General features: G+C 42.6%; 2 protein-coding genes across 2 annotated transcripts; both read left to right on the top strand.

Moving 5' to 3' along the window:
* Positions 1 to 1,069: 1,069 nt before the first annotated feature.
* Positions 1,070 to 7,711, top strand: rlig1 (RNA 5'-phosphate and 3'-OH ligase 1). The gene is made up of 7 exons (XM_084450740.1): positions 1,070 to 1,273; positions 1,637 to 1,754; positions 1,937 to 2,032; positions 2,239 to 2,355; positions 2,461 to 2,658; positions 2,940 to 3,109; positions 3,398 to 7,711. The coding sequence occupies exons 1-7, from the start codon at positions 1,184 to 1,186 to the stop codon at positions 3,584 to 3,586; spliced, it is 978 nt and encodes a 325-aa protein (XP_084306866.1). The 5' UTR covers positions 1,070 to 1,183; the 3' UTR covers positions 3,587 to 7,711.
* Positions 7,712 to 11,510: 3,799 nt separating this feature from the next.
* On the top strand, positions 11,511 to 49,564 carry LOC311319759 (solute carrier family 23 member 2; the record flags this gene model as incomplete). Its single annotated transcript, XM_084451363.1, has 12 exons — positions 11,511 to 11,582; positions 15,922 to 16,077; positions 16,776 to 16,933; positions 17,378 to 17,555; positions 19,598 to 19,779; positions 28,087 to 28,204; positions 30,074 to 30,230; positions 32,392 to 32,645; positions 41,259 to 41,423; positions 44,246 to 44,354; positions 48,913 to 49,008; positions 49,145 to 49,564. The coding sequence occupies 12 exons, from the start codon at positions 11,511 to 11,513 to the stop codon at positions 49,339 to 49,341; spliced, it is 1,842 nt and encodes a 613-aa protein (XP_084307489.1). The 3' UTR covers positions 49,342 to 49,564.
* Between the last annotated feature and the right edge of the window lie 11,384 nt (positions 49,565 to 60,948).

Raw genomic sequence — 60,948 nt, 5'->3', positions numbered from 1 at the left:
GCTTGTGTGGCTGGCTGATGCCTTCTCCTCTGTCAGTCTCCGAAGTACTCTTCTTAGGGATTGGTTGTCTTCTTCCAATTCTCGAACTGCCTGATGAAGTTAATTTATCTGGTGTTTCTGTTGTCGTACCGTGGAGTATATCTCCTCCACTGATTGCCTGTCATCAGACCTCTGAAGGCTGCTCAGTGTCTTCTCTCTGAAGTCAATGAACTCACGTTCATTTTGATGTCTTTCTTTTGTTTTGCTGACATTACTTTTTTAGGGTACTGTATTTCACAGCCAACAATGTGTCATGGCTGACTCTGTGTTGCTACAGTTGCTACATTTAATACAGTTGATATATTTGTTCTTATCATCAGAGGCTGCTGCTCAACTGCTGCTCCCCAGTGTTCCGTCAACATGATGGATGCTCAAACTGACAGCTGGTGACAGTTGGTCCACTGTTGGTAATTTCTGAACAGTTATATTGATGGAAATCCCTCTATTTTTTTTAGTCCTGGTCCTGGCGATGTCCTTAAAATGTTGTTAGTCCAGTTGTGGTTGGAATATTGTTTATTTAAAAAAAAAAGAGTTTATTTCTGTAGTTTTGCATCAAGTCCTTAGCTGTTTAGCCAACTGTCATTTGTAGCAGTAGAATCCTGTTAGCTTGCTAGCTTTCATTTTTGGTGTAAAAAATATGTAGAAATCATATGAAAGTCAGTTTTTCTTGTCTTAGGTGGCTGGCTGCTCTTTCAACCATCTAATGTATATTTATGTTGCAAATCAGATATTTTAAAAGTGGAAACACTATAAAACTACAAGGTTTAGGAGCTCATAGTTTTTGCTGCCACTCAGTTGGTATCCTAGCAACCACATGTTATTTCAAACCAACAATACATACATAAACAGTCTTACAAATATAGAAAAGCAATTCAACAACTAACAGTGCAGCAGTGCAGTGCCTGGGCGTTTTGGATCCTTAGCAGAATAAATGGAGTGTCCCCTCTTGGCATTCCATGCTCTTTGATATCCCAACAACCCGAGAACAGCACGTAGTATGCGCATGCTCAGATCATTCTGGGGCGGCGGTGTGCACATGGATGAACGGAGCCCAGTATATATTTATAAACATAGCTACACTAACTTTCTAGCTAGCTGGCCTTATATTCCCAATTGACATTGGTGTGGTTCTCATGCTGCTATAATGAGACCTCTTAGTTCCGTACAACAAAAGATACCGTGTGTTTTTCTAACAGAGGTGAAAGAAGAACAGTCCAGAAAGCGCGAGTGGCAGGTTGGTGCCCTCGGCTGCAGACTCACAGATAGCTGGCTAGCAAGTTTACGTTAGCTATAGCGTCTGCGTTTTGGAAAACTGCTCCAACAATAAGTAGCTACCACAGTGGCCTAATGACGAAAGACTTCCGTTAATAAACTAGGGTTGAACCTTTATTTCTTTTACCTGTCACTATGTCATGTATACTATTAAGCTAGCATAGCTAGCTATAGCTACAACCAAAGCCCAGGTAAAGCCGGACAGCCATCTGGTGCTACTGTAGCTAACGTTATGCTGCAGTGCAGTGGATGTGGGTTGCACAGTGGATGTGGGTTGCACACATGTTTGTGTTTGTCATTTTGACATTTTATATCTTTTCGCCAGCAATTTCAGGTTGTGGCAACAGAAAATGTGAACCCAGTTGCCCTTGAATCGAATATCCATTGTGCACTTGCCACAGAGAAGCTGGATGGAACCTGCTGCTATGTTTCTACTTACAAGGGTGAGCACGCTTTGCATGGCACTGCAGTGACGCAAATATTGATATTTCATAATTGTGTTATTTCATGATAGGTCATGAGCACAAGGGGTTTTTGAAACAAATTTTGTGTTATTTCATACATCTAGAATAGCCTCATTTCACAGGAAAACATATTTAACGTCAGATTTCAAATGGTTTTCCAGGGCAACCCTACCTTTGGGCTCGACTAGATCGCAAACCCACCAAGCAAGCAGACAAAAGGTTCAAAAAATATCAGCATTCCCTCAAAAGCTCCAAAGGTATTGTGCTTGATGCATAGTAAACTGTATGTACTGTAAATTGTTACCTGATAATGTTTTAAATAATCCAAATGCAGGTCGATGAAAACAAGCATCCATGTCCTTGTTTTTCCTGGATTTCCGCTAACTCATGCATGTCGAGTACGCTGGTTTCCTTTGTCAGTATGCACGGTTGACACTACATTTCTAATGCTTTTATGCACCAGGCTTCATTTGGAATGTGGAGGAAGATTTCAAGACATTGCCGGAGGCTTGGATCCCAGCGCACCGAGTCCAGCACCTTAATGGCCAACCAGTGCCCGATGAACATGGACACATTCCAGGTGAAATGCTTGGTTACAAATCATACCAAACCGTAATCCATCAATTTATTGTCTGATAATAGATGACGTCTCATACATACCAGTAATGGTATTTTCCATGTTCAGGCTGGATTCCTGTGGAGAAAGACAACAAACAGTACTGCTGGCACTCCTCCGTAGTTGATCATGACGCTGGTATGGCGCTTGTTCTCAGGCCAAGTGCAGAGAACGAAGACTTGCTGGAAATTGCTGTGGTGACACTTGCCAATCTTCTGAACCAAACCCTGGAGCTCATTGGAACCAATGTCAATGGAAATCCATATGGTAAATGTGATGGCAAGGGAAGCACAATGAGTCACATAATATTTGGAAACACAGCAGTTGTACATGGCCCCTTAAGCAAAAGAGGGTCATTCCAAGAAGTACCTTCCTTATACGGCATTACACTTATGCATTGCCTGTTATATTTAAGGGGCAATGCATAAGTGGGGGTTACCTTCATATGGCCTGTACTTTATTGAAGCATGTTTGGCCTAAAACACCTAAGTAATATTTGTTTCTTTCTGTCAAAACTATTTCTGTGTTGGGTATGTCATTTGTGATAGGGATGGGAAATAAAAAGCAGCCTGTCCATGTCTTGGTTGCACATGGGAGTGTGCGAGTCCGTAACCCTCCCCCAGTGGACTACCAGCAACTTTGTTCCTGGTTCCAGGACAGCCTTGAAGGTCGTGTGGAGGGCATTGTCTGGCACTGTGATAATGGCACTTTGGTGAAGGTGAGTGTAACTCAAATTAATTTGTGTATAAACACTGCCCGCCCATGCCATTGAATTGCTAGCTTGTCATGTGTGTATTAAAGTCAGACGGCCCAAGAGGGAGCCCACCATGGGATGAGTGAGGAGGGTGGAAGCAATACTGACAAGCGACTCAGTGACACCTCTTACATAGCTCCCCTTCAACTCTTTATACAACAGTCTGGGCCATACACTGCACCCCACTTTCACGTAATTCTCTGAAGCAGCCTATGTGACATGTTCTTGATTAGAGTATTTCCTTGTCTGTAGCTTCATCGTCATCACCTGGGGTTGAGGTGGCCGGATGGGGATACCTTTCTGAATGCCAGGCCAGTGGTTGTTCACGTCGACGGGATAGTAGATGAGTATGACTTCACTAGCAAGGACTTGTTCACAGCTTTCTCCAAGCTAAACGGACAAGGGTTTAGCAGACTTCAGGATATTCAGTTTCATTCCTAAACCGAACTAGACACATTCCTGTCTATAAGCTACCACACCCCTTCCAGATTCTTAAATCTTAACTTCAATACTAACACTGTTTACAGTAAGGTAAGTGAGTTTGCCAATCCTCCAACTTTGCCAATAGTATTTTTTGCAATTAGTTTAATTTGAGTATTTTGTAAATATTCATATTTAAAAGCACTTAATCTTACAGATCAGTAACTACGGTTAATAACCAAATTCTTTTAACTATACTTGTTGGCAGCAATGAATGCAATAAATGCATAAGTAATTATTTGGCAAAATTCCCTGTCTTTCAAGATTGGTGCCCACCTGAATTTGTGGAAATGTTTACAGCAGTAATGTGGATTTAATGACATACAGTATCAGCATCACTGCATATTAGACCAAAATGTGAAATACATGGAATGTTCTGGAAGTAATTATTGTAAATTAGATGCTACAGATATTAAAACGGTGCAATGGAGCAGCAAATGGCTGGTGAATATTTCAACAGCTTCTTCCCGGCAATTTGTTCCAAGAGTTTAAGAATCATATGCATTCACTAACAGAAACCCTGGCAGTAGTTTTGTTTATGTACAACTCCTGTATAGATAATAAATTCACCAACAGAAACCCTGGCCCTAGTTTTATGTTTATGTACATCTGGATAGATAATTGAAGTATGAGGGGCCAGTGTCAATATGAATAATTCTGTGCATGATTCCAGTTTTATTTTAGTTGTCATTTGCAAAGCAGGTATAATTTGCTTATGTATTTAGTTAGCTGTGTGAATGAACTGTCCTTAGCTCGCTCCATTAGTTAGTTCATTACCCTAACAAACTCAGATTGTCCCAGCCAGGTGTTATTTCCTTATTGTCCAATGAATGTTATCTGTCAATAAAGCCTCCACAAATACTTAAACACGTCCTAATCATCATCTTAGTTGTGTGCGTGTCCGGGGCGGCACATAACTTGGGAGGTAGAGCGGCCGGCTGGGGACTGCAAGGTTCCCAGTTCGATCCCAGCTCCCAGCATTATACCGAAGTGTCCTTGAGCAAGACCCTGAACCCCAAAATCATTTACGGGTGGCACAGTACTTAGTACAATTGCCTCACAACAAGAGTTTGCATGTTCACAGTTTGCATGTTCTTCCTGTGTTTGCAAGAGATTCCTCCCAAAGAACACAATACAAAGAACATGCACAAGAACAGATGCTCTTCAGTCCCTGGCCAAGACTTGGACTGAGCACTTTGGCTTGCCATGGACGATGACTGCCCACTGCTCCTGGGTAGGATGGCCTGGATGGGATATATGCAGGGAATACACATGCAACCGGTGACCCCTGATTGCATGTGTGTGACGTGTTGCCACTCACGTGTAATTGTGTCACTTGCCGTGTGGTGAATAAAAGACCCCTCGAGGTCCCACATTCAGGGGTGGACTGGCCATCGGGAGCACCGGGAATTTTCCCGGTGGCCTGGCGCGCCAATTGGCCTGGCCCGTGGTGAATGGCCTGCCCCGCCCCCCCCTTTTAGTTCTGCACTTTATAAATGTGGCCCTATAGGCACTCTGAGGGGACGCGGGTGTATTGCACTGACAACAGTGTGACAGTCATTGTTATTACTACAGTCTAATCAGTTATTTTGCTTCTATGTTATTTCTGGGACTAACATGAGACTTGGTATTAGTTGGACACCAGTCAGGCTTCACTTTTAATAACTTGGGATTCTTAAAAAACAACAACTTTTTAACAGGTTATGCAATGTGTAGAAATCAGAGATTCTACATACAATATTTGATTTATATTAATTGCTCAATAGATGGATACAATGTGCACAATATGCCATTTCAGCTCAAAACGTCAATCGTTTGGTGATTTTATGCTTGTCCAACATCATATTACAGACTGTCTACTCACTTCTGAGAAACCTGTGAGATTCATATGATCCCCTATATCTAATTTTCATTTTCCGACACCAAGCTCAGGAGAATAACAATCTATGCTTTCCCAGTTTCTTGAGTTTCTTTTGTCAATGACCACCACACACAAGTCCCTATGTACAATATAAGGTAGTGAATTGATTTCACGCCCCCTTACAAGTAACCAGGTTCATCTTTGGTATGTGAAACATACTAAAGTTTATGATTAAAACCCCTGCTAAGTGTGTCTGATCCATGAGCATGCGTAACAAGAGGAGCATGAGTAAAAATGTGTTTTTAGGTCACGGAGAGACAGGAGAAGAACACCAAGTAAAGATCCAAGCTGTGAATCTGTAATATTGGTTAAGAATGAACCAACGTGTTAGAATGTTAAAGGAGTAGTAAAGGGAAAATGCATGTTGAGCCCTGTTTTAAGGTTACTTATGATCATATACAATGGTTCAGATCAAAACGTTGACAAAACTAGCACTTTTGAGAAAGTCTGATAATTGCTCTACCACCGTTTTGGTCATACAATGGATGTGGGTGGGCATCTTGAAAAATCTTTCAAAAACATGTTAAACTCTCGATTTCAAAGACAAGAAACTCACCGAGGCGTTAGTTGGCGTCCTGACATATAATTCGCCATAAAGTAAGATTCTAGTTCATCTGGAAAGGCTTTTTTAAATATTTAGCATAGAACTATTAAGTTGCAGCACATACGTGTGTAAACGTCCGCAAACTAGGTAGCCTAGCAACATAAAGAATTACAATAGCTACCGTAAGTAGTTCCGCTTCCTGAATCCCCTCTGCGGATTGATCTACACATCTACAATGGTTGCGTCAATACAAGTCAATGGATTTAATAAAATGATCAATAAAACCCTACAGGATTCATACTTTGCGGCGAATTTGATGTCAGAACACCAACGGACACCAATTACCCCCTCGGTGAGCTTCTTGCAGACCTGCAAACTTGTCACCTTCTGGCTACAGTCACCTTTTTATGTTAACCATGGTAGTTTCAGTGAATCTAGAGGGTTTTAGTTTTGTATGTCGTCACCTTTTTCACTACTCCAGAGTTTGCAGGTCTGTTCTTGTCTTTGAAATCGAGAGTTTAACATGTTTTTGAAAGATTTTTCAAGGTGCCCATCCACATCCATTGTATTACTAAAACAGTGGTAGAGCAATTATCAGACTTTCTCAAAAGTGCTAGTTTTGTCAATGTTTTGATCTGAACCATTGTATATGATCATAAGTAACCTTAAAACAGGGCTAAACATGCATTTTCCCTTTACTACTCCTTTAAGTTTTGATAACCCCAAAATATGCAGTTTGGTCATACAAGCAGGTAGTAGTAAATCAAGGTGTGAGGATACACTGCCATGCTCTGACCCTAGCTCGCTGTGGGTGTCTCAGTTGGACTTGGGATATGCAAAAAAATCACACGTCCAATGCACTTACTGTATGTGTACATGGTTGTATATGGACATATATAAAATACCTGCTTAATGAATAAAACATTTGGGGATATGGGAGGCTTTTTTATGTGCCTGACAGAAAATGCAGATTACAGATTATTTTCCATAAGATTGATCTTTGGTGTGGATAAACCATCCTTATTTGTACAGTAGGTTGTAGCCTATAATAAACAATGTCTTTAATGCTTGTTGACCTATTAACCAGGGCGTCTTTAATGCTCACCTGATATCCAGTGGAACTAATAGACAAGTCACAAGTGTAAATGTGACCAGTTTCATAATTTACATTTCAATGTGTAGCTGGATTATACAGGGCCAATGCTTGCATACTGAAAATTTTTAAATGCTTAAGATTTGTGTGCTTTGTGGTTCCCTATGGGTTACCGTCACCCAGAATTAAGCTTTGCCCATAAATCGTGAATCTGAAAAACAAATTTGAAACATCCCTTCTAAAGAACGAAAGAAAGAGTGATTATTCAGCAAGAGAAGCTAGAGGATGGCTTCCAACACTCTTGTTCAAATTTCACAAGGAACATGTCCCAAAATGGTTTTGGTCCCCTGACACCAAACGGAGCCGAGTTGGGGGTGCTTGTTATCAACTTGTGATGGCCCAAGTTATAGGGTTGCAAGAAATAACAGTGAAAAAAGGTAGCAGAAAACATCCCGAGGGCTGGTCCTGGCTCCTGGCCTATACTTAAAGCTGCACTATGTATGATTTTTGGGTAACACTTTATAATGCAGCCTGCATTTTGGAGAGCAACTCTCCATCATTACCATGTAATTTATACTCAGAATTTATATTAGAACTAGAAAAGGTCACTTGGAGAGCACATACCTCCGCCTATGATGCATGTCGTCAACATATACAGTTTTTGAATGTGTAAGTCGAGTGGGCTTTTCTAGTTTAGAGAAGGATGTCTCTCAATCTCGATGTTAACGAAAGTGAAAAATATCTCACTGATGTTTCAAATGAAGAAACTTGGGTTCATCAAGTCAGAAATCAGAGGTTCATACAATATTTCATTTATATTAATTGCTCAATAGATGGATACTAGTGTTTCAGATTTTTCTGGATTTAGCCAATTTTAATTCCCGGGAATTTTCTGAACTTCCCGGGTCATTCCGGGATTTCCCGTAGAAATTGGAAGTGCTTTTTAAAATTGGATTTATGCTCTGTAGACAAATTAATGCAACAGAATAGTGATATTGTATAATGTATCACATTAAACGTTTTATTTATAAAAATCAACATGTGAAAACGAAAAATAGCTCAAAATCGCAATTTAAAAGTAGCTAGACTATGTGAAAAAAAAAATCCCTTGCGCTTACATCGTAGCCTACACTAGGCCTAAGCATAAACATTTAAATGAACAAAATTCCTATCCCATCTTGATTAGGCTATTTCACTTTCCTCTTTAAAAAAGTGGGACTTGAGGAAGCAAAGGGCATTGATGGAGCGGTTGCTAAGCCGGTTTCTAAGCTTAGAGACGAACTGTCCACACACTGAGAAGGCTCGCTCGGCTTCTACAGACATTGGCTGAATAGTGCCAAGAGCCACGTAGAGCAGCTGCAGATTTTTGGGGCGCACTTGTGTTGCCTTGAAGAGCGCATATTCCTTTGACAGGATATTCTGCAGCCAGGTCAGTCCCACACTTCTCCTTTGGCTCGGGACTTTTCATGCACGCATCGATTGCTTGCTGCAGTTCAGCCTGCAGGCTCAGGGTTGTTTGACTCTGTTCAGTTGATTCCGTTCCCTGATCTGGTAGTGGTTGGACTTGGGAAGGCTCCTCAGTGGCAACAAAAAGTCGCTCGAACAGACTGAGTGCCGTCTTCAGTAGCATAGATCAGGAGGGCATAGCGAAGAGCTCATCTCCGGGATTGACAATCACCGGGTTGTGGAGATACCTAGAATAGGCTATATAACGCGCTATCATGATATAAGCAGGCTATTGGTAGGCTATTATTGTTGTAATTGTATTATTAGATCATGGTTAATATGCTACAGCAATTATAATAGGCTAGCCTACATTATTATTATTATTATTAGCCTACGTGAGACAGTGACACTGCACACTATGCAGTACATGTTTGCCTCTGATCCACCGCTGTAGTTGGCTAATGCCTATGATCCACTGCTGTAGAAACTAACCGGTGCTTCTTTTTCTTCGAATCTGCGCGCATAACTTAAAAAAATAAAATAAACATAGCTCATATGCCCACTTATCTAAGAATAAAATAATACATTTCACACAATATATTGAGTGTTTATTAATTGTTTTAGGCTACTAATGCACAATGGTTAAATTTCCAGCCCAAAAAAACAACCTCTGGGAAGGCGGGTCCCGATGCCATTTCCTGGGAGGGAAATGACAGGTGCCCTACCCGGGATTCCCGGGATCCCGCCTGAAACACTAATGGATACAATGTGCACAATATGCCATGTCAGCTCAAAACGTCAATCGTTTGGTGATTTATGCGTGTCCAACATCATATTACACAGACTGTCTACTCACTTCTGAGAAACATGTGAGATTCATATGATCTCCTATATCTAATTTTCATTTTCCAACACCAAGCTCAGGAGAACATCAATCTCTGCTTTCCCAGTTTCTTGAGTTTCTTTTGTCAATGACCACCACACACAAGTCCCTATCTACAGTATAAGGTAGTGAATTGATTTCACGCCCCATACAAGTAACCAGGTTCATCTTTGATATGTGAAAAGTACTGAAGCTAATGATTAAAACCCCTCTGTGATATTCCTGTGCCTAGTGTGTCTGATCCATGAGCATGCGTAACAAAAGGAGCATGAGTAAAAATTTGTTTTTAGGTCACGGAGGGACTGGAGAACACCAAGTAAAGATCCAACCTGTGAATCTGTAAGATTATTTTCCATAAGATTGATCTTTGGTGTGGATAAGCCATCCTTTCTTGTACAGTATGTTGTAGCCTATAACAGTTACGTTTGTGTTGTTTATGCATTACGATAATAAACAGAATGTCTTTAATGCTTGTTGACCTATTAACCAGGGCGTCTTTGATGCTCACCTGATATCCAGTGGAACTAATAGACAAGTCACAAGTTTAAATGTGACCAGTTTCATAATTTACATTTCAATGTGTATCTGGATTATACAGGGCCAATGCTTGCATACTGAAAAATTTGAAATGCTTAAGATTTGTGTGCTTTGTGGTTCACTATGGGTTACCGTCACCCAGAATTCAGCTTTGCCCATAAATCGTGAATCTGAAGAACTAATTTGAAACATCCCTTCTAAAGAACGAAAGAAAGAGTGATTATTCAGCAAGAGAAGCTAGAGGATGGCTTCCAACACTCTTGTTCAAATTTCACAAGGAACATGTCCCAAAATGGTTTTGGTCCCCTGACACCAAGGCCCAAGGTATAGGGTAGCAAGAAAAAACAGTGAAAAAAGGTAGCAGAAAACATCCCGAGGGCTGCTCCTGGCCTATACTTAAAGCTGCAGTATGTATGATTTTTGGGTAACACTTTATAATGCAGCCTGCATTTTGGAGAGCAACTCTCCATCATTACCATGTAATTTATACTCAGAATTTATATTAGAACTAGAAAAGGTCACTCGGAGAGCACATACCTCCGCCTATGATGCATGTCGTCAACATATACAGTTTTTGAATGTGTAAGTCGAGTGGGCTTTTCTAGTTTAGAGAAGGATGTCTCTCAATCTCGATGTTAACGAAAGTGAAAAATATCTCACTGATGTTTTAAATGAAGAAACTTGGGTTCATCAAGTCAAGTATGACTATTTACAATATTAACTACTGTAGCAACTGGGTTAATATGTGCATCCAGCATAGTGTGGTGTCCTCTTAAAATCCTACGGACTAATTTGACATTGTGTAGCTTCATGGAGACAGGTAGTTGTTACTGCTACCCTCGGTTGGTCGGTGGGAAGTACTACACTGACAATGTTTGGATCCCTTCCAAAATGTAATGGGTTCTTCCTTGGCCCATGCTACACCCCTCCACCAATGAACAGTTGTACTATACTGTAGTTGTTGGCGCCTAAGTCAAACTGAGATGAAATGTAATTACATAAATTGATGGTTAAAGAATTCATAATTGATTGAACCACTACATGTGTACAGTATATGTTTAAGATTAGGATTCAGGCTACTACTACTGTATACTGTACATACAAGGTCACTATTATGAAAATAGAAACATTCTGGACAGACTGCCATTATAATAGTAAAAGTGTGATAACTAATCAGCTAAAGATATTGACCCAATCATCGTACAACAGAAACATGATGGAGTTAAAAGATAACTAAACAACTGAACAAATTCCGGAGGCTGGAGAGAGATTATAAAATAACTCAACGTTTGCTATGATTGAGCAAGCTCTGGTCTGCTGTGACAATGTGACATGGCCCTTCACGCTCCACCCCCCCCCCCCCCACACCACCACCTCCAAGTTCTCCAGAAAGTGTGTGTGTGGAGTGTAAAGAACTCCTTAGGAGTCACAACAACTATATCCATTTCTACGCATACCACCATGCATCTCTCTACAGACCTGAAAGTAGAGACAGGACTCAGAGAGGAAGGCACCATCAACTCTTCCTTTGGGGTATGTGCTGCTGCGTAATTCTCACACCAGAAGAAGACTTACAATTCATGCTGCTATTTTGTGTAATATTGATACCTTCAGAAGTATTTTTACTACTGCACACATGAGGAAAACAAAGATAATCTCCTCTGAAATGAGAGCAACACAGTATGTAAGCCACTGTGGAATGTGATTTGCCCAAATCATGGCTCCCAAGAGTCCGGTTAGCTCAATTGCACAAGCTGTACTGTATGATTGCCCAGCACAGAAGCAGATAAATGTGGTTATAGAAATCAGTAATTCAAATAAAAAATAATAGACTTAATAGTTTATGTCTATAGAAATTAGGTGAGACAGTGTATTTGGATTCAAGCAACTGACTTTTCAGTAGTATAAACTGTATGAGGTCAGCACCACACAGCCTGTGTGCCATCAAAAGTCCAGATGTTTTGGAAGCTGTCTTTAAATCCATATGTGTAGTTTAACAGAATGAGATTTCTGATGTGTTCAAGGTTTGATTGAATGGAACTCTTGAGTGTTCACAGCTGGATAGTTTTTGTTACTCTTTATCGTATGTTCTGAAAATTATTAAAAAAACAAACAAGACAAAAAATAACATGAACAGAGAAACCCAAAACCCAAAACAGCAGCTGTCTGGCAGCAGGCAACCATGAGAGCTGCACAGACAAGTTCTTATGTAGAAATAATAAATGATCCTGGATTTTCCAAAATATACTTTATAAGAGAGGTTTCATTACATGTGAATGTTGATGTCAAAACTCAAATAAGATATTGGAAGAAGGAACCGTGCTGTTGTTTTCAAGCTGAGCACATTTCACACTTTGCTTGAAGTAATAAAAAAAGAAAGAAATAATCGAAATCAGTGTCTTGAATGGGAAGGGGACACTATAGTAAATTAGTTAAATCTCTAAAAAAAAACTATACTGTATTATATGATATTTTTAGTTATACAAGGTACTGTATGCACCCTAAGCTTATGTACTTTTCTTTATCATGATAGAAAGTCTACATCCAAATGCTAATAATCATTATACAACTTGATCAGTTTTACAACTGGGGGTGAATAAATAACCATAGGCAAGCCAAGTTTATTTGTAAAGTACATTTCAGCAACAAGGCAATTCAAAGTGCTTTACATGAGACATTAAAAGCATCAAGACAAAGTGCAAGAAACACATAAAAGGTCATATAAAACCAAATGTAAAAAAATGACATTTAAAACAAAGTGAAAGAAAAATAAAATACAGGAATAAAACTTACAGTGCAGCAACGTAGCCCCGGTCGGCCCACTGGACGGGCTTTACGATTTGTTGAGGGGGGGGTAAGCGATTTGTTGAGCGGGGGAGGGGGGTGGCCCACACCGGCCCACTTAAGGACCACCACTGCAGTGCAGTGTATTAATTAATAATTATTTGATTTAATAAAAAGCAGCGACAAAAAGAAAAGTCTTCAGTCTTGATTTTAAAGAACTGAGAGTTGCAGCAGACCTGCAGTTTTCACATCGATGGACACCCCCGCCATGCTGCGCCGAACCAACCTATCTCGGCTACACATTGGACAGGTCGCTCACATTCCGCTGACACCTTGAGTCACTGCGCAAGAGTTTAACAGCTCATGTGGCATTGATGAGGCGACTGGTCCGATCAGGCTGGGGCGCCAGCGCAAAAACATTGCGTACGGCAGAGCTAGCCCTGGTCTACTCAACCAGTGAATATTGCGCACCGGCCTGGTGCCGCAGCGTTCACACCCGCCGCATCGATCCGCCTGTCAACGAAGCCTTGCGGATCGTGACAGGATGCCTGCGTCCCACTCCTGTGGACAACTTTCCCATCCTCGCAAGCATCCAGCCCACAGCTCTCCGGTGCACAGGAACCACAGCACATCTCACTGGCCAGGTCACGGACCCTAACCACCTGCTCCACAACAGGCTCGCTGCAACAGCGAGCCTCCCTGGCACCCTTTAGTGCCTGCCGCACAGGATCTCCTGCAGCAATGCAGAGATCTTAACATCAGTGAGGCAGGATGGGCGGACTACACCTGGCGTGCAGAATGGGAGGCGAACACCTCCAGACTCCAGACGTGATTTCATCCTGGTTGCCGGTCCTTCCCCTACTGGGATGGACCTACCCAGACCGGCGTGGGTGAGGCTTAATTGTCCGGACCGGCGTCGGACGCTTCTGCTTATCGATGCACAGATGGGGCTTGGCATCCTGTGCAGCGTGCGAGTGCGGCGCCGAGGAACAAACCGCAGACCACATCATCCAGGACTGTCCGATATGTCGGACACCCAACGGAATGCGTGGCCTGATGGTCGTGGAGGACGAAACGGTGACATGGCTCCTGGAGGAGTGCCCGGATATATATAGCCCAGGTGACCCCTCATCCAGGTTTGGGGTGGTAAAAGGATAGCCCCTCGGCCCCGAGCCTGGGGGGGAGAGAGGACGCAACAACATACCCATACGATGAAGAAGAACACACTCAGAAAACATACTAAGAACACGCTACCTCAGCCACATACAGACTGACAAAAGGGTGTGTAGGCCACATCCAGTCACTTTCCCTCTCTGGAGGGTGCATCTCCACCTTGTAATCTTTGATCCACTGTGCGATCTTCACCAGGTTCTCCTCTCTGGGGACACACAACACCAGATTGTAACAGACAATAGGGTAGACTGGCTCTCAGACCTGAGAGAAGAAGAAGCTAGTGTGATTGTCAGTTGATGAGATGCTACCTCACTGTGTGTGTGTGTGTGTGTGTGTGCGCATGTGCACTCTGCTGGGTTTGGGGTCTGGTCAGACTGGCCCGACCTCAACGACCTTTGTGCACGGACTGAAATATCCCTGGACTGGGTGAAACCTGGCTCAGACACCGTTGTAGCGTCTGAGGACATTATACCTGACTGTTGTACCTCAGTAAGGGCTACTGCTATTGATTCAGGACATCACTTATCACCAAATCGTGCACGGAGGTACCTACAAGGGAAGTTAACTTGTCTTCCTACTGTTGACTGTACTGTTTCTTATTCAATATTGAAAAATGTTGCAGTTGCAGGCCAACTTTTCAGAACGCCTTTAGAGAGCATGGCACTGTCCGACATCCAGAGGACTGAAGTTGGTCGTGACTAAATTATTAAAATGAACCAAATGGCTACGCGAACATGTCACCCGCCTTCCCGGAGGTTGTTACAAAAGAAACTCAAGAAACTGGGAAAGCAGAGATTGATTTTCCCCTGAGCTTGGTGTTGGAAAATTAAAATTAGATATAGGGATCATATTAATCTCACATGTTTCTCAGAAGTGAGTAGACAGTCTGTAATATGATGTTGGACACGCATAAATCACCAAACGATTGACGTTTTGAGCTCACATGGCATATTGTGCACTTTGTATCCATTAGTGTTTCAGGCAGAATCCCGGGAATCCCGTGTAGGGCACCTGTCATTTCCCTCCCGGGAAATGGCATCGGGACCCGCCTTCCCAGAGGTTGTTTTTTTGGGCTGGAAATTTAACAATTGTGCATTAGTAGCCTAAAACAATTAATAAACACTCAATATATTGTGTGAAATGTATTATTTTATTCTTAGATAAGTGGGCATATGAGCTATGTTTATTTTATTTTTTTAAGTTATGCGCGCAGTTGAAAAGTCCCGAGCGAAAGGAGAAGTGTGGGACTGCTATAAAAAGAAACCCAAGAAACTGGGAAAGCAGAGATTGATGTTCCCCTGAGCTTGGTGTTGGAAAATGAAAATTGTGTGTGTAATAAGATGTTGGACAAGCATAAATCACCAAACGAATGACGTTTTATGCTCACATGGCATATTGTGCACATTGTATCCATTAGTGTTTCAGGCGGGATCCCGGGAATCCCGGGTAGGGCACCTGTCCTCCCGGGAAATGGCATTGGGACCCGCCTTCCCAGAGGTTCTTACAAAGAAGATCTTACAGATCTTACAAAGAAGGAGGGCTTACATCACACCAGTTTTAAAATCACTGCATTGGTTACCTGTCAGTTTCAGAATAGATTTTAAGATTATTTTATTAGTCTATAAATCATTACATAATCAAGCACCTAAATACATATCAGATATGCTTTTATAATATACACCTAGTTGGTCCCTCAAGTCCTCTGGCACTGAGCTTTTAATGGCTCCTAGAGCCGGGACTAAGAGACATGGGGCCGGGACTAAGAGACATCTATTACAGAAATAAAATTATCAGGTGCAATAATTATAGTGATGACCAAAACCATTTTACCCAAATTACCTTCAACACAATAACCATCCATAGTACTGCAGAAGCCATACATCTTTAGCAATACATCCTTTGTTTCCCTCTGCAGGGCTTAGACAGCAATGGCCAACCAGAGAAGATTGACATGGATGGGTCACATAATGAGAACCTGGAGGCAGAACTGGACTCCAGCAAAGGGCTGGATCTGGTCTATTCTCTCAACGACAGGCCTCCCTGGTACCTCTGCATCCTGCTGGGCTTCCAGGTAATATGAGGACCGGAGTTTCTTATTAAGAGATTGGACCCATTGTCGCTGTATGGAAATCACTGCATTTTTTGTTGTTGTAGTGAATGCCCTTCAAATGTTGAAATGTATCTTTTGGGGGGGGGGGGGGTAGGCAAGAGTGAGAGTAGGCCCAATGGAGGAGGTAAAGAATGCCATCTTATACACCCACCTTCTCTTAGTGGACGAACTGCAGGGCGTCTAGGTGTCGAACCTTTAAAAAGTTTAGAGCCTCGAACACTGCCTCTCTCACAACCAAAGACAACGGTCTGCTTTTATTTTCAACATGCTATACTCTCAGTTGCCAGCAAATGTCTTTACTTTTCACATCCAACCCAAACCCTATCCCCAGGGGCCATAACCTGTGATAAACTGTTTGCACCTGTTTTGCCTCAGGTTATCATATTAAAATCATCAACCTACTGTACAGTAGGGTCAATGTAACACTCAGGCATTTACAACTTCACCATGTATACCTAGAATGGTGTCCAATGATGAACATCAGCTGAGAAAAGCAGGAAAAGTGCATATATTTATACTGTGTCTGACATGGGTGGCTGTTTTGCTTTTACTTAGCGGGATCAGGTACTCTCTTGGACCGAGGGATCCAATGATCTTCGCCAGTATGTATCATTTCATTGTCCCCCTCTTTGGCTTTACCCATGCACCTATCTTCACAGCACTACCTCCTGGCATTTGGTGGCATCATCGCAGTGCCTCTGATTCTGGCTGAGCCTCTCTGCATTAGGGACAACAACACTGCCAAGAGCCAGCTCATCTCAACCATCTTCTTTGTGTCTGGCATGTGTACTCTGCTCCAGACAACAGTTGGAACCAGGTAGTCCTCTTGGTACTCCCCTCTCAGATATATATACCGTATATTCACATGCGCAAGGGTGCACATAATCATTAGATACAGGTATACAGTAGACCGAAGCTGACATAATGTACCATTACACTAACAGTACATGTACTATGTTCACATGCTGTGAGCATGTAGACTTATGAAGAAGTGTGCATACTGACACATGCACACACACGCACACACAAGTGTAGACACTTACCTGGAATGTGCCCAGTAGTGGAAATACAGTGAATTTGCAACATATGTAATAAACTCATGGGTATTTTCACTTTGTGAAATTGATTGTCTTGGTCCATTGTTCTTGCATACATTTGAAGGATCAGTCAAGTGAGCCACTGCCTGCAATGTATTTAGCAAGCTTGAATTAAATTGACTCTTAATCCTCTGTTGGCTGTTGATTGTCTGTTTACTGCACAGGTTACCCATCCTCCAAGGGGGCACCTTCAGCTTCATCACCCCCACCCTGGCCATTCTTGCCCTGCCTAAGTGGCAGTGTCCTGCCCCTGGTAGCTCATCTGCATCTGTGCAGCTCCAAAACTCCACAGGCCCCCTGCAGGAGTACCCCGATGAGGTTTGGAAGTCCCGTATGTGTGAGGTACGTCAACCCCACCCTCCCATATAACACTGAACATTTGTCTTCCTGTTACTATATCTATCAATATTTGAGATAGTTATGACAGGATAATGCTTCTACTATCTCTACCGCTAACTCTAAATCTATATATCTTACACAACATCTGTATCTGTATCTTACACAGCATTGGCATGTCATGAATAAACACAGCTGCTCAGGGGCGGACTGGGGAAATAATTCAGTCCGGGAAATGTATCCCCAGTCGGCCCACTGAACGGGCTTTCCGATTGTCAAAGGGAGGCGGGGGGGAGGCAATTCCGATTGTCGTGCTCGTGTGGGCAACCACTGGCCCACACCGGCCCACTTGAGGACTGGCCCATCGGGATTCGTCCCGAACGTCCCGATGGCCAGTCTGCCATTGCAGCTGCTCCTTTTCAGCATTTACATTTTTGGTGCAAAGATACTTAATACACAAAAAGATTGCGCTGCTTTGCAAAACCCGTGCAAATGAGACCAAAAAATAGCATCCAATCCACAAAGCACATGCAAAGGGTGGAAAGTATTGCAAACTGCACTGATGAGCAAATAGCTCCAGTGGCTGCGCCATTTCATTTAAATGTATGTAAATTAGGTATCCCTACTTCCGTGCAAAATTGCCCCAAATAAGCCTTGCGTCTGATCCACAAAGACCATGAGCTAACTGCCACATGCGGTTAGAGAGGTGCAAATACCGCTTTTGAAAAGCTGATATTAACTGCAGCAGTCGCACACTCTCTCCTTTTGTCGCTCCTCAGAACTTGTAAAGTTCGAACGATATTGAATTGATATTGGATGATATTAAGGATGAAATATAGGGAATTAAAAATAAGTTCTGCCAGCTGCGATGCACAGAAACAAACAGAACTGATATTTTCTGCAAAAAAGTGTGTTTTCATTATGATCCAATCGGTGTCCTTAAATATGGAAAAAAGTTTGAAAACACTGGGGAAAGATCTGATTATATCCAAGATCTTGTATCTATATTAGGGTGACCATAATTTAAAACCCCCAAACCAGAACCCCTCCATATATATACATTAAGGTAGGCTATAGGCTAATATACTGTAAATAGGCGATATATTGATATATCGCATTCATAAGCATGCTTTTCTGAAGTAGCCTAATATCTTGTTGGCTAGTCCCAGCCATTGAAAACTGCACTGCGCTGGAACCTCCTCTTTCCGGGACTGTGGATCATCAGGGTGGTCAGATTTGTGGCCGTGTTTGCCCTGGCATATCATTAGAGCAAAATCTTTTGTGGATATCGTGCTAAAGATTGCCCTTAGAATTGCTATGCAAAATATCGAGCTATCAGAGGGAGCAATCCACTCTTTGGATTTTGGCCCTAGTATTTTCACCAAGATGTTTACTAATTTAGCCCTTTTCTGTCTTTTTGGAAAAAAGAACGTAAAAAAAGTGGAAAAGAAAAGAAAAAATTCCACACAGTCAAAATGTCCCTCTTCATGGGACATCTAATAACAAGTAACATTGTTTAGTTCCACATTCTTGTATTGCATTCTAAATGATGAGAAATATTTAAAGGATCAAGAGAGATTAATGGTACAGGTACAATTATGTGACAAATGTCAATGTCTGATTTATTTATTACATAACTGTCATATAATTATATACCTGTAGCATAAATGTAATTCGACTTTCACTCACACACACATACTCGACTATTGCAAAACATTAATCTCGCTTGATGCCCCTGTGTGTGTATGTGTGTGTGTGTGTGTGTGTGTGTGTGTGTGTGTGTGTCTGTGTGTGTGTGCGTGTGCATGTAGAATGCCTGAGGGAAAGCTCTTCATTTTTGAATGGCAGTTTGAGAGGCAGGTTGTTCACACCTGTTTTGTTTTGTTTATTGTCAGTCTGCCAAATTACCCCCCACATTTATACCTTTTCTTTAATATGCAAATGTGGTATTTTACGCAGTTTACGCAGACGCAGTTTCTAGTGAATGCGATCTCTCTAAAGTATGCAATCACTCTAAAGTTAGACCCCTTGCTTTGTCTATATCACAGATTCAGGGAGCTATCCTGGTGTCTTCTCTGCTCCAGCTAGTCCTGGGCTTGTCCGGCCTGGTGGGCCTGGTGCTCAGGTTTATTGGGCCGCTGGCCATCGCACCTACCATCAACCTCATTGGCCTCTCACTCTTCATTGAAGCTGGGAAGAAGTCCGGAGCCCACTGGGGAATAGCAGCACTGTGAGTGGAAGGCATTTGCATGTAAAAAAACAACAACCAAGAAACAAGAAATAAAGGCACAGGTCGCCTTCAATCTTCTTAACATTGTATGCTTCTTCCTTCCTTCCTGAAGTGATCTCTGATCTAATTGGCTGGGTGAAAGATGTACCCTTCTACACAGCTGTCAGTGATGTCACATCAGATCACTGATTACACAAAGGAAGGAAGGAATAAGGGCTGCATATTTAGTATGTACACATGTATGTCCAAAAAGATAATCTTCCCAACATCAATGATTTAGCACAAAACTTTGAAGCTCAAGGCTTAAAGGTCACAGTGGCGGTGCGTGAGTAAAGACTACAGTACGGTACGTGGGGGGTTGGTATTGTTACAGAAGACATTTGCCCTCCTGTCCTGCTCTGCCCTCTAGAGGAAAGGAGGGATATGGCAGTGGTAAGGATAGATCAGACAGCCTACTATATTTTGAGTTAGCAGGAAATAGTCACGGTTTGCACTAGTTTATGTTTAATGGAGGCGTAACATTGCTAAACATTGTGTATTGTAGTTTCTTCCACGTAGGCGTAGCGTGATGCCGGCCGATGGGGAAACCAAATAGGAGAGTGGTCCCTAGGTTTATTCAGCTGCCTTCTGCCAAGGAGTTTATGCATTACATCAAGGCAGACCTAGTTGGGCAGGTTGCCAAGGATGGTATGTCCTCTATGGGAAAGAGAGAGCTGATAAATATGACGAAGGAGTTCCCTTTGGATAAGTGGTGGGCTGAGCAGCACCAGAGGGAGGAGAAGGAGGCCAAGCAACAAGAGAAGGAGGCTGAGAGGCAAGAGGGGAAGGAGGAGAAAGAGCACCAGTTCCAGCTGGAGAAGTTGAGGTTGGAGCTAAGAGGAAAAATGAACAGTTCTGATTTTATTTTATTTTTGCACATGTTTAAAACAACAACAGCAATACAAATTTTACATTTCATAGAACATTTGAATAAAAAAGAAATGCCAGGGAAACCCCAAAAACCCACAAGGGGCTTGATGAGTGGGGTTCCCAAATGTATTTGTACAGTAGACATACATAAATACAAAAATACAGTCATAACATTAATCGTAAAATTGCGAGATTAAAAAGAAGAGAAGCAAAGGAAAACAAAACAAAACTGAAACAAGACAACACATAAACATTAACAAGGAAAAAAACAAAAAACAAGGATAACTAGTGCTGCGAGCAGCAGTGAGCGGGCCCTCGCACCCCACGCGGGTCGGGGTGTGGCGCCGTTAAAGGGTGTGCTATTTCGGTGTCCAGTACTGACAGAAACTTCCTGTCACCAGTAGGTGGCGCTCTAAGCGTGACTCAATACCGACGCATAGATGTGTTCAGGACAGTACCTTGATGAAGTGTGAGAAATGTTGTGTAAATCGGACAAAGTATGTAGGAGTTATGAGGACTTCCTGTAAGCAGTAGGTGGCGCTGTAAGTATGACGCAATACTGACCTACAGATGTGTTCAAGATGCGACCTTCATCAAGCATGAGCAATTTGGAGTAAATCGGATAATGTATGTAGGAGTTATGAGTACTTCCTGTTTCACCAGTAGGTGGCGCTGTAAGTGTTACTCAATACCGACGCATAGATGTGTTCAGAAGGTGACCTTCATGAAGCGTCAGCAATTTGGTGCAAATCGGATGATGTATGCAGGAGTTATGAGGACTTCCTGTTTCACCAATAGGTGGCGCTATAAGTATGACGCAATACTGACACATAGATGTGTTCAGGACAGAACCGTCATGAAGCGTGAGATAAATCGGACAAATCGGATAATGTATGGAGGAGTTATGAGGACTTCCTGTTTCACCAATAGGTGGCGCTATAAGTATGATGCAATACTGACACATAGATGTGTTCAGGACAGAACCGTCATGAAGCGTGAGATATATCGGACAAATCCGATAATGTATGGAGGAGTTATGGGGACTTCCTGTTTCACCAATAGGTGGCGCTATACGTATGACGCAATACTGACACATAGATGTGTTCAGGACAGAACCGTCATGAAGCGTGAGCTATATCGGACAAATTGGATAATGTATGGAGGAGTTATGAGGACTTCCTGTTTCACCAATAGGTGGCGCTATAAGTATGACGCAATACTGACACATAGATGTGTTCAGGACAGAACCGTCATGAAGCGTGAGATATATCGGACAAATCGGATAATGTATGGAGAAGTTATGAGGACATCGTGTTTTATGGCGAAATGTCAAACTTTGGCGGGGCGCCACGGCAAGGGTGTTTGGTGAAAACTCAATTTTCTTGATAACTTTTGATCACAAAGGGCTTAAGATGAAGCTGACCGAGTATGAAGTTGATCGGATGAAATCTGTAGGAGGAGTTCGTTGAAATACGAGGCATGGAAATGGTCAAAACAAGGACAAAATGGCACATTAAAAGCAAAATGGCGGCCTTCCTGTTGCATGTTGGGTACAGCTCTAAGAGACATTTTAGTGTGGCTCGATGAAATACATATGCCCTCCGAATTTCGTTCGCCTACATCAAACTGAAAGGTGGGGCTCGCCATTTGAAACTTTCCAGGGGGCGCTCTTGAGCCGTTTTGCCACGCCCATTTCCGTCACCCATGAATTATCAAATTTTTCACCGGGACTGACGTATCTGCAAAGTTTCATCCGTTTTCATCGATGTTTAGGCCGCCAAAAAGGCATTTGTTTTGGAAGAAGAAGGAGAAGGAGGAGAATAATCCTTCGAAATACAATAGGGCCTCGCACCGCCAGTGTGCTCGGGCCCTAATAATCCTTCGAAATACAATAGGGCCTCGCACCGCCAGTGTGCTCGGGCCCTAATGATGAGCTATTGATATAGTAGTATATTTTTCTCATTTTGTAAAGGACAAATGAGACAGACTAACCAAGTGAGGAGGAAATTAATTCCATATCCTGGAACCTCTATATGTGATGCTAAATTGAGATGAAATGGTTCGTGATTGGGGAGGCCGAAGCTACCTCAGACTAGCTGCTTCAGACTGGGCTGTAGCCTGGGCTTAGCTGGCTGCTGTTCTAGCTTGGGCTTTGCCTGGTTGCTGCTAAGCCTGGGCCTGGCCTGGCGGTAGCTGGTGGAGGCTGGTAGCCTGGGCCTGGATGATAGCTGTTAGCCTGGGCCTGGATGGTAGCTGGTAGCCTGGGCCTGGATGGTAGCTGGTAGCCTGGCCCTAGATGGTAGCTGGTGGCATGGGCCTGCAATGGTAGCTGGTAGCCTGGGCCTGGATGGTACTGTAGCTGGTAGCCTGGGCCTGGATGGTACTGTAGCTAGTAGCCTGGGCCTGGCTACCAGTTGGAACCTACTTTCTCCATCTCCATCATGCTGAGCGGGTTCTCCCCCAGGTCAGTGAGGAGGAGGAGGATGTGTCTTTTGAACATTTTGAACGGGTGGCGAATGAAGTTAAGCCTGGCCACGTGATCGCTAGACACTGTTGATCCAGCGCGCTCTAAGGGCAAGGCACAGCATGCGTTCGCGGCACTAGAAGGCTCTCTCGCCTTATACTATGACGCTGTAAAGGAGGCCGTTGGCAGCGAATGGCGGCATTCCCCATGAATACCGCAGGAAGTTTTGGGCCTATCTGAATGGCCTTGGTTACTGTATGTTGTTAAGGTCCACCAAACACATTGTTGCCAGGAGCTAATGTGAACAGGTTTGCGGGTCAAATATGGCTAACAAAATAGCTAGCTTTTGAAACGTACAGAATTAAAGTCACACATGCACTCTCTCTCTCTCTCTCTCTCTTACACACACACACACACACACACACTGCTCGTAACGAGTAATAGACCTAGGGCGTGTCCTTAAACAACCTATATTTGTGAGACGCCTGAGGTCTGAAGGTAGTCTGACAGGTGGTGATTTAACCTCTGGAGATAATTGCGATGGACACATTTTTCCATGGGCCCCCTCTAAATCCTCAAGCCCCCAACCCTCACAGACTTATTGACATCACCTGGAAAGTGGTTGAGCTGTGAGGGCTCAAAATGGTTTTTTTGTGCGTGGCTTTAAGCCAGCGCACCTAGTATAGCATTTGTCCTTGTGGTGTCTGTTGGCACCACGAGAGGCAGTAGTCCCAGCACACCAAAATCAAGAAGGACACCAAAATGAACCCACCGATCTCCACTGCACAAGTAGAGTAGTGGTGAGAGCATTGGACTCCCACCCGGGAGACCGGGGTTCAAGACCCAGTGGGGATGACTTTATGTTATCATCAGTGTAACTGCTTTAGCCACTGACCGCTACCATCAATGTTATGGAAGCATCTGCTAGTTGTTGTGAGCTCATGAGCTAACTGGCTATCCCGCTCTTATTGACCTGGATTAGCATTGGAAGCATTGGAACTGATGTGTCCAGGCGACAAGACCTATCTTAATTTATCAGACATTATATCATGTCATTTCAACTCACAGCTATTTCAGTGACATGACTAGCTTCCGTCCTACCAGTCCGGAACAGAAACAAGCCAGCCACGCACATAAGCCAGGCTGGGCCTGACCTGGTTCTATTGTGGGTTTGGGACTTTTTATTATATGCTTCGATTTTACGTTATGTTTTCTTGTAGTCCTACATGTAAATTAATTTTACAACCCTCTGTGTTACCCTCAAAACATTTCTATTCAACTTGTTTAAATAATTTCATTGTGTGGACAAAAGCTAATAACATTACTGCCTGTGTTTGTGAGGAATTCAAAACTCTCTCAAAAATTTCTCAAGAATTATGACACTTCTGCACAAATACTTCATAAGTCTTTCATATCCATGCTGGAAAGCGCAGTTCAAATAACACTGCACCGAGATAGATGTCATGCAGTTTTGAACTGAGGAATCATGATTTATGGCAGCAAAAATATATATGTAATTTATAATCAGAGCCTACATATTTTCTAATAAATCAAATTATACAAAGCCATAGGGTTGCTAACTTATAAATATCGAGAAAAAAAGATGAGGCTACTTGTGCAGATAAGGAAGTCCAGCTGAAAACATATACACATATATTCTTCAAGTAACCCCATGTTTCATGTCACAACGATATGAACTGTGGGTAATTATCTTAGGCAAAATCTGCAGAAGTGCAGATTTACGATAAGGGAGCATTAAGGGCTGAAGATGTCTGCTAGAGGGCTTTTGAGGGCTTGACGATTTGACAATGGTACAGCCCTAATTCCTCACATACTTAGCGGGAATGTGCCTCAAAGTCTGTGAGTCAGTAAGTGTGGACATTGGGACTGGGCCATGGTGTCATGGAGACCACAGGAGTCTTCCGTTCTCTAGTTTGTTTGACTGGTACCAGAACTGGCATCACATGGCCACACTGTAAAAAGACAGTTGTTCAGACATGAACTAGTGTTTGGCAGGGTGTTTGAATGTAAACCTAAGTGATACACTTAATGTCATTTAAAACACTACTGAAGTTCTCTGAAACACCAAAAGAGGCTGTTAAATCTGAGCTTTGGTGTTTACATTGCATTTACATTGCAGTCATTTAGGTCAACCCCCTTGCTGCAATCCCCTTTGTGCTTAGATGAGATTAATGTTACAGGGGAACTGCACGTAAAAACATCATGAGGGGCTTATTGATTTCACCAGGGTGTAAGCTCAAAAACTTGCTTCCAAACTTGCCGTGGTTGACTAACGCTAGCTAGCTAACAAACACAATTTGAAAGCTAAATTGTAAATGTTTGAGACAAAAGGAGACACTGTACACAACGTCACCTAACCATGGCTTTAACATATCACTCCTTTGATTGGGCCTCACTGTACTTTCCACATACCAAGGCACACCAAGGCAATGCTAATAACTTGCCCATGTAGGTCATGCAGTAGGTTCACCTAAATGTGCAGGCACATGCACTATGTAGGTGGGAGAGAGCGGAGCATTGGATAATTTATGGGAAGTGTAAGCAAAAGACAAGTTTAGCGATTAACAAATTGGGCCACCCCGAGGGGAAACTGGAAGACCTTTTTTATGATGAAGAATGACATACTCCCACACACACTTTTTCTCTGCTTTTAATCTACCTATTTCAATGCATGTGCATATACCCGTAGATGTATAACATGAATATGGGCAGGGTTGGGAAGGTTACTTTTAAAAAGTAATCCATTACAGTTACAAGTTACTTGTGAAAAATTGTAGTCAGTAACGTAATCCGATTACCACAATTTAAAAGTAAAGTAAGGGATTACTTTCAGTTACTTTTGGATTACTTTAAATAAAATGTACTGTGTATTTCACCAGATATAAAATGTACTGTGTATTTCACCAGAAATTCTACATTATTTATTCTTTTTCTGTGTTCTAGAGCTGACAACATAGCTAAACAGCAGTTGCCCAGCGCCCGCCCAGTTAGAGCAAGTGTTAATGCCAAGAGGTTAGGGTGCGTGTCATCTTGCCTTGGCTAGTTAATTGCAGTCTGCAAAACACGACACTCGTTGCTAATGTAGCTAACGTTAGGTGTAAACGTCGGAGCCAGCTCTAAACTCCAGCTCTGATGCATTCTAAGCAGCTGTGATTGACGCTATTCAGCTATACAGCTTGCCAGTGGACACACAGCCTTATATATTATGGTTAAAGCACCCACTGACCAGTTTTCCCAGGCAGTTAGTTATAGCTCTTGAATAATGGTGCGTTCGTTTATAACTGGGAGGTGGCAAATTGCGACTTGCTACTAGGAATGATTAAATAAAACGCTGCATGAACTCGCACTTCCTCGTCGCAAATTCGCAAGTAGTAGTACATTGGCTCTTCCTACGTTAAATGCAATTATTGTTAGTCGCTTTGGATAAAAGCGTCTGCTAAATGACTGTAATGTAATGTAATGTAAATTCGGATATATTTCTCAGCCTCCAGTTGCCGGCTGATGTCAATATAATATATCATCATCGTATCATTCGCTATAGCTCGAATGCACACAGGTCGGAGGTAGGTATTTTGCCACTTGCGACTTGCCACCTCCGACCACAAACGAACGCACCATAACACCGACAGGCACTATTGAGTGAAAATAATCTGAATGGGCGCTTGGGTCTGGTTTTCTGGTTGAACATTAGTGCTATACTGTAGAAGCCTACTGCTAGCTAATTTAGCTGTCAGTGGAAGTAAGGTTAACGTTAGCTACCCTAACGTTTGACATTAGCTAACGTTAATTTACCGGCAAATGTTTTTTCAGGTTGGACATTGAGTCCTTGGCCGTCGAGGCAGGTGGCTGGGAGGCATAGTTAACACTGTGCTGTAATATTGTTGTGGTTCTGTGACAGGTAAATAAAAAAAATGCTGGTATTTCCAGGATTTTGATGCACATTGCGGTATTTCTGCCATGATGCCCGTGCTGCTCGCTGTCTGTCTGGCAGTTGTGGTCTAACGAGCACATGAGTGGGAATCTTGTTGGCGCACTGCGCGCAATTGGTTTTACTAGCCTACTTCTTTTTTCTTTTTTTTTAAGCTATTTTGTAAAACTGATGAGGAGGCGAGGGGTGATTGTAATCACGCCTGTAATCCCCGTTACTATGCAAATGTAACTGTAATCTAGATTACATAATTTAAATTGTACTGTAACGGATTACAGTTACTGTTTTTTTGTAATCTGATTACATAACGGCGTTACATGTAATCCGTTACTCCCCAACCCTGAATATGGGTGAATGTTTTCTTTACCAGGCTACTATAAAATGAGTGTGTGTGATTCATCTTCATTACTGTTCATTCCATGCAGTTCAGTTTCGTCAAATTAGTCACCTTCCCTTTGGCTGTTTTGATCATTACAATGATTCTATCAACACATTGAATAAAGGGTGGTGTTATAACTTGAGCATTAGGTTGAGCTAATAATATTTTACTGTATGAGCTGTGGTTAATTCAGCAATGCCAAACCAAACTGCCAATAACGGCAGCCAACGCCTGCAGGTGATCCATTTAGTGATTGATAGTTACATTTACCTTTGACATTTTGGTCATGCAGCAGACACTTTTATCCAAAGCGACATTTTGTCTAGAGTAAGTGATCCTACTGTACATCCCAGTCATCATCAATAAAGCCTTCTAAGAACAAGTGACACTAGCAGTCACAGTGCTACAGAAAGGAAGATGGCACTAGTTAGGAAGAGGACACTTTTTAAAAAGTTGTTGTTGTTGTTGATGATGATGATGATGATGATGATGATGATGATGATGATGATGGTGGTGGTGTGTGTGTGTGTGTGTGTGTGTGTGTGCACGCGCGCACGCGCACGTTTGTTTGTGTGTTTGTGTGTCATGTCCGACCCTCCTCCACAGGACAGTATTTCTCATCTTGCTGTTCTCTCAGTACTTGAGCAAAGTCAACATGCCTCTGATCGCATACAAGGATAAGAAGTGGAAAGTTTTCCAATATCCTCTCTTCAAGCTGTTCTCAGTGAGTTCCATTGTGTGAAGGACACACAGTTCTTCTGACACCTACTCACTTTATAAACGTGTTTAAAGATCACTACTGCACTTGACTGGAAGGCATGGCCTAAATTATGTACTGCCCAGAGGTAAAGGCACACTATCAAAGGGCAGTATCCCAAATAAAACATCTTCAATAGGAGTTTATAGGCCCTTTCACAATATCAAATCTGTTCCATGGGTCTCTGTTCATGGCTCACAATGTGAAACATGATGTGTTGTTTTTTTTTAATGTTTTTTTTTTACTAGTATTAGTTTTGAACTTGTGTTGAACTTGCTGTGAGGGTAAATACAGTTCATATCTGAAGCCTTGAGCCTTGCAGCACTGCATTATGTAATAATGGTGCATTATGTAATAACACCGCATTTTGTAATAATCTGCCACATTATGAACCATCTGTCCGTTAGCAGGATTGTGCAAGAACTACCAGACCGATTTTCATTCAACTCGGTGGGGTGTAGTATGGGCCAATTTAGAACCCATTAAAGGATAGGACAGGTATTTAGCATTATAAGCCATGTTATAAGGTTATTTACGATCATATACAATGGCCCATATCAAACCTTTGACAAATGTTGCCCTCTCGAGATGTGACCTGTCGCTGCTAACAAACACCATATAATGGATCAATAGGTGCATATAGGAAATCGCTCCAAAAATACCATAAACTTTCATTTTCAAAGACAGAAATCTCACTGACCCTGTTTAGACTTGGTTTTAAAGTGGACAGCGAGACACATTGTTTACACCTGTGTCTATGATCTTTCTCATAATCTCCAAATGTGTCGCTGACCACTTGTGTTCATATACTGTAGTAGCCATAGTAGTAGTAGGGGGGGTCCATGAGCAGCTCAAACATGTCCGCTCATTCACTTCCATTCATTTTTTGGAGCAAAAAATTCCCCCCATCCATTGTCACTGGGGGAAATTGAACTGAATTCGACATGGGAATATCACAGAGACGGGTTTGGACTGGCATGAAGCTCTTGACCTATCAAATGCAGCAATACCAAACATGTCCAGCTTGCAAACACATGCACACACACAGAGCAGTGAAATGCATTCATGGGTGGTCTGTGCTCTCTGAGCACCATTTTTCTCTAATACTACATGGACAAGATGCATTTGACAGGGTAAACTCAACTGCTCATATTAATTCGTTTTTATGATTCTCATGAGAACATTTCTCTCTGTGCTTTTTGCAGAGGGTGGTGATGGATATAAGGGTTAAGCCAAAGACAACTTAATACCATAGCAGAGAGGTCACTGTAGGGTTTCATAATTTGTCATCATTACTTGCACCCGATGAAATGAATACACCTTCTGTACTCACAGCACTGTACTGCATAAAGATGGAATGAGCACACATAGTAGCTGGCCATTATCCAAGACTAAAGCTGGTCCTGTCAGGAACTGATTCTAACATGTGACACTGACAACGTACTATGACTACTGTTGCACGATATCTCCACATGTCTCTTGGGTGGTAGTGGGTTCATTGTATTGCATCTACTGCTCTTGTCTCAAGGCAGTGAAATATACTCTCACTTCCTAGGATAACATTTCCCTGGAGTCAGCAGAGGTAAATGGAGGTGCAGGGCCAGACCTGGTAATGACAGGACGAGATAGGGTGTTTTGCCCTAGAGCCGTGGCCGTTTCCAACTGTGTCACTTTCAATAGCGTGGGAGAATCAGTAGGAGACAGGCATGTACAAACAAACAAACAAATATCATATTCCTCGCTCAGCCACAGAGCAGGTCCCAGCATGTGGATGTCGAACCGGTTTAAAAAGACCAGTTAACTCATTGTATTCACCTCATATCTATCCAATCACAGGCTCTGTTTGGGATGTGTGGAGCTTGGTTGGTCTGTTTCCTGCTGACCGCCTTTGAGGCCTTGCCCTCGAAGGCCGACGAGTATGGCTATGCGGCAAGAACCGACATCAACCTGGGTGCTGTGACCAGCGCCCCTTGGTTCAACGTGCCGTATCCAGGTGAAATGCATTCAGTCACACTGACATGCTGCCCTGGCCTACTGTAGACCTTTCTCTTTTTCTCCCTGTCCTTTTCAGCATAGTTCTAGCAATGTGTAACCAGACCAGCACAATACACCTGTCAGGTCAACGTACTGTAACTGTGTGATAGGGAGTAATTTTTGGCCTATCCCTGTAGTTCAAACAGATACACTAGCTATTACAGTACTTTAACAACCCCATGGTGGATGAGCAAATTACGGTCTTGCGACAGGCTTGTCTGACACTTCTTGCCTATCATTTCAGGAGGTATTCCTTTCATCTTTCACCACGCCAAACAAGCTAATCATATTCATTTAGAGAAGCATTCCTTTCACTGAAACACGCACAAGTACCTTTGTTACTGACTGCAACTTTAACATTTGTTAAAGTTGCAGTCATAAAGCCATCATTTCACAAACTCATTTTTTTGCGAGAAAGCCGCTCTACAGTAACTGCATGGACATCACAATCTCTCCTGAAATGTGTGAACAATAATTAATAATAAACCACTGTGGCTTTCATCAATTACCAGGCAGAACACAACATGCATCAAAGAAATGTACAATATTTACAGGAATGGACAAGAGAAAGATCCTGCTATTACTCAGGATCCATTGTACAGCAATACACCTGGCTTAAAGGTGCTCTAGATAAAATATCAAATCCTAATCAACATATCCGAATTAATGGTAAAAGGTTCGGCCAATAAGATGAACATATCTAAATAAATGTTAAAAGGGCGTGATGGCAAGCCGTTTTAGCATTTATTGCACTTTGTAGATATATTTAATTAGAATTGTGACTAGTCAAAATTACATTGTAGATATCTGCAATTAGAATTGTAACATGTCAGAATAGAATTCTAGATATCTGCAATTGATTTTGAATGGAAGTCAATGGGACATTTCTACTAGTGGAAATTATATTGTAGATATCTTGAATTAGAGTTGACTAGTGGAAATTACATTGTAGATATGGAAATTTATAGTAATGGAAATTACATTGAATATAGCCAATAGGATGAACTTTCCGAATAAATGTTAAAAGGTTCGGCCAATAGGATCAACATATCCAAATAAATGTTAAAAGGGCGTGATGGCAAGCCGTTTTAACATTTATTGCAACATCTGAATAAATGTTAAAAGGGCGTGATGGCAAGCAGTTTTAGCATCCATTGCACATTGTAGATATCTTTAATTAGAATTTAGACTAGTGGAAATTACATTGTAGATATCTTTAATTAGAATTGTGACTAGTGGAAATTAGAATTGTAACATGTCAGAATAGAATTGTAGATATCTGCAATTGATTTTGAATGGATGTCAATGGGACATTTCCACTAGTGGAAATTACATTGTAGATATATTGAATTAGAATTGCCAACTAGTGGAAATTACATTGTAGATATCTTTAATTGGAATTGCAACTAGTCAAAATTACATTATGGATATGTCGGCTTGGAATTGTAACATGTCAAAATAGAATTGTAGATATCTACAATTACAATTAACCCTACTGATTAAATGTTAAAACGGCTTGCCATAGGCGGTGACGTTACCAGTGGTAACGTCACCAAAGTGTGTGTGTGCGTGTATAATTTATGTGTCTGTGTTACGATATCCTCTTTTAGGTCAGTTAGTTTGTTAGTTAGTTAGTTAGATAGGTTTGTTAGGACAATGTAGTGATATTGTTTAGTGTAGGACTAGTTAGGTATGTATCTGTCGAGTTAGGTCACACGATGAATAAAGCTTGGCTTGGCTTGGAGCTCATTTGGACACAGATTGAGCCCAGCTGAGAATGCACTGGAGAGGAGTTAGAGGACACATCGTTGTTGATGCTGGAACAGAGAAACTAGAGATCTCTGGACGCAGAGGATTTCTATGGAACTTTCCCACAATCTATATGTATACCTTATACCATTTATATACCTGTTTTTAATCTGAGCGAACTGAACTGAGCTACACAGAGAAAGCTGGTCCAGATGCCCACAGGTAGATTTCCAGGCATACTAGTGTACAGGGTAATAGTTAGCGGGTTATATCACTCCACTAGGCCTTAGAGTAGGTGAAGCCATAGGCTAGTAGTGGTGTAGTATCACAGTCTGTGTGCAAACTAATTCATGCCAAGTGTATTCCCCTAGGTCAGTGGGGAGTGCCTACAGTGAGTGTGTCATCAGTGTTGGGCATGATGGCGGGCGTCTTAGCCTCCACCATCGAGTCCATTGGCGACTACTACGCCTGTGCCCGCCTTTCTGGTGCGCCTCCCCCGCCCACCCATGCCATCAATAGGGGAATCGCTGTGGAGGGCATCGGCTGCATCCTAGCAGCACTGTGGGGTAGTGGGAATGGCACCACCTCCTACAGTCAGAACATTGCAGCACTGGGAATCACTAAAGTACGCCCTCAATCGCTGACACTTCCTTTGGAATGCCATGTACAGTATAGCAGTTGAGGCAGCTACACACCTGAAGGCAAATACAAATTCATTTGAAGGATAAGTTATTTTGGACTTCTAGAGTCTATTCCGAGTCTGTCTCACATGAACATGACAGGTAGAGACTATCATTTCCCTGATTACCTCGGTATTGAGATATAGCTACAGTTGTTCTGCAGGCGCAAACTTGGCTATAATGGAAGTCAACAGAGCCAGTGAGACGTTGCTTTTCAAGTAGGGCTGGGATGACATGTTAATGTCATCGACTACGTAAATACGTTGACTTGCACAACATGCGTTGCCGCGTCACAAAGAAATAAGCTGGCTGTGCCCGGTGAAAACTAACAGTATTGAAAATTGTTTTCTATTTATTTAGGCTATATAAATGTTATATTGCACCTTTATCATTCCAACCCTGTTTCTAACTAGCAATAAGATTAAGAAATTTCACCCAAGAGGATTATTAAAGTAACTTATCTTATCTTAAAGGAAAGGTTCGGAATTTAGCATTATAAGCCATGCTATAAGGTTATTTACGATCAGATACAACGGCCCATATCAAAGTTTCGTTAAATGGTGCACTCTTGAGATATAGCCCGTTGCCGCAAACACACTCAATGGATCCATAGGTGCATAGACAAAATCCATCAAAAACACCATAAACTCGTTTTTAAAGACAGGAAACTCGCCGAGTGGTCACTGGTGTCCATTGATGTTCTGACAAAAAAATCGCCACAAAGTATGCTTCCGATCTGGTTTTATTGATCATATTATATCCATTGATTTGTATTGACAACAAAGCCAGATATGTTTAGATTCATCCGCGTCTCATATTTGTTTTGATCAAGAAACACTACCTAACAATATCAATGAAATATCAGCTGCAAAGAAATCCTAGCACATCATCAGTGGGCGGCCAGTGGCCCGCTGACGATCAACTCGGCGGCCCACCGGCGGGAGCTACAGAGGCCCCGCTATGGCGTGATCAGTGGCTAGTCTAGCGGTCCTCCATTGGTGCGTTGGTGGCTTGCACACACTGCACGCTAATGCGCCCTATACATTGCTATGCTAATGCATGCAATAATGCTAATGCACGTAATATTGCTAATAATGCATGTAATAAAGGAGAAGAGATGTGTGAACTTTTAAAGACAAACAAAAACTAAACTAACATGCAGTACATATAGTAAAAAAAAGAAAAAAAAAAGTAAAATCTGAATATACATACAGTACACAATGGACAGGATATGATACATTATGGAGATGGACACTAGACATGGTATATAAATATATATATATATTTTTTTTTTTTCAGCTTTAATGGGACAGGACAGTTCGAGAGAGACAGGAAACATGGGGGAGAGACAGATGGCCTATACACATAACTCTATGGACATAAGGTACATTAATACACTATATAGATGGCATATACAGTACCAATCAAAAGTTTGGACACCTTCTTATCCAGTTTGGACAGTACTGTAACTAACAGTTATAATGATGACACATTATATACCTTCATATATGATTGCACACAACTCAGGTGTACAGTAGTCTGATGGCCTGGGGGTGAATACAAATAGAGTAGAATAAAAGCAGAATAACCGGGGGAGGGGAGGGGGGGGTTATATGTAGCCTCAGGAGACCATGCTGATTTTGCAAGCTCACATTCTGTTCTGTTTCATTTACCATAAACACACACACGGCAACCTCCTTCCCTGGCTTCCATTCGGTGATGCCGAGTGGTCGTGTGCAGACACATTTGGACAGTAACAGTGTTAGACGGGGACACATGGATGAAGCTAGAACAGTCAAACAAAACACATTGATAATAGGATTTGGGAAAGGATACTCTATGCCAACAGACTTCTCAAAATGAACAAGGGATATTGAAGTCTGATCTCTCTCTCACACACACACATGCACACACACACACACACACACACACACACACACACAGTGGGAAGGGGGCGTTACCTGAGCTGGCTGTGTAGTGCAGTGGTCTCCTGTGTCATGCCCTGGCTTGCTCCTTCAGTTCTCACTGCAGTTTCCTCCTCTGAGTGTTGGAGCGCAAGCGCCATAAATTTTTACTAAGTCACCTGTTCCTGAGGCTGAAATGGCATCCCACACCATAATACTACCCCCTCCGTGTTTAACTGTTGGCAACAGACACTCATTTTTATACTGTTTGGCTTGAGTTGCAGAAGGCATGGGATAACATTGGTGTTGATGTTCTCAGGAAATATTATTGACACTATGCCAAAGAGATGTGCTGCTGTAATTGTTGCAAAAGGTGGACATACCAAATATTAAAGTTAAAAGTGGATAAAAACAGTAGGACTCACTTCATCTGATATTTGTTGTGCTCACAGCAACCATCTGCATGTTTCATGAACATTATGGAATGAAATAATTTTTTGGAGGCAAAAAAGGTCAATATTTCTGAAGACCAAACAAACAACTTGAGCTATAGGCTACAGCCTACAGCCGAGCTGCGGAAAGCCTTACTCGCCCAGCGTTTGGCAGGATATAGGCTACTATATATGGATCTAAACGTTTTTATAATAACTGATGAATTAAACTCGGCCTGCTGTTAAGCATACAATGCTTTTTTTACAACGGCGAACCAAGAAAAGTTTGCTCTTAAGACCTTCTAGGGCTGCAGCATATAGCTGATCTGCAGGTAGCCCTATTCGCTCGGCGTTTGGCCGGCGCCCTACTCTACGGTTCTCAACTTTTATCCAAATCTTTTGAATACGAATTTCATGAATTAAACTTGGTTTGATTCTAAACACGTTATGTTTTTACTACGGTGATTCATGAAAAGTGACTGTTTTAAGACCAAACAACTTGGGCTATAGGCTAAGCTGCAGTGTGGGCCTGCGAACTCACTCATTCTAGGCTACAGCTGACGGGCTCATTCATTGCTTGTGACACTCGCTTGAGGAGCTGGCTTGGCTTGCCTTTAGCCAGGTGGCTAGCTCTGTGGACATTTTTTTTCAATATTCGCTGGACTATTTTTTTTAAGGACAATGTTGTGGATCACTATTGCCGTGTTCAGTTTCTTAACTGGATGGGACTCTGCTGGGACCTGCGCGTCGGAAGACCTGTCTTCCCAGCTGGTCACCCCGCGCGGCGAAACGCTTGCTTTTGATGCTGGCCTATTCTCTCAGCCTCCACTCCACTCTGTCCTGAACTCTCTCAGCCATGCAGTCTCTGCAAGCTGGCGGCGGCTTCTCAGCCTCGCTGTTCTGAAAGACTGTTTCATGATTCCTTCTGTGGACGCTTCCCTGGACGTCATCGCTTCCAAAGACTCTCACTCTCAGCTGACCCCCCCACCCACGGCGAGAAAGAGACTTTTAATTCTTTTGTTGCTTTTAATTTCTGGAAATGTAGCCTACAGCCTAATCCTGGCCCCATGTTTGTTCAGCCTACCATTTGCAATTCGCCATATGATTTTAAGAATATGCACGGATTGCGTTTTATTCACATTAATGCACGCAGTCTTTTACCTAAAATGGACATGATGCGTATATGGGCAGATTCGACTGGCGCGCACATTATTGTAGTTTCTGAGACCTGGCTCTCCAAGTCCATATCAGATAGGGATGTTGCATTGGATGGATTTAATATCTACCGCTCTGATCGGCCACGGAGAGGTGGGGGCGTGGCTATATATGTTAGATATTCTCTCTCTGCTCATGTTATGCTCGTTACATCTGTAGCAAAGCAATTTGAACTATTAGCCATGAATGTAGATCTGTCTGGAGGTCAGTATTTAACTGTTGTTGGCTGTTATAGGCCCCCATCAGCCTCCTCAGATACTCTACCCTCCTTAATACAGCTCCTGTCTCAGCTTCATTATAATGAAATCGTCCTCATAGGGGACCTGAACTGGGATTGGCTCTCCTCAGCCTCAGACGACTTTAAAGCTTATTGCTTGTCCCTAGCTTTCACTCAAATCATTGAAGGTCCCACACGTCTCAATTCCAAGTGTGCAGACAAATCTACACTACTTGACTTAATTATCACAAATAAGCCTCATAAATTCACTATAACTAGTGTCTTTGCCAATGACCTCAGTGACCACTGTGTAATTGGAGCTATCAGGGACTGCAAAATCCCCCGCTCTAAACCCCGTGTCATCCAGAAAAGAGATCTGAAGAACTTCTCAGAGCAAGCTTTCCTTCATGACCTGCAGCAGGTCAGATGGGACCGCATTCTCCTGCTTGGTGATGTTGATTTTGCATGGGAATACTTCCACAATAGCTTTCTCCCTCTTATCAACAAGCATGCTCCTTTTCGTCGCTTCCGGGTGAAAGGTCGAAACAATCCCTGGTTCACCAGCGACTTGACATCCCTTCTTCACAAAAGGAACCAGCTCTGGGCCGCTGCCAGGCAGTCCGGCTCTGAGACAGATTGGCTCTCCTTTCGCCAAGCGAGAAATAGCTTCACTGCTTGTGTTTAAAAAAGCAAAAAGTGAATTATATCTCTCTCAGACCACTGACAATCTTAATGATCCCAGGAGATTTGGGAATACAGTGAAGTCACTCTCAGTCGACTCTGGTCCTGCTGAGTTACCCCCCCATATCATTGACAACTCAATCCCAGTGTTTGATAAATCAGAGATGTTAAACTGCTTCAACAAACACTTTATAGCCTCTGGTTTATTATTTGATTCCTTGCCAGGAACAAATTCAAATTCTCTCCCGTCCAGTCCCCCTCTTTCGGCTAGGACCACTAGTGGTCTTTCTGGGCACCATTCCTTTTTGTTTTCTCCACTCCTTGTTGGCGATGTTTGGAAAGCCTTAACGGAGCTAGACCCTAGGAAATCATCTGGTCCTGACAATCTTCCACCTCTTTTTTTGCGACTGGCTGCAGATATCATTGCAGAACCTATTACACACATCTTTAACTTAACTATTTCCAATAATGTCATCCCAGAGGTCTGGAAAACTGCTTTTGTGCTCCCGCTCCTGAAGGGTGGTGATTCCAAATGTTTAAACAATTACAGGCCAATTTCTAAGCTCTCTGTCTTAGCCTTGACAGAGACTGTCTTGAGCTGGTCATAATTAATGACCAGCTCAAGGACTTCCTGGAGTCACATGACATCCTCTCACCCTTTCAGTCTGGGTTTAGGAAGCACCATAGCACAGTGTCTGCCGCTGTTAAAGTCGTAAACGACATTACAGAGGCCTTAGATAGGAAGAATCACTGCGCTGCAATCTTTATCGACCTATCTAAAGCTTTTGACACCGTCAATCACGCCTTCCTATGCCAGCGCCTCCTTGATATTGGTCTGTCCTCTCATGCTGTAGGCTGGTTCACCAACTACTTGCCCCAACGTAAGCAGTCCGTGCAGTTTGGTGACCTCTCATCCAGCATGCTCACTGTCTCAAATGGGGTGCCACAGGGCTCTGTCTTGGGACCAACCCTCTTCACCATCTATATAAATGAAATAGGGTTTATTGCAAATGCTACGGTTCATTTATACGCGGACGACACAATCATGTACTGTTTTGCATCTTCCATCATCCGTGCTCTGGAGTCTCTACAGACAGCTTTTGATACCCTTCAGTCCCAGATGTCTCAGCTCAGGCTGGTATTGAATGCAGGGAAGACTAAAGTCATGGTATTCACGAATAACAAGCGGGGGCCAGCTGCTCTTCCTGACATTATATCTCGTCAGGGTACCCCTATCGAGCTTGTGTCTAGCTACAAATACCTTGGCATTCATCTTGATGACAGCCTCTCCTTCAAGCTGCACCTAGACAATCTTTTAAAGAAACTAAAGCTAAAACTGAGTTTTTTCTTTAGAAACAAGTCATGTTTCTCAGCTGCAGCAAGGAAACGCCTGGTTGCTGCCACCTTTCTGCCTCTCTTGGACTACGGCGATGTCCTGTACATGAATGCCTCTGCTAGCTGTCTACAACATCTGGATGCAGCCTACCATAGCGCGCTACGTTTCATTACAGGCTGTAAAGCACTCACACACCACTGTGTGTTATACTCTCTGGTTAACTGGCCATCTCTCTCCATTCGCCGAACCCATCACTGGTACATTTTCATTTACAAATCCATTCTTGGTCTGCTTCCCACCTACTTATCTACTCTCCTTTCGCGCAAACACTCCACCTACGGCCTTCGTTCTCAGGACATCATAACGTACTCCATCCCCCTGGTCCGTACTGAGAGAGGCAAAAGAGCATTCTCATATGCAGCCCCTTCCTCTTGGAACTCCTTACAGCTGAGTTTTAAGTTGTCCAATTTGATCTCTCTCACAAGGTTTAAGCGAATATTGTCTGATTTAGTGAGTGTGCCAATGTCATGTTCTTGCACTCTAAGATAACTCTCCCCTGTTCTCATCCCCCATGCACTTTGCACTTTTAGACTTCCGACTTTTATTGTTGTTATTGTTACACATAGTCCTGTATGTTTTATTGTAATTCTGTCCTGTTGTTTGTAACTTAGTGTAACGAGTGCTGAATGATTGTGAACAGGTCACACTTGAAAATGAGTCCTCTGAACTCAACGTGTTTTTTTACCTGTATAAATAAAGGTTAAATAAAAAAAAATAAAAAAAAATATTTTCAGATCTGTCAGGTGTTATAATAATTTTGGCCACCACTGTATGATCATAAATAACCTTATAATATGGCTTATAATGCTTAATTCTGAACCTGTCCTTAAATATATTAGTCTAGGAACCATTTTCATTATAAATTATCAGAAGAGACGTCTCATCTTTCTGCACCAATTCTGTGTTGCGTAACAGTGGGTCAATTTTGCGCAACATGTGTGGAGATTAAATATTTATTTGACTGTAGCTTGTCAATCGATTGTACTGTAGCAAATGAGCTACTGTGTGTCATTCATAAGGAGTCTGAGCACACTCATAGCAGCATATAAGACCTAAGAGAAAAAGTTGAATACAGAGCTTAAAGCAATACATAGCGTTTTCTCTGAACTGCACCCCCACAGGCTCTGCGAGTAAGTGCACTGTCGTAACGATATCAGATTGTTTTTTTCTTTTTCTGGCTTCCTCCATGATGTTTCGCTTCGGTTTTCTCACCTCCGCCATGATATAATTGAGCTAAAAAACGCATGATATCCATAGACGCCGGAATAGTTAGCTACTACTGTGTTGTTTTAGCACAACGTTGCGCATGCGCACTCCCACTCAATGTTGCGTCCCGGGGGCGCGAGTTTTGAAAAGTAATAAATGTCAATGTATTATCTTTCTGAGTAGACTGTTTGGACGATTCAGCATACCTTTACTAACTTTAATTGGAATTAGCACCAGACATGTTTGTAAAGTCCAAATATCGCAATGTATTGCTTTAATTAATTAGGTGGTTAAAAATGTTTTGTTGCAATGTAAAATAACATTTGAAAATCTAGTCACCCAAATTATACAAACATGGATTAGTGTTTTAAAACAATAATTCACCAGGTAAATGGTTTGGCTACAAATGTGAAAGATTTTGCAACTTTTATAATGCCCTGCAGTGCAGCTACTGTCTTTTAAGAGAAGATGATTGAATAAAATATTGAAATATTAACGAGACATAAAAAAGTGCTCTATTAATCAAGTAATAAAAATAGCCTTTAAAATATTTCTTAAATTAGTTGTTAGATTAATCAACTAACCAAAAAAACTATTGTTGGATTAATCATTAGAAACTAAATAGTCATTAGGTGCAGCCCTACTGTATTTTCAAGTGGCCCTCCCCCTCTCTTCAAGTGCAGAAGTGAAAGTTTACTGTGAAATGGTTCTGTTTCAGGAACTTGTTTCAACATTTGGTTTGTGATAACTACATTTCACAGGAGAGCATACTAAGCCTGGTAAGATTACGCCCTGCTTCTCATCTCAGGTAAACACATTTATTATCATAATTTTTCCATCCAACGTCTCACTGACTGTGACGGACTGTTGATGTCCATTCTAGCCCAGTCTGGCCATCTGCAGAACAACTGTAGCTACTGTAGCTCAATACTGAGGCGATCAGGGAAAGTATAGTCTCTACGTGTCAGGTTCATGTAAGATAGAGAAAAGGCACTCAAGTCCAAAATAATGAATTTATCCATTAAGAAAGTTTCAAAACACTCTCTTAGAAGTCAGAACAATGTTGCAACTGTCTGTATAGGCAAGGCAAGGCAAGGCAAGTTTATTTATATAGCACATTTCAGCCACAGGGCAATTCAAGGTGCTTTACATGAGACATTAAAAGCATATAAATGTCACTGCCATAAAATATGTTAGTGAGTACTCATAAAAACCGGTTTATTTACTTGAGGAACATCCTGTATTTCCTTGAGCACTGACTGACACCCTGTCTTAACAAATGTGATTATAATAGCCACATGTCACTTTATATCTCTTTCATCAGTGCTATCACTATAGCGTTCATCTTAGATCTCTAATGTTTTGCAGAGCTCAGATTCCTAACAGTTTAGAGTTGTGTTCCCATGGATTCCCACGGTCCTTATAAGGCTTGAACTGTGTTTACATGATGGATTGTCCACCATTACGTGGATTAATAGTGCCCTCTGTGCCCACTTTGATCATTTCAGGTTGGCAGCCGACTGGTTCTACAAATGGCGGGCCTCCTGATGATTGTCCTTGGACTCTTTGGGAAGTTTGGTGCCGTTTTCATCACCATTCCAGACCCAGTCATTGGAGGCATGTTCCTTGTCATGTTCGGAATGATTGCAGCTGTGGGAATCTCCAACCTTCAGGTAACATAACAAAGCTGAGGGTCAAGCTCAAGTCATTTCAGGCTCTGCATGTATAGGCCTATGTCAGTGAAGTTTGCTTTACAAGGTAACACGACCCATTGCAATAGTAATTTTGTCATATCAAATAAATGTTACAAACCATTATCAAACATTAATCTTGTTGGCACCCTTGGACTGTCAAGATGACTCATCAACTGTAGGCTTCAGTATGCCTGTAGTAAAGACAGTAATTAACAACCTAAGCCTCTCATAATTCCATGTTTTCTTAAAGATTTGTTTTGAATCCCTCAAGCATATAACTGCAAGGTTCAACTCCAGGTTTAGTCTTCAGCCATGATATAAAATGTCACGAAACCATGAGTCACGAAACCATGAGTCACCAAGTGACTCATTGCATGAAACAAAACAAAACAAAACAGAACCTGCATGGACATTCCATCATGCAACACTACTGGTTGTTCATTTTCTATCATTAGCAAGGCTCCTTAATTAAGCAATAAACCAAGAGAGGCTGTGTGTTATAGTGATTTATAACAGCCAGGGGGCATTGTTAGGCACGACGTGAAGCGGAGTGCCTAAAACCCCCCCTAGCTGTTATAAAATCACTACAACACACGGCCTTGAGTAGTTTATTGCTTTTATACAATGGTTACTACAGCTGTTAATGTAAAATAAACACACAGCAATATAAAATACATTAGGACCCCACTCATCCGAACTTCAGAGATCCGAACCTCCCGGTCTACCGGACAGGCTTAAAAAGGCTTTTTTTTTTGAGCCTGCTATCTGGTTACTGGTGGGATTTTCATTACAGTACTGTAGGCCTACTTGCATTTAAATCTGTCATAATAAACACGTACTGTATCCTACTGTGAATAAAAACAGAACTGTATGTAGACCTACATGTTGCCTGTAGGCTGTAGCCTACTGTCACGTTTAATTTCTTTGTTACTTTAATGTCGAGCGCAAAACGCAAACGAGTCTGCTGCGCGAGAGCTGCGCCTTGGTAGCCAGAAAGCGCGTCAGCAACCTGAAGCAGAGGAGTATCGAGTCATTTTTCGTTCCCAGTTAATGGACTTCAGGAACACAGACGTGTTGTAAGCATGTAGATTAGCCTACTAGACCTACTGTCTTTGTTAAATAATAGCCTACAGCCTAGGCCACGTTAGCCTACATCGGTTGTTTAGGCTGCAATAGCCACACGACAACTTGTCTGTCATTTCATTTTATTTATTTATTTATTATCATTTGCTCTAATTGTTCTAATGTTGGGTTGCTTTTAGGCTATACCATTTTGTTCTGCGAATACAGTTGTGAGGGTTTGGTAAGGGACCCAGGCGCAACAGGAAAGGAGGAGGCAAGGGACGGTAAAGCCCGGAGGGGCGATTTAATGAGATAACAAAAAGGGGGACGTGGTAGTCGTACAGCCGATGGTCAGGCAGGAGCGGGGTTGTCGTACAGGCGATGGTCAGGCAGGAGCGTGGTTGTCGTACAGGCGTGGGTCAGGCAGGAGCAGGGTTGTCGTACAGGCGTGGGTCAGGCAGGAGCGGGGTAATCGGACAAGCGTGGGTCAGGCAGGAACTGGAGAGATGAGGAGGGGAGGCAGGGTGAGTGAGAGTAATCACAAACGGGGAACGGGAAAAAACACTACAAAACACAGGTAAGGAGATGTAGGCTAGGCTATACTTTACCACATGAGTTTATGGTAAGATCTGGCGATGAGTGGAGTGTAGACCAGGTTCTTGTAGGGGTTGAAGGTGATTGCAGAACGAGGGACAGGTGTGGTGATGATGAATAGGAAACCGGTGAGTAGAGCCGCGCCCGCGTCATCGTCGGAGACGAGCGCGCCGTTCTTGTTGTTGCGCACGGGCCGATGTGCTGGGCATGTCGGGATCCGACTCTTCGCCACCGGAGTGGGAGGAGACTGCCGAGTCCGCGGAGCTGGCCGGAGACGGGGAACGCCCGGTAGTGGGGGGAAACTCCGGAGAGTCAGAGCGTTGCATGCCTGGGCCGATGCGACGTGCGGAAGAGCGCGTAGGACGCCCCGAGCGCGCAGCGGGCCCAGAGGGGAGAGAGGGAGGCGGTTGTGGAGGCGAGGGCATGCGAGCCGTAACAACAGTAGCCTATCGATGCAGCGTAGGCCTCATTTGAGAATGAAGTACTGTATTTGATCAAAGCATGCACTCAAGTGGAAATTCGTTTATTTTATTCTAGGCTATACTTTAGGCCTATTATAGGCTAGGCTGTATGAGTTTAGTTGGCTATTTGATTGCAATTTTGATGCATTTTCACAAGTAATTAAGGGTATTTATCGGTCTATTATGAGTCTATATGAAACAAGTATACCACTTATTGAATTTGGTGCATTTTAACATATGTTTCAGTCATCCGGACATTTCAGAGATACGAACGACCTTCCCGTTGGGTTCGGATAAGTGGGGTCCTACTGTATTAATATTTATTCAAAACGAAGCATCATTCCCTCAATTCTGCCGAGCAAAATAGTTCCTCTAACAAAAGGGTTGCCAAGCAACAGAGGCGTTGGCGTCAAGCAGTTAGGTGTTTTGAAAAAACATAATGATAGGCCTACAATGCATTTGATCAAATGGGAGGCGCATTAATACTGAAAATGGAATGATATGTGGTCCCAGGTCTGTGTTACAAAGTATTTTAACACGGCTTCAAGCCAATCAGAATCAAGAACCAGAACTAACCGTTGTATAAGTAAGCATTCAATATCAAATACACCAACTTGACCTTGACAGATCTTAAGCCTGACTAACATTCTATAATGTATTCTTCTCTGCCTCTTCCTTTCACAGTATGTGGACCTCAACTCCTCCAGGAACCTGCTCATCCTGGGGTTCTCAACGTTCAGCGGCTTAGTGCTTCCTACCTGGTTTCACTCCAACCCCGGCACCATTGACACAGGTGACCTATTTCACATAGATCATATGCAAATAATAAGACAGATGCACACATACACATTCACGCACACACTCTCTTTCTTTCTCACTACACAATGCAATCAGCATGAGTCCTACTCATCAAACAAACAATGCGTAAACAATAATGCTTAGGTGATGCATGAGTTAAGTACATCATTACTTTTGAAGACTTATAATTTCTACAGTTATAAAAGTATTGTACAGTTAACATGTTCCCCACCCTTGATGAAATTCACCTGGGCTAGAGCATAATACAGTATGCTCTATAAGTAATACTATAAGTAATGTGCTGTTTGATGTGAGATAGTGAAGGTTTGATTTATTTTCTCAAAATTGGAACATCATCCTTGCTAACATCACAGCCCATGTTGGTTGTGCCTTTGTCAGCCTCAATTCCATTCATGGAGAGCCTTATTCATGAAGAGAGAGAAAGAGAGAAAACCTTAGAAAGCCTTATTGTTTTTGGCATTCCCTTTTATCTCCCTTGTGTGTGTTTTGGCACAGAGCGTGTGTGATGTGTTAGTGCAGTAATACTGGAGTAGTAGTGCTTGTAGTTGCATGTCGCATGCTCCTTCTGCTTGCTACTTTCTGCTACTGCCGCCAGCTAGCCCTCTTTGTGGGGGGTGAAAAGAGGAGCCGAGTGCATCTCCTCCTCTACTGCAAAGACTTCTGCAGCGCCTCCTCGTGGCCACACACGGTAACTGGGTACCCTGCGGTCAGTCCCAGGCTAAACTGTAGGGGATCTCGGAGTAGCAGTGGGCCCCAGAAGGAAGGCGCAAAGGCCCACCGGCGTGTGGACACTTCCATGCGTCTTCTCAACCACTGTCATAGCAAGGGCAGATGGGGCCCAGCCATGATAGGCAACCCATCTAGGAGAAGGTCACTCCGAATAAAAAACAGGTCTATGAGGCTTGGCGAACCAGTAGTCTGTACAACTAAGCCTGGTAAGACCCCCCGTGGAGTCTTACAGTTAACCCCCCCTGAATATTATGGAGAAACATAACATTCCAAATCCTATACTTCCAGCGGTGGGAGTCCGCAGGAGGTTCGCGGCAGACTGGGGTGCTGGGGGGGGGGCACACCGAAAGGATCCTTATAGCAGAGTTCGATTGCAACCTGGTCACTACCATCATGCCTGTGTACTCACCCACCAACATGGCTCCAGTCAAGGAAGTGGAGAGGTTCTACAAGGACCTTCGAGTAGCAATCTCTGCTGTTTCAGCGCACAACTTCCTTTCGATTCTTGGAGATTTCAACGCAAGGCTCGGACCAGAGGATGCACACTTCACGTACCACGATGCAACAAACTGAAACAGCGAACTTCCTGCGATCCTTCTGATGAAACATGAGCTACTGGCTGCTAACACCCTTTTCCAGAAAAAAAGAGGAAAGAGATGGACCTTCCAGGACCGGGCTTCCAGTATGTTTAGACAACTAGACTACATACTGGCAAGGTGCAAGTGAAGGAAATCAGTCACACATGCAGAACATTACAGCACTTCAGCACTGTGGGCTCAGACCACAGAGTGGTTTCCCTGAGGGTGAGGCTGAGCTTGAGGGTCCCCAAGCCAAACCTGAAGACCCTGCATGACTGGAAGACTTTCTCAGTAAGAGAAACACAGTGGAGGTGAGAAATCACTTCCAACTGCTGGATGTGGAGGAAGGTCCTAATGCAATGTACGATCGGTTTGTAGCAGGACATGTGGAGGCAACCAGGGAGTGTGTGCCAGTGGTGGAGAGGACCAGAGCTTCCCCAAGGTCCAGGCATCCGAAGGTTGAGAAGGAGTTGAGAAGGCTCGCTGACGTCTTGGCCAAGAGAAGACTGTGGGGAGCCGGTTGGCTATGAATGAGGCAAAGCATCAGCTCTTCGATACCTACATTAAGATCAGAGGGGAGGAGCTAATGGAAAAGGTGCACGGGGTGGAGGCAGCCTGAGGGAAGCAGAGGAGGAGATACCTGTGGTCCTTGAAAATCTCGCCAGGGTGAAATATACTTTGATGTAACGAAAGAGTGCTGGGCCAGACTGCATTCCCCCAGAGGTCTTTAAGAACTGCGGACTTGATGACATTATCTTGGACATTTGCAACCTAGCCTTAATGAAAAATAACAAGCCTGATATATGATCTCTCTCCAACATCATCCCAGTGCCTAAATCTTTGAGAGGGATCTCTCAAAGCTGAACAACTACTGCAGCATCAGCCTGACCTGTATCATTGAAAAGATGTACAACCACATGATACTTAAGAGGCTGTGGAGCACCATCGACCCACACTTGAGAGAGAACCGGAATGGCTTTCGAGAGGGGAGGTCCACATTAACTTAGATCTTGGCCCTAAGGAGGATCATCAAGGAGGTGAAGAAGAACAACATGACAGTGGTGCTGCATTTTATTGATTTCATATATTTGACTCAATACACAGAGACGTCATTAAGAAAGTCTGAATTTATTCGAACACGAATACAAGGGCAAGGGTGGTGACGTGGGATGGCAACATCGAGGATTTCGACATCATGGAGGGAGTGTTAAGCCCCTTACACACCAGGCTGATAATCGGCTGTCGTGAATGTCCGTGAGTGTCGGTGGCTCGAGTTGGTGCGGTGTGCCGCGTAGCATTGGCTACATCTGAGAATTTTCAGGACAAATCGGAACATGTGAGCATGTCTAATTGGGGTTGGAGTGAGGGGGCATGTCTGGAAAAGAGAGATCACTCTTATTGGCTTCCAGAAGTCACAGAAGTGACAAAAGCAAAGAAACGCAGAGCAGTGATATTAAAGATGGCTACGGTGACAAAAAAAAACAAAAAACATGGGTAAACAAGCTCAGTATCTTCGCAAATAATCATTCAAAAATGGTCAAATCCTATGTTCACACATGCCAAAATGAATCGTAATATGAGGGAAACACGATCAATTTCGGAATAAACCCCCTGGTGTGAAAACATCCTTAGACAACCTAAGATGGGAAGCAACTGCCAGTTGGTGAGAGTTTTGGAAGCAAATTGAAATCATGTTAAATATGTGCCCACTTAGTTTGGTGACGTCCCTCATGGATCTGCCCTCACCTACCAGAGACTGAGCACCCCTGTCCTCCCTGGCAATTTCCCCTCCCTCCCTCTTCCCCCTCAGCCATGCAACTACTCTACTGTACTGAACAAGGAGCTGTCTGGTGTCTATGAAGGCCTCAAGCTGTCCCACGATGAACATCCACTCATTAATGAACATGAAACTGTGTGCGACTATAATGCATACTGTTATACTTGCATACATACAGGTTACATTCTATACCTGTATATGATCAAGGTACTGTGACTACCTGCCGAGGAGTTTCATATTCCAGTTTTGTATAAGTTAATTGCATTTCTTTTACCTCACTGGTATCTTCACATTCTAATTAGGGGCCGGGCAGCCTCGTCCTAAGCCAGTGGGGACCAATTCAATTAATTGCAGGTGGATTCCATTTGATTAATTATGTGACTTAGGAAGAAAATTGATTGTGCAAGAGTTATTTAGGTATGTCATAGCAAAAGCAGCAGATACTTAGGCATCAGTTTTCTAATTAATTTTGTAAAAAGAAGCCTAATGGACACTAGGCCTTAAGAGGGTCAAAAATAAGTTCAGGTACTGTAGGTTTAGCTGTAGGTTTATTTATTTGTAGTTTTATTTTTAATAAAAGTACACAACAAAAAAATACAAGATATATCAAGAGTGCAATCCGTTTCTGAGCCCCACTGATGCCATACAGTGCATGCTTCAACCCCCTAATGAGTCATGTGGCGTGCATACTCTTAAGAAGAAGTATAACCTTGAAGGGTGGGGGATGGAGGGGGACAGAAGTAGACCGGGGATGAAGACGTGTCTGGTTTCCTTGGGTCTAGGCTGCTTACTTCCCCAATCCTCTTGGCGCGTCTGTGTCGCTGGCTGTAATCTGGTTGTCAGTCTTAAATCAGCTCAAGCGCCGCCCTGCTTTCCCTTGCCACCCTGCAGCCCTCACGAGGGTGGCGAGTCTGCAGCTTTGGTAAACAAAGAGTAGTCCTCATCCTCCTGGATCCTGTTAAATGTATAAAGTCTCACTGGAATTACAAAGCTTAGCCAGCACTTTGAACTCTCGACGGGTGTGGTGGGGTGGTTTGAGGACAAAGGTAGCTCTGGTCCATGGTGTTAGTGAGGCAGCTCTCACATACGAGAGCTGGCTCACTAATGCCCTGGACCCTAGCTAGAGACAAAGAATCTACTTAACACAGCAATGAGTTTGATACAGAATGATGTATTAATATGTATTAATGAGTTCAACAGTGCCAGGATTGTTTGTAAATCTTAATTCAATTCAAATTTCACTAATCCCCTTTCAGGAAGGAAGTTACGAAAGCAAAGCATACAGTATTTAATAATCATCAATGGTGTCCTGTTTACCCCCTTGTTTGAGCTGTTCCATTGGACATGTTGGGATTGAGTTCATGGGAATTTAAGTATAACACATATTATAGCTTACTCTTTGTATTTCACAGTATGACAGATTATAGTTTATTCTTTGTATTTCACAGGCACAAAAGAACTGGATCAGGTGATAGTTGTTCTTTTCACTACTCACATGTTCATTGGTGGATTCTTTGGATTTGTGTTGGACAACACAATTCCAGGTGAGCAGTAGTTTCACATGACAGAATAATTGTTATATTTTCCAGTGCAGGTACAGTACAGTACTTGGGAGTTGTCAAGTCAAACTTTTCAGATTCTCTTGGTTCAGTTTTCTTTTCTTTCTGTCCCTGCTCATAGGAACTGAAAAAGAGAGGGGCATTAATAATTGGCGGAAGAAGGTGCAAGAAGAAAGCGGGACTCATATGGCGGATCAGTCCTGCTATGATATTCCATTCTGCACAAACTTTCTGAAGCGTTACAAATGCTTCCAGTATCTACCCTTTCTTCCATCGTTTAAGGCTCCGGAACAGGGAACTCCGCAAACCCCAGAATAACCCCAGAAAAACGCTTGACACATTTCTAAAACTTAAGTCTCTAGTATTGTTTTGAAAGGTTGATATCTACCTTAGGGGAAGTACCTTACAGTAGCAGCAAGTGAATGTGTTTGCTTGCTAACTCCAGTGGGAATTTATAAGTCAATATTTCCAGTGAGCTGAAGAACTCATAACACATTTTGAGGAGTGTGACCTAGAAATGCCTTAATGAGGAGTAACCCTCTAATCGTATCATAACAAAAAATGTGAATACTTATTAACATGTTATTTTTGTTGTTATAAAACACTTTATAAACAAATTATGTATAGATTTCACTCATGTACAATTAATAATGTTGCTCTCATTCATTGAATAATTCAGATGCACTGTATGGTAGAATTAAAGTTGTTTAGTTTTAGTGGCCTACTCTTTATTGGTATCTAAATATCATTGAGCGTCGTTGAATGAACCTCAGTGATTTGTGGTTTAACTTCTGGAGAGAGCTCATACTGACATACAGAACAGAACAACAAATCAAAGTCATTTACAGAAACACCTGAAGCAGACATAGGAAACTGTTTTCAATCAATCAAACTAGATTTCTAACATACATTTGATAGTTGCTGTGCAATGTTGTGAATTGTTAAATTGATAGAGTCTAAAGCAGCAAAATCCAGGTAAGATCGAAGAACAAATAAAATATAATCAATTAAAGGCAGGGGTGGTGCCTCGTCCTCTTAACTATTATTTCAAGTTAGACCCTCTAGGACTACCTTAAAGCAAACTATCTCTGTAGTGCCACCTGGCACCAAATAAAGTTGCCTTAAGAAATAATACAAACTAGGGCTGCGAGCAGCAGTGAGCGGGCCCTCGCACCCCATGCGGGTCGGGGTGTGGCGCCGTTAAAAGTGTGTACTATTTCGGTGTCCAGTACTGAGAAACTTCCTGTCACCAATAGGTGGCGCTCTAAGCGTGACTCAATACAAACGCATAGATGTGTTCAGGACAGTACCTTGATGAAGCGTGAGAAATGTTGTGTAAATCGGACAAAGTATGTAGGAGTTATGAGGACTTCCTGTAAGCAGTAGGTGGCGCTGTAGGTATGACGCAATACTGACCTACAGATGTGTTCAAGATGCGACCTTCATCAAGCATGAGCAATTTGGAGTAAATCGGATAATGTATGTAGGAGTTATGAGTACTTCCTGTTTCACCAGTAGGTGGCGCTGTAAGTGTAACTCAATACCGACGCATAGATGTGTTCAGAAGGTGACCTTCATGAAGCGTCAGCAATTTGGTGCAAATCGGATGATGTATGCAGGAGTTATGAGGAATTCCTGTTTCACCAATAGGTGGCGCTAAAAGTATGACGCAATACTGACACATAGATGTGTTCAGGACAGAACCGTCATGAAGCGTGAGATAAATCGGACAAATCGGATAATGTATGGAGGAGTTATGAGGACTTCCTGTTTCACCAATAGGTGGCGCTATAAGTATGACGCAATACTGACACATAGATGTGTTCAGGACAGAACCGTCATGAAGCGTGAGCTATATCGGACAAATTGGATAATGTATGGAGGAGTTATGAGGACTTCCTGTTTCACCAATAGGTGGCGCTATAAGTATGACGCAATACTGACACATAGATGTGTTCAGGACAGAACCGTCATGAAGCGTGAGATATATCGGACAAATTGGATAATGTATGGAGGAGTTATGAGGACTTCCTGTTTCACCAATAGGTGGCGCTATAAGTATGAAGCAATACTGACACAGATGTGTTCAGGACAGAACCGTCATGAAGCGTGAGATAAATCGGACAAATCGGATATTGTATGGAGGAGTTATGAGGACTTCCTGTTTCACCAATAGGTGGCGCTATAAGTATGACGCAATACTGACACATAGATGTGTTCAGGACAGAACCCTCATGAAGCGTGAGATATATCGGACAAATCGGATAATGTATGGAGGAGTTATGAGGACTTCCTGTTTTACCAATAGGTGGCGCTATAAGTATGACATAATACCGACACATAGATGTGTTCAGGACAGAACCGTCATGAAGCGTGAGATATATAGGACAAATTGGATAATGTATGGAGGAGTTATGAGGACTTCCTGTTTCACCAATAGGTGGCGCTATAAGGATGACGCAATACTGACACATAGATGTGTTCAGGACAGAACCGTCATGAAGCGTGAGATATATCGGACAAATTGGATAATGTATGGAGGAGTTATGAGGACTTCCTGTTTCACCAATAGGTGGCGCTATAAGTATGACGCAATACTGACACATAGATGTGTTCAGGACAGAACCGTCATGAAGCGTGAGATATATCAGACAAATTAGATAATGTATGGAGGAGTTTAGAGGACTTCGTGTTTTATGGCGAAATGTCAAACTTTGGCGGGGCGCCACGGCAAGGGTGTTTGGTGAAAACTCAATTTTATTGATAACTTTTGATCACAAAGGTCTTAAGATGAAGCTGACCCGATATGAAGTTGATCAGATGAAATCTGTAGGAGGAGTTCGTCGAAGTACGAGGCATGGAAATGTACAAAACAAGGACAAAATGGCACATTAAGAGCAAAATGGCGGACTTCCTGTTGCATGTTGGGTATAGCTCCAAGAGACATTTTAGTTTGGCTCGATGAAATACATATGCCCACCGAATTTCGTTCGCCTACATCAAACTGAAAGGTGGGGCTCGCCATTTTAAACTTTCCAGGGGGCGCTCTTGAGCCGTTTTGCCACGCCCATTTCCGTCACCCATGAATTATCAAATTTTTCACCGGGACTGACGTATCTGCAAAGTTTCATCCGTTTTCATCGATGTTTAGGCCGCCAAAAAGGCATTTGTTTCGGAAGAAGAAGGAGAATAATAATAATCCTTCGAGTTTCAATAGGGCCTCGCACCGCCAGTGCTCGGGCCCTATTATTCTCCCTTCTTCTTCTTCTTCTTCTTCTTCTTCTCCCCAAACAAATGCCTTTTTGGCGGCCTAAACATCGATGAAAACGGATGAAACTTTGCAGATACGTCAGTCCCGGTGAAAAATTTGATAATTCATGAGTGACGGAAATGGGCGTGGCAAAACGGCTCAAGAGCGCCCCCTTGAAAATTTAAAATTGCGAGCCCCACCTTTCTGTTTGATGTAGGCAAACGAAATTCGGTGGGCATATGTAGTTCATCGAGACACACTAAAATGTCTCTTGGAGCTATACCCAACATGCAACAGGAAGGCCGCCATTTTGCTTTTAAAGTGCCATTTTGTCCTTGTTTTGACCATTTCCATGCCTCGTACTTCAACGAACTCCTCCTACAGATTTCATCCAATCAACTTCATATCCGGTCAGCTTCATCTGAAGACCTTTGTGATCAAAAGTTATCAAAAAAATTTAGTTTTCACCAAACACCCTTGCCGTGGCGCCCCGCCAAAGTTTGACATTTCGCCATAAAACACGAAGTCCTCATAACTCCTCCAGACATTGTCCAATTTGTCTGATATATCTCACGCTTCATGACGGTTCTGTCCTGAACACATCTATGTGTCAGTATTGCGTCATACTTATAGCGCCACCTATTGGTGAAACAGGATGTCCTCATAACTCCTACATACATTATCCGACTTGCACCAAATTGCTGACGATTCATGAAGGTCGTATTCTGAACACATCTATGCATCGGTATTCAGTCACACTTACAGCGCCACCTACTGGTGAAACAGGAAGTCCTCATAACTCCTACATACGTTATCCGATTTACTCCAAATTGCTCAGGGTTGATGAAGGTCGCGTCCTGAACACATCTGTAGGTCAGTATTGAGTCAAACTTATAGCGCCGCCTACAGGTCAAGCAGGAAGTCATCATTACTCCTACATACATTATCCGATTTACTCAACATTTCTCACGCTTCATCAAGGTACCGTCCTGAACACATCTATGCATCGGTATTGAGGCACGCTTAGAGCGCCACCTACTGGTGACAGGAAGTTTCTCTCAGTACTGGACACCGAAATAGCACACCCTTTAACGGCGCCGCACTCCGACACGCGTGGGGTGCGAGGGCCCGCTCAATGCTGCTCGCAGCCCTAGTTATATTTTAAAAAGCTTGGAGCTTGGGTGCCAGTCAGTGGAAACGTGTCACATATAGAAGCAGCTGCACCACTTAGAAAGTCTTATGCTGTGTTCACACTGGGCGCGGCGAAAAAAGTCAATACAGTTCGCCTCCTGGCCGCCGCGCCGCCGAGTTCGGCGATTCGCGCCGCCCGCCGCCCAGTTCGCGCAAATTGTATTGACTTTCTGGACTGGATCATACAACAACCGGATAGCAAACAATATCTGAATGTCTACTATACTCACAGTCTGCCTGGGAGTAAGCAAAGCCTACTACCCCAGTGTGTGTCGCGGAGCCTTGTGGGTGCACATCTGTGCTTGGTCTGTCACTCGTCACTCCACAGCAGTGGTCCCCCAGTCTATGTTCCCATTGCGACTTCTCCAGTCTTCCCGCTTCCGGTCATTCTTCTCTGGATGCTGCTCAAACCTGCGGGTGGCTTCTTTTGTCCAGTCATTTGTCTTCCTATATATTTTGGTCCAGCCCAACCCCCAGCCTACTCCCATAGGCCCAGCGGGATAATGTCCACACCTTTTCAGCTCAGCCAACACCATCCTCCCAGCCACACTGGAGCATTGGCTCTCCCTGCTACGAGTGCCTGACTCCCTGCTCGACTTCCTGTCCAACAGGACACAGCGTGTGACGCTGGGGAAGAACATCTCTGACCCCAAGTCCACCAGTACCGGCTCCCCACAAGGCTCTGTTCTTTCTTAGTCAATTGTAAGTCAATGACTGTACTGTATTAGTATTATTATTATATATATTATTATTAAGAGTTTGGTTGCGAGATTTTAAGAAATGTTGGTTTTTTGACATTAATGTTAAAGAAATCAAATTTTACATCACTCTGTTTTTCTCAAAAAGGACTGGATCTATGTGCAAATTTTGGTGATTTTTCAGACTTCCTAGGAAGAAGAAAAGATTCAGAAAACTGGGAAATACAAGAGGGACTGGCAGCTGAGTCTACCTGGACCCTAATTACTGAGACAGGCACCAGATGGTCTGTGATTTCTACAAAAGCTGTGTTCGGAATCGCTCCCTATTCACTATATAGTGCACTATATAGGGCGTCAGCCATTTTGTTTGTAGTGTCTGAATTCTCCACAGAATTTTCGTTCCCTATATAGTCCACTATTTATTACCCACAATTCACCTTGATTTGCAGAGAACAGTGCATGTACCCTACATTTTCTCTGTTCCCTAGGTAGTTCACTACATGGTGAACCCTATATAGAGAATAGGGAGTGAGGGAACGAGGGAGCGATTCCGAACACAGCTAGTGAAAGTGTTTTTCCATGCCACCGGTTGCTTAAGATCACTAGTATGTTCAAAGGGGCATGGGGTCTGTCTCATTTCTGGTGGACACAGCCATGTCTGTGGTTATTGGTGTGCAGTAGTTCATCAATTTGTTCTAAGGGTTAGAACTATGGAAATATGATTATGACTAGGTATAATTTATGAGTATATGCGGTTATCACAACTATGAAGGAATATGGATGTAATACATTCGTAAAATGTATTAAATCAACTTGTATGGGGCACCACCCTGTTCTGTACAGGGAAACAGATAACCTTCACCAATAGTCTAATTTATCAATCTTAGTCTGAAGGAGGAGATCTTGACGCAATCAAGTGACCTAAAGATCATGTGATTACACTTATGACGTGATCAAAGGTTGATACGATTTATTGAAGTTATACTAATCAATTATCAAAACAATATGAAAACACAATTCAATAATAGATGGAAAAACAAAGGTGGCAATATGAAACACAGCAGAAATGAAAAGAAGTCATAAATTATCACAGCCTATCCTAAATCCTCTAAGCTTAAACAACACTAGACATCACACCACATCAAAAGAGAATGCTGGAATGCAACCTTACGGGTAGTGTGTTTGAAAGCAAGGTGTCCGGTATTGTCTGGCTCGAGGAAGTGAAGAAGCGCGTGGCTGATGGTCGCTCGGTTTGATGCAGGGTGTAGCACGCCTGTGCTCCCATTGAAATAGTAATGGTAGACTTGCTCAAACGTTGAGGTTCGCGGATGTTTGAGTTCAATTTCAGCACTGCTTGGTGTACAGCAACTAAAATGGTTCAGAGTTTCAAAGCTGTGAATGTATCATTCAAAACCTCTGCTCTCACCATAGGTGGATCATTTGAAGAGTTTGTGGAAATTCCTAAGACCCTGGTGTTGACTACAGAGATCTTAGCTAGCAGTTCAGCAATTCCATGGATACAGATTGATTTTCATCAATCAGGCACAAGCTTGGTTATGGAGAGAAACTTTTAGAGAGACTTGAGAGAGAGAGAATCTGTCTGGTCCCTACTTAAAAAGGGCCAGAAATTGAGGTGTGTCCTGTTTGCATAGACAGCACCAATTGGTCACACAGTGTGACCCCCGCTCCCGTCATAAAAGGGGAGACAGGATTATCTTAGGAGTCTGGAATCATCAAATATCCCTGTTATGGTGTCAACATGAGGTTACAAATACAATGCATCAATGCCCGCACTTTATTCCCAGGGCTTTTTCTTGTGGTGGTTGCATCACATAGTTGGGAGAAGGTAATTGCCCTTTATTAAAGAAACAAGAATGTCATTCCTTTGTCTACCTGTGTGAGTCTGCTGTTAAGAGATCTTCCTTGGAATGTGTGCCCTGTGTTTATTACCGCAGGGGGGGGAGGTAGGAGGACCATGGCCAGGAGGGAAAGAGCTAATGTATTTTGTCAAATCCCATTTCACAGAACCAGTCCTAAAAGGGTTTTGTCAGATTTACTTTGACTTTGGCGGGAAACAGTCTAAACACAATGCATTCTTCTCTACATGACCTCCCATTGATTAGTCATTGATATAGGTATAGGGGTGTGCCCGAATACGAATACGGTATTCGGATGAGCACAAATAGGGAAAAAAGCTTTTTACCGAATAGTAAATTCGTACGAATATTGTAAAAAATATTCGGGAGGGGGGAGAACAGTCAAATACTGTATGAGCGAGCGATACACGCACGTTCTGTCTGCTTGTTGACATGACACAACGAGGGAGAGAGAGAGAGAGACAGAGGTGCATGCGCTTGCAGTCTCGCACCTGCTGTCTGTCTAGATGTCTAGACAACGCAGAGAGGGAGGGAAAGTTTGGAGCGCTGAGTTTGGCGGTCTCAAATCACCTATCTGATTGGCCCACTGGATGGAGAGGCCCTCACTTGGGCGTCCGCGGAGTGGCAGCGACAGTCATGAGTGTGCCGTTCCTACGCGGCTTTCACCCGCGAGATGAAGAAGGTTTGACTTGACTCAATTATATGTCAGTGTACCCTTAAGTTATTATGTTTCAATATTACAGGTGTATGACAGGTGTTTTTTCCCCTTTTTAGTGAAGAGGCAGTGAGACCTACTGCTGGACCAACAGGGGCCATTAGTGTGCAGGAGACTTCACATGAAAGATTGGTGCCTGGGTCCTATCCGAAGCTTCTTTTTGCAGCTTACCCAAAGGTACACCATATTGAATTAGTGCCATGTCCATGGGCCAGAAGACTGGGAGCTGTTATTTTTGTACTCAATTGGATTGTGATGCATCTGGCATGGCATCAAATGTCTGTCTGTAATCCAATTAGCTTGAGTGATGGTGGACTGGACGAACAGTCTTTAAAAAAAATGCAGCAGGCTAGATAGAACTATTATCATTTCATCAATTTACTTCATTCATACTGAGAATTTAAACAGACGATCTGTCACCTTTGCGCCAGTAAGTAACGAACCTTACTTGTTTTGCATGGAAGCATACATGCCTGGGCAAAAGCAAAACAATCGAATATCCCCTTAGATTGGACTCTTTATAGAACATTAAGAAATACATGCACTAAATTAATCAACAATTCTAAATGTGATTACTATCTTAACACAATAAATGAAAACCTGAATAACCCTACTAAGTTTTGGAAACTAGTAATATCCTCTTCAGGTTCTATTACACCTAACAGTCTTCCTGGTCTTTTAAGGGTGAATCAAGATGAAATCAAGGTTAAAACAAATATTGCACATAGCTGTAATAATCATTTTTATTTCTGCTGGCTCAATCTTTGACTCTTGTAATGCAGGGATGCTTGTCGCAGAACGAGAGCCTGACCCTGTTCCATGTGACCCTGATCAGCTGTTCACCTTTGCCCCCATTTTGGCCTCTCAAGTTCATAAAGCCCTAATGAGCCTGGATGTAAAAAAAATCTTCAGGCCCAAATAAGATAGAACCGTTTTTCTTTAAAACTGCTGCAGGTATTATTGTAGAGCCCATTACCTCTATTTTTAATCAATAAACAAATTTCATTGAAATCAGCCATGGTTCTCCCTTTGTTAAAGAGCGGAGACACCTCTGACTTTACGAATTACCGCCCTATTTCCAGACTGTCAGTTATGACCAAAGTCTTTGAATCCCTTGCAAATGATCATCAGATTTTATTTTATTTTTACAGATAGGAATATTATCAATGAGTCTCAGTCTGGTTTCAGATCAGACCATAGTACTACAACAGCCACTATGCTTGTCATAAATGATATTATCAAATCTCTACACAGAAAAAAAAGTTCTGCTTTGTTTGTTGATCTGTCTAAAGCATTTGACTTTGTGGATCATGGACTGCTACTACAGAGGCTTGACTGCATAGGCCTTAGTGAAATGACTCTGAACTGGTTCAAAAACTCTCAGAAAGAACTCAGTGTGTATGGGTAGAAAACTATACTTCAGCCTCTCTTACTATAAATAAAGGTGTCCCTCAAGACTCTATAATGGTCCCTATCTTATTTTCTATTTTCATAAATGACTTGGAATAAGTCCAGCACGTTTTCACTTATACGTGGATGACACGGTTATCTATACAGAGGCACCCTCCTTAAATCAGGCCATAGATCTCCTGCAGGGTGCCTTTCAAACACTGCAGAACTCCCTGTTAAGATTAAAACTGGTCCTTAATTAAAAAAAGACCAATGTTAGGACCTTCTCTTGTGCTCTATCAAACAGAGCTGTTCCTACGCTCTTGACATTAGAAGGTACATGTCTTGAAAGAGTTGCTTCTTACAATTACCTAGGCATATGGCTAGATGAAAAGATGGCTTTTAATTGGCACTTTGATAAACTGTTGAAAAAGCTTAGGCCTAAACAGTATTTTTTCTTTCGTTTAAAAAAATGTTTCCCATTTGAAGCCAGAAGGAAAATTGTGCAAAGCTCTTTTTTATCTGTATTAGATTATGGTGATGTAATATAAATGCATGCACCCTCTTCCCTGCTTAAAAAGCTGGACTCTGCTTATCACACTGCGATACGTTTTGTAACAAGTGCAGGCTCACACACACACACACACACACACACACACCACTGCACCTTATACAAGTCCTTAGGATGGCCCTCTCTATACCAGGGGAGAAAATCGCACTTGTTGATATTTACTATCAAGGCATTGTTAGTTAAACTGCACTCTTATATCTCCAGACTGTCTATCACACAAGCACCTATAATACTAGACGAGCAGCAAATAGGATGCTTTTGGAAGTTCCCACGGTGCGGTCGGAGCTTGTTAAAACTGCATTCTCCTTTTACGCCCCTTTGTTATGGAATGAGCTGCAAGATACCATTACTCTCGAAACACTCCCTACTGCGAATACCTTCAAAGGTATTTTACAATCAGCTCTTTCAACAGCCTGATGGCTGCTGATGGCAATGTCACTCAACTACTGTTTTAACTGGGTATAGCCTTACTAGCTTACATGTTTGCATGTGTATTGCAATCTATTATCCATCTTGTTAAATGAATTAAAAAATTTGGTAAATCATATGGTATTGTCATAGTTTTTTTGTAGCTTTATTTGTAGCTTTAGCTGATGTGTTCTTCCAGACAATGCAACCTTGAATGGTAACTTTTTGCCAGATAATTTCAATTTTTACCATTAAGTCGCTAGAGCAAGTACAGCATGTGACATAAAAAAACATAATGATAATTATCTGCAGCTTATTACATTTGTGAGTGTGAGGATTTTAGCCAAATATTCTTTTTCATCAAACAATTTGTGTTGATTCTCATTGAGTCTTTGTACAGCTGCAGCTTTGTACCTTCTTTACAGCAGTCTTGTATGTGCAAAGAACTGTTTATGATTGGTTCAGAAGGACTTCTGCCATTTGTCAGTTTTAACTAACTAATTTATTGGTTGTTTTTTATACTTGAAAATTACTTGGCATTGATATTTGTTTCTATGAAGATGAAATATAAATTAAACCAGGCCAGGTCAAGCCTGGCTTATGTGTGTTGGCTGGCTTGTTTCTGTGCGGGACTGGTAGGACAGTAATGTCTGATAAATAAAGATGGGTCTTGTCACCTGGACACATCAGTTCCAATGCTAATCCAGCACAATGAGAGCGGGATAGCCAGTAAGCTCATGGGCTCACAACAACTAGCAGCAGCTTCCATAACATTAATGGTAGCGGTCAGTGGCTAAAGCAGTTACACTGATGATTCCTGTAATGTTAACTATTTTGCTGCAATGGGTTCAACTTTTGTTTCTGGATAAAGGTCATGACTTGCTGTTTTGCACTTCCCTTTAGGTGGTGAATAAGTAGACCCAGGACACAGTGGGTTATTTGGACATCTACTAGGATCTTGATATTATATTGATATGAAGATATAAAAGTAAAGTATTTGCCCTTAGAAGTAAATTGTAATTAAAATGGTTCTTAGCTAAGTAACCTAAGTGTAGGCAGACTTGAAAGGTCAATTGTAATAATATCATGAATGAACAATTGTAAACATAGTACTCAACAGAATAGGTAATACTCAAGTCTTGATTGAAACCTTTCCTAAATGCTTTATTAAACATACAGACATGCACATTAAAAGTAGCCATAAGTTGTTATTTTGCATGTGCTTTCAGGACATGTTGTGGTTGTGACCATCTTTGTAAAGAAGAGAGGCATGTAATGCACATGTATACAGTAGTACAGAGTCAGTTGTCTATTGTATAGACAAGGTGTTCAATTGCTCAAGTGTTGTCAGCTGCGCTCCTGGTTGAGTCTGGTGAGCTGCCTCTGTCTCTGCGCCGTAAGAAGCTGGCCCTGGCATACTGGGTTAAGCTGCGGGGCTCTCGGGGGGGAGCAGCCTGCGGCGTTGGTATTACGTGACTGTTGGGAGTATGCACGCCTGCGGCGTGGCACCGGGTTTGGGTGGACTGTTCCTGGTATGGCGGAAGAGTATGGTTTGGGCACTCTGGAATTTGGGCCTCCGGTTGTATGGGGGGCTGTCCCGCCTTGGCTTCTCCCGGTTCCTGCAGTGGACTTGAGCCTTTTGGAGTTGAAGGACGTGTGGATGGAGCTGGCATCGGCCCCCTGGTGCTCGACTATGTGCGGTGGACCTTTTACTCTTATATGATGGTCTTCATGGATGGTTCTAAGGACCCGGGGTGTGGCTGAGTGGGGGCAGGGGTGTTCATACCTGAGTTTTATGTGGGTGTTAGTAAGCGGCTTCCTGACCA

This window comes from Borostomias antarcticus, assembly GCF_949987555.1.
Source record: "Borostomias antarcticus genome assembly, chromosome: 16".
Classification (NCBI taxonomy): Eukaryota; Metazoa; Chordata; class Actinopteri; order Stomiiformes; family Stomiidae; genus Borostomias; species Borostomias antarcticus.
Note: the sequence above shows the minus strand (reverse complement) of the source record. Positions and strands in the feature narration are given on the sequence as shown.

Excerpts from the sequence above, each read along its gene's own strand:
- rlig1 (XM_084450740.1), top strand. The coding sequence starts at position 1,184 with ATGAGACCTCTTAGTTCCGTACAACAAAAGATACCGTGTGTTTTTCTA. Across the intron at positions 1,274-1,636 it reads CCAGAAAGCGCGAGTGGCAG|CAATTTCAGGTTGTGGCAAC; the intron begins GTTGGTGCCCTC and ends TCTTTTCGCCAG. Across the intron at positions 3,110-3,397 it reads ATAATGGCACTTTGGTGAAG|CTTCATCGTCATCACCTGGG; the intron begins GTGAGTGTAACT and ends CCTTGTCTGTAG.